General features: G+C 39.4%; 1 protein-coding gene across 1 annotated transcript; it reads right to left on the bottom strand.

Annotated features, from left to right (window-relative positions):
• PDCD1LG2 (programmed cell death 1 ligand 2) lies at positions 5747-41652 on the bottom strand (the record flags this gene model as incomplete). The annotated part of the gene is given in 5 exon segments (NM_001025220.1): positions 5747-5796; positions 12057-12194; positions 18175-18441; positions 32779-33084; positions 41601-41652. Coding segments are annotated over 5 exon segments (813 nt in total), but the record flags the coding sequence as incomplete, so codon positions are not given.

A 60948-nucleotide genomic window follows, 5' to 3' on the forward strand; every position in this document is an offset into this window, starting at 1 on the left:
CAACAATACATTTTGATAATCCAAAAAATGCTTATTGCTTCATCCCAGTAATTTTACTTCTTGGATTTTATCTTATAATAATCAGAGTTGTATATTTATATTTATTTATAAAGTTATTAGTTTTATAATGTTTAAATAGAAAAATAATAAAGAAACCCCATGAGGTAGATACAAATGTACACTAGTAAGGAATTAGATAAATCTTGGAACATGCATACAATAAAACTATTATTTTAGAGTCATTATATTTTTAGTATAGAGGTAATACTAGTGATCTAAAATTAAGTTAAAAATAATAATAAACTATATATACTATAATTTTGTTAAAAATTTAGATACAGAAAAATATTAGGAATTAAAAAGCAGTATGTTAATCATGGTACTCTCTGGGCAATGGATTATAAACTTTTATATTATTTTATTTATTTATTTATTTTTTTGTCTTTTTTGTTGTTGTTGTTGCTATTTCTTGGGCCACTCCCGCGACATATGGAGGTTCCCAGGCTAGGGGTTGAATCGGAACTGTAGCCACCAGCCTACGCCAAAGCCACAGCAACGCGGGATCCGAGCCGCGTCTGCAACCTACACCACAGCTCACGGCAACGCCGGATCGTTAACCCACTGAGCAAGGGCAGGGATCGAGCCCGCAACCTCATGGTTCCTAGTCGGATTCGTTAACCACTGCGCCACGACGGGAACTCCAAACTTTTATATTATACTTTATTTTATACTCAGAAAAAATTATGTAATTTACAAAATATTCTAGAAATCATTATAAGTTATTCTTTTTTGAGCTGGCAAACTCAACAAAAATTAAACAAGATGTTTTATTGTGGGCCAAATTACACTAAGTAGACATAAAATATGTACACAGAGAAATGGCCAGAAAATAATGCTGTGACTATTCACTTAAGAGTAGTATAGACTGTGTGTACAATGAAGAGTGAAAAATAGAGAGCTGAGTTGGGCGATGTGTCTTATAGATTAAGAAAAGGAGCATAGTGTAGGGTATAGGTGTAGGCTCTGGACTGGGTTACCTGGGTCCATTTACTGGCCCATACTGGCCATATGGCCTTGCACAGTATTTCCTCATCTGTAAGACTGTGGATGGTGGGGGAGAGTATATACCTCATAGGGTTACTGGAGGATTAACTGTTAATACCTCTAAAGTGTTTACAATAGTGGTCTGACATTATTACAATAATAATGCTAATTATTATTCTATATTAAAGTAGGTCCTGCAAGTTGTTTGAATTTGGGTAAGCAAGAAGGAATTGGGGGTGGGGGGACATTCCAGGCAGAAGACATAATATGAGCAAAGGCACAGAGGTGAGAATGAGCATGGCATAAGAACAGGAGAGAGGTACGAAGGGCAGAAGGCCTGGAAAGCCATGCAAAGGTTTTAGGATCTAGTTTAGAGACAGGAGACTGGCATGATGGTAAAAGAAGTGTTGGGGGGATTGGGTCTCAAGAGTATGTAGGCTCCACTAACGGAACCTTCCAAAGCTACCTATAAGTTTTTAAGTTTCTCCCTGGGAAACAAGATGTTAGATAAGTCAAATCTAGCTTGTGTTATCTCTTCATTTTACTGATAAGTAACTTCCAAAAACTTTAGTTTCGTTTTATCAAGTAATTTTTGGCTACAAGGTTAGTTTTATTCCCCAGATATATTCACTCAGATATTCATTATTTCAAAATACATAAAGTGGTAGATTCTGATGCCACAGCTGTCCTTTTGTTGCTAAAAGGTTGGGAGGCAGCAAGCTGAGTAAGAAAATCCTGCTGAAATAAACAAAAAACCCTAAAGAGTGAGCCTGCATGCAATTCTGCAGTGGCAGCTGTATGGACAAGCAGATATTAGATAGAGGCCTGGTCATTTGGACAGCTCTAGTAACTAGAAAATAGATGGCCACATATTTCTATTTTTTTTTTTTTTTTTTTTTTTTTTTTTTTGCTTTTTAGCACCGCACCTGTGGCATATGGAGCTTCCCAGGCTAGGAGGTGAATCTGAGCTACAGCTGCGGGCCTATGCACAGCCACAGCAACTCAGGATCCCAGCCGTGTCTGCAACCTACACCACAGCTCACGGCAACACTGACTGGATCCTTAACCTACTGAGTGAAGCCAGGGATCTAACCCAAAACCTCATGGTTCCCAGTCAGATTCGTTTCCACTGTGCCACGATGGGAACTCCACATATTTCTACTTTTAAAGGCTGTAGGAGGTCTTACAAATTGATTTACTCCAGGCAAGAAGGCCCTTCTCATCTCTTGATGCCCATAATGAAGTTTTATATTCAGTTTGGCTAGACTGCTGTGCCATTTGTTTGGTGAAATGTTGCTATGAAGATACTTTGTACATGTGATTGACACTTACCATTAGCTGACTTTAAATAAAGCAAATTACCTTCTCTAATGTGGGTAGGCTTCATTCAATCCATTGAACACCTTATGAGCGACAATTGAGGTATCTCAAAGAAGAAGGAATCCTTCTTCATGGCTATGACTTCGAAATCCTACCTGAATTCCTGGCCTTCCAGGCTCTCCTACAGATCTCATACTTGGCAGTCTCCTGGTGGTTCTATGGTTCTGTTTCTGTGGAGAAGACTGAAATGCCCCTTGCCTCCAACAACACACGGAGTTTCTTTCCTTGGTTGTGCAAACACTGAGCCCCAGATCTATGCTCTTCCTATTCTGCAAATCAGTATCTCCATGTCCCTTTCCCTCCCAGGGGATATTATCCAAAATGTTAAATCAGTTCTCAATAAAGAGTTAACAACTTTTTAGGGAGGAATTTTAAAAGCATCTACTGAAAATCTAACACATTGGTGTTTTCCGGACAAAACCATAAAACATTATGCTAAATAAAAATGATTCATTTTTTTTCCTTAATACTCTATCTCTCGTGATCGTTAGTCATGTTCTACATTTTATGCAGCTCCAAAAATGATTAATAAGGCTTGAATCAATCTGAAAATAACTATGAATCCAATTGCAATATATAGCACACAAAATACTGTCATGAACGTATGTACACGACAAAGATGAATAAAAATACAGGTTAAATGCACAATTCGTTTTTTTTTTTTTTTAAGAGCATCTAACACACACTTGGCAAATATATTAGCCAAGGCTCATCACTTTTCTTACGTCACACCCAAGACAGATATTATTCATCCAACAGTCACCATACTTTTTACATAGAAATCGTCTCCCATACCATCCTCTTCTCTGCTCTGTGCATTCCCTGTACCTGACAGGAGGCTGTTTGCCTGTCTGGATTTGGCCCAACTTCCTCAATTTACAGATGACAAAACTGAAGCAAAGAGAGAGGGTGGGTCTTACCTAAGATTATGCGGCTAGTTCACAGAAAAACGAATCTAAATGTCTCAAATTTTAGTTGTGACCTCTTTTTTGTAAAAATAAACATTTCAGGCACAAAACAAAGTATTGAGAATAATGTAATGAACATCTGTATACCTACCACCCAGTTTAAGAGGTTAAATTTGATGTTTACCACTTGCATGCTATTTTTGTACTGTTATATCACATGACTGTTTCCTATACACACTACTTAGGGGTTGTTTGCAGGTTTTTAAACTCTGTCTTTGGTAATGTGTTATCTGTAACTTTTTTTTTTTCTGTCTTTTTGTCTTTTCTAGGGCTGCACCCATAGCATATGGAGGTTCTCAGGCTAGGGGTCCAATCAGAGCTGTAGCTGCCAGCCTACACCACAGCTCATGGCAATCCCAGATACTTAACCCACTGAGCAAGGCCAGGGATCAAACCCGCAACCTCATGGTTCCTAGTCGGATTTGTTAACCACTGAGCCACGACGAGGACTCCAGTTACTTTATTTTAAATTAGAGACACTATTGAGAGGGTGTAAGATATTTCTGTTTATAAGGAGATGTAGTGGTTTAAAATGGCTGTGATATCCTGTTAGTCCAAAGAAGTCACTTTATAATAGTACAATACTCAGAATATGTGGCAGGCCATAGGATAGTCATTTAGGATGGGAGCAAGTCTTTGAGTGTTCAATTCCTCAAACAGGTATTTCTGCCTTTGTCACCTAGATCCTAACTTCTTTCCTGACTGTTTTCCCTCTAGAGCTTGCAAACTGGTCATTGACAGGCTCAATTAGTCTATGGCCATGTTTTATTTGGTTTGCTTGGTATTTGAAATACTTTAAGGCAGAATTTAGTGATTAGGACATTTTATATAAAAAATCTGGATTTTCATCTTCTCTGGCAACGTTAGACTAGTGCTAAACTGACAGGGAATGTGTTCTCCAGTTTGTCACAATATTTCCCCCTCCCCCCACTCCCTATCAGGTTATACTAGATGCTTTTTACTCATTTCATCACCTGCCTGCCCTGGTGGGCATCTGAGTTTATTACCTCTGTGCTTTGGCCTTCCACCCTTCCTTCCTTTCTTTTCTTTTTTTTTTCTCCACTACTTCTTCCTCATGCTGAACAGTTGAGAGAGTTCCTTAGACAAACATTCTGACCTCATGAAATTCAGAGGCCTCTTCCATGGAAACTCACCTATAGGCCAAACAGATCAATTTATAGTAATACAGGATTCTTGTTTCTCAAGAATTGAGAAAATTTCCATCAGACCATCCAGAGTTGATCTGAAAGTTTTTTCAGTCAAGAAATCTTGTTGCTGATTCCGAAAAGCTTAGGGTGATAGGAATGAAGTATAGTCTGGGACTAAACTGCGTTTCTTCCCTGGTTCTGTGCCCAGGGATGAGTATATAGTAACAGATGTATTTTCAAGAATGGCCTTCAAGGAAGGAATGGGAGAAGGGGAGGGTGCAGGGGCCTCCTTTTATTTATTTATTTTTTTTCAGTCATATTTTGTGCTTATAAGCTGCCATGTCTTATGTACAAGCTGGACACAGACCCGGGTATCTGAAGGTTTTCTAGTGGCAAGTCTTCACAGCTGGTGTCTCTGGAATTTGGGGGATAAATTCAACAGAATTCAAAAATGGACAGTGCTGAATAGTCTGAGTAGCATATACATAGTTATTTAGAAATTTTTATAAATTGCCTACTGTTATTTTAGTGAATTCATGAACTCGTGTCACACCATGTGAAACCTAGGTTACAAAAGGAAAGGCAGCTTTCCCAAGAAAACCAAAAATAACTATTTTGCAACATGACACAAGCTTTTCAGTCTCTAACACATCACTTCCCCAGCGTCATCCAACAAGCCTGAATGATTTCAGCAAGCTCACTTCTCTGGGCCTCTAGAGCACATTCTGTCTTCCACAAATTCCAACACTAAGCCTGTTAACCTCATGAAGAGAGCTCTATATCCCCAGCATTACCCTTAACCCACAGCCCCCCAGAATGTACTTAACTGTTGCAAAAACATCAGCTGTTGATTGCTGTCACATTTGAATATCTTCCCCTTGCTGTTAAATTTAACCATGTTTCTAAGTATGTGAGCCCAGATATCCTGTGTAGTATTTTCTAGGAGTGTTTAGGAATAAAGACAGACTAAAGCTACATATTTGTTCTTTGGCTATAGAGCAGATACCATCTTTGCTCTCCAAGAATGGTATGGAACAACACAAAGTTGCAAGAAAAACTAGCTAAAATGCCACTTAACAGGAATATTCTGCACAGGCCTAAGCTATTCAGTTGCCCTTGATGCATTAATGGAATAGAGGTTATTCCTTAATTTAAGCTGGGAAGAAAAAAGAGGTGAAAAAGAGAAGTAAAATCATGATTACTCACAGCTCTGTTCACTTCCCTCCTTACTGTAATGACAGATCTCTTTGCTGTATCTGAAAAAGAAAAGATACAGAGATGGGTTAAGATTAATGAGAAAAGTGTTCTGTTCATGAGCTAAATAATGGCAGAACAAAAAGTAAATCCAAATAAATCCACATATAGTAGTCCAAATATCCACTGTGGCTTGAGACCTTAGGCTGAATACAATGTAAAACCCTACCCTTAGGAGACAATTGTGATAAAAGAAGGCCCCCCACTTCCCAGTCTGTTGGTTGTCTGTCCATGGCCCTCAGGTGCTCAAAGGCTGAAGGACTGCTAATTTGGGCATTAAGCCCAGGAAATGTCACCAAAATTCTCTCTCCCTGTTCTGCTTTAGCCTTAAATGCCACTTCCTTCCTGCCTTCCCTACACAGAGCAGAAGATCTGATCAATTAATTTGCACTAAGGAGTAAATGACTGATACTAGTTCAAAGCAACTCAGGGGGCAGAAGCATAAATTCACATGATATGATGCTGCTCACCACTGTTTCCCTGGTTTCATCTCTTTTTCAACCCCTGATTTCACATGTTCTATCCCAAATTGACTTTTTCCAGCTTGATCCTCATGTGTTGCAGTTGCTTGGGTTACTAACCTCAGTCCAATCCTAATTCTGCTTTTGCTCTGCACGCCAGATTTTTAGTAACTCCCTCATAAACATGCTGACCTTGGCATGAACTTTAAGAGTTTCTATTCAGCATTGCAGTCTCCTTCAAGAGTGCTTGTATATGAAAGAAGCCCAGTGGCATTGCCCTTGAATGTTAAGAATTTCACTGAAGGCCTCTAATGCCTGAGGTCAGTGCTGCCATTTTCTGTGGTTCTTATGCACACATAAGCCAGTGTATTTGGCCTTTGGTTTAAATCTCTACAAAGATCTGGCTCAGTCTTTTAGGGTAGTGCCACTCAAAGGCAGGTACTGGTAGGTGAACTGTTTGTTAGCAGTCCACAGTAAGTATAGCAATTGAGCGTAAACATTTAGAAACTTTTATAGTAATTCTTTTACTATGTTAGGGCCTTTACTGATCATATTTATTGAAATATCATATTTATTGAATCCAATTGAAATTGGGCTTATCATTTAATGTGTTTTTTCCATTTCGCTTTTTAGTAATTCATTTTAGTGTGCATTACAAAAGCACAAATCCTGGCATATTAGAAATTTAAAAAAAAACCCTGGTTCTTTACCATAGACAGTTTGAAAAATACTGTTCCTAAGATCTGAAAACCTGTTCTGCTCTCTATAGCTGGCAACTCCTAATGGATTTCATTCTAGCCTTTGTCATTGGCCCAGCAAGTCAATGAACAAATCACTCAATTCTTTTGGGTTGAGATTCTCTCCTTCCATTGCTCAAAGATGATGCTATTCAGATTGAGCCAATTTTTATTCATCACTTTTGCAAAAAAAAGACCTCAAGTTTTGGAATCAGACCTGTGTTGAAACCCCAGAAATATTTTCTGAACTTTAGTTTCTTCATCTGTAAAATAGATACTACTTATTTCCTCAACAAGTTTTTGTGAAATTAACTGAAAAGAATTTTGTGAAGTGTCTAGCACAGTGATGCTCAAGAGAACTTTCTGCAAAGATGAAAATATTGTACCTAATAGATATAAAGAAGGAAATACTGCTCTATCCCATTATGGTAGCTACTAGCCCCATATGGCTATTGAACACTGATAATATATGAACACTTAAGGAGTTCCTGTTGTGGCTCAGTGGTTAATGAATTTGACTAAGAACCATGAGGTTGTGGGTTAGATCCCTGGCCTTGCTCAGTGGGTTGAGGATCCAGTATTGCCGTGAGCTGTGGTGTAGGTCGCAGACTCGGCTCGGATGCCATGTTGCTGTGTCTCTGGCGTAGGACGGTGGCTACAGCTCTGATTAGACCCCTAGCCTGGGAACCTCCATGTGCCATGGGTGTGGCCCTAGAAAAGGCCAGAATATATATATATGTATATGTGTGTGTGTATATATATATGTATGTGTGTGTGTGTGTGTGTGTGTGTGTGTGTGTATATATATATATACATACTTAAAATGTGAACAATCTGAACTTTTATTTAATTTAAATTTAAATAACCAGAAATGGCTACATTGTACAAAGCCGGTTAGCATGTGCACCTGCGTGTAGGAGGTTCAACATCTAAAATTTTTTTGAACATCTGTATATGCCAGGTAATGTTTTGGACACTGGATATACATTGATGAATAAAAAAAAAAACCCCAAAACCCCAAAGTCCCTGAATTCATGAAAATTAAAGATTAGAAGATGAAGCAGAACTTGATACTATTTTTGTAGTAGAAGTTGCCAACTTTTTCTCTGGAATCCAGCAAGTCCCCCAGGAACCCTAAACTTTTTTTTTTTTTTTTGTCTTTTTTGCCATTTCTTGGGCCACTCCCATGGCATATGGAGGTTCCCAGGCTAGGGGTCTAATTGGAGCTGTAGCCGCCGGCCTACACTAGAGCCACAGCAACATGGCATCCGAGCCGAGTCTGCGACCTACACCACAGCTCATGGCAACATTGGATCCTCAACCCACTGAGCAAGGCCAGGGATCTAACTCACAACCTCATGGTTCCTAGTTGGATTAGGAACTCTAAACTCCAGGAACCCTAAACTTTTGAATGGTTCCTCTTAAATGGAAGTGGTAAAAATAACATTTTATGGACTGACAACAGCTTTCCTATACACATCAGTGTGCAGAGTTGGTTGCTGAGACATAAGTGGGTAAATCTGTTTAAGGGCCAAAGAGCCCTCTGGGCAGACCTGTTTACTTGGCTCTCTGATAGACAGAAGTTCAGGACAGCAATATCCTCAAGAGGAACTCAAGAGAAGGAACTTAGGACTGATGTCCCAGGCTCAATATGAAGGCCTAGTGCAGAAAAGGCTGGCTGGGCAAGTTGTGGTTAAGGCAAGAAGTCCCTTCTGCCTCACGAGCACATGAGTGTTTTCCTTTAGGATCAATAGCAGAACATGTGAGGGAAGCCAAAAGAGTTGTCATCTTGTACCACTCTGGTCTATGTAAGGATCTGGACTGGTATGGGTGCCGCATAGTGATGAAGATACTCAGGGAACAGAAATGTTGCTTGGCAGTAGAACTAGCAGCCACTCAAAACCAGGGCACTCTGGTGAATTGACTTAGCTCCCCAGTAGACTTCCTGCTTGTTTGGAAGCAGCATGGGACTTGTGGGCTAAGTAAGCCTATGGATAGTTTGTGGGAGGGGGGAAGTATATGTTGTGAGAGAGAGACTCTGGACTTCTCAGATAGGCATGTGGGTGCTTGAGGCATTGGAAAATTAAAAGGAATAAAATTTAATCTATATCTCAAGCTATTAAAACAGGTCCTAAGATATGCAATGTTTGCTGAGTATATTGAAAAGAGAAGTAGGTGCTATGGAAATATCTGACAAGGGGATTTAATGTAATGGGTGTGGTGAGGGAGTAGAGTCAGGAGAGGCTTAAGTGACAGCTTAGCTAAGAGTTAAAGGATGACTCAAACTCAGGTGAAGAAAGCAAAGAACACTATTTTTTTTTCTCCTTAGGGCCACACTAGTGTCCTATGTAGGTTCCCAAGCTAGGGGTTGAATCAGAGTAACAGCTGCCAGCCTATGCCAGAGCCACAGCAATGCGGGATCCAAGCCACATTTGCGACTTACACCACAGCTCATGGCAAGACCACATCCTTAATCCACTGAGCAAGGCCAGGGATTGAACCTGCAACCTCGTGGTACCTAGTCAGATTTGTTTCCACTGCGCCACAACGGAAACTCCAAGAACACATTTTTAAAAGAGTGAATATTATACGTGAAAATTCAGAATTCAAAGAATGAGCTGCCTCTGAGGACGAGAAAATTCTGTACGGCTAGGGCTTGGAGAACAAGGGTAATGGTGCTATAGTATAAAGCTGCAGCTGTGAGTCATACCACCCGGGGCTTGTTAGGACTTCACCCAGTGAGTAATGAGAAGCCCTGGAAGAGGTGTGAGCAGAGAAGACATGATAGGTTGGAGAATGTAAATGCCTGTTCTAGCTAAAAGGGAAGAGAGACCATATCAGGCAGGAGTGGACTCAGGGAGATAAGGCAGGAGAACTCTCCTCTATTCCACACAGTGGCAGTGAAGGGGGATCAATAAGCTGCAAAGTGTTATTCTCACATTACTTCCCATTTTACAGATGGAAAAACCACCTCAAAGAAGTTGGGTGATTTGTGCAAGACCAAAGAGCCAATATGTAACAGCACCACGTCCAGACCTGGGCTTATGATGCTGGTTTAAAGCTTTTTTTTTTTTTTACTGTTGCAGCAATTCTCAACCTTTTTCTGTGATACGTGTGTTTGCGTGCATGGCAGATGCATTTCCACACAGGTATTGCGTACTCCGTTGTAAGAAAGCAGATTCCAAAGCACGAGAATTAGAGAGAGGGATTATTATATAAGCAATGATGATTTCACTCTGGTTCATCAAAAACTGATGAGTCATTTGCACATCTATTTAATTAACTCATATTAGTAATAAGTCTCTCCCATTCAAGTTGTGTGAAAATTGCATCCAGCTTGGAGCTACCGATATCTTCACATACTCTTAAGATTAGGATGAGGGGAGGATTTCTTTCTTCTGCTCTTTTTTTTTTTTTTTTTTTTTTTTTTTTGAGGGCCACACCAGAGGCATATGGAGGTTCCCAGGCTAGGGGTCTAATCGGAGCTACAGCTGCTGGCCTACGCCACAGCCAGCCACAGCAATGTCAGATCTGAGCAGCATCTGCAACCTACACCACAGCTCACGGCAACGCTGGATCCTTAACCCACTGAGCGAGGCCAGGGATCAAACCCGCAACCTCATGGTTCCTGGTCAGATTCGTTTCTGCTGCGCCATGATGGGAACTCCTTTCTGCTCTATCTTTAGGAAATGTGAGCCCATTTCATTTTCCCAAAGCAAATAGGAACAGCAGACTCTGCTGCTCATTTGTAAAGGTACTAACGGGTTCTCAGGCTGCAGGCCTGGAACCTTGGTTATAAAGTTCTTTCTGAGAGATACGTGTGGGGGAGGTAACAAAAGAATACAGAAGATAGGGCTCTGATGAGCTGCATCTGCTGTGACTTTCTGAAATCACAGCTTTGCAGAAGTGATTCTATTTGGTCAAAGTTCTCTTGGGCAAAACCCTGTAATTCCTCCTTTATGGTGAAGAGCCCTTCCCCTCAACTTCTAAAATCTCTCTTTCTTCCTCTCCCTCCTGCCCTCCTCTCCCTCCATCGTCTTTTCCCTCCTTTTCTCTCTCCCTTCTTCCTTCCTCTCCCGCCCCCCCCTCCTTTCTTTTGACAGTAGTTCTTGGATCTTGGATTCCACAGTAGAGGGTTTTGTGTCAGTACCCAAGATAAAGCACACATACGTCAAAGGACAAATAGAGTATGACAATATTTCATGGCAGATGGGAATACAGAAGTTAGGCTTTGAATGTAGGATAACAATCACCTAAAAGCCACCCTCCCAACCCTCAAATAGTGACCACTCCAGATTCCTAGTGAATTATTCCTAGATGTTATTTCCTTTCCTATAGGCTGTGTATAGATCTTGGGAGGAGCTCACTGGGTGCTGACAAAAGGACAGTTAGGAAAGCACCAGATAGGTCTGTAGATATTGGCCTAGGCTCAGAGGCTTCAGGTGTGCTGTGTCCCAGCTGGCAGAATAGAAGAGGAATGGGTTGACAAGAATATGACAGGCTGAGAAGGGACTCCAGGGGAACCGCTAAAAATCCTCAGGGCACCCACTACCAATTAGGTGCCTTCCCCACCCCCAAATGGCCTCACACTTTTTTCCTTTCCTTAACCAGTCAGAAGATTCAGATTCCTGGGGCAAGGAGGGAGGGAGCGGGCCCAGCCCAGCTCAGATCCAGGATGGGGAAAGGAGGAATGAGAACTAAAGGAATCCTCATAAAGGACGCTGGCATACTCTCACAAGTGAATTCTGACCACATAGCCGACTACATCGCCAAAATAAGTGATCTCACGAAGCTAATGACATTTGTGTCAAAGAATGAAGCAAACCATTTCGGTCACAGGAACAAAACATTCCTTTAAAAATATTCAGTGTAAAGATTCCAGTTCACTGAAGACCAGACCCATTTTCTTCTGGGGAAAAACCAACAGAAAAAAACCCCAAAACAATTCATAAGCCACAAGTGGATTTAGCTTGAAGCTGGAACGCTATAGGCCAGTGGGGCCAAGCAGAGCCTCACACTGCAGACACCCAGTGCACTTGGTAACTGTGAATAAGACTCATTTACCTTTTCCAGGATAAAACTTCTGGCAGAGCTGTTTTCTTAGGAGTATCATTGTGGCTATGAACATTAAAGCAATGATGAAGGAGGGGATGAAAACACGGAGCAGTGAAGATGCAGGGGTCTTGTGGGTTTCCATATCACCTGGTGGGAAGAAAAGCACCAGAATCCCATTACATGGTAGCTTAGAGGTAAATCAATAAATTGACCAAATGAATGGCTTATAACCAACATGGCGAATTTGTACTGAGCAATTACTCCATGCCACATACTATTCTATGAATGCTATAATAGCTTCTTTATCTGCACAACTACCCTATGAGGCAGGCTCTACTATGACCCTCATTTTACTGATGAAGAAAGTGAGGCACAGGGACCTAGGTCACTTTGCCAAAGTTATACAGTAAGTGACACAGCCAAGATACAATCTAAGCTGCTGGATTCGATTACATGCTTCTTATTCTGATATACCTACCATGTCATTTCTCTCTCTCTCTACCTACCTACCTTTCTTCCTTCCTTCCTACCTACCTACCTAGCATCACCATCTCTCTTTCCAGTAGTATAGTCCTTCAGCCCTATATGTCTCCACCTTCCTTTGTCAAGCACTCATAGTTTATTTCTTTATTTTATTATTATTATTTTTGCTACATTTGTGGTATATGGAAGTTCCCAGGCTAGGGATCAAATCAGAGTTGCCTCTGCGACCTACATGACAGCTTACGGCAATGCCAGATCCTTAACCCACTGAGCCAGGACAGGGATCAAACCTGCGTTCTCATGGATACTAGCTGGGTTCTTAACTTGCTGGGCCCCACCAGGAACTCCACACTCACAGTGTTTAGAATCTTTACCATCAGACATTCAATTTCCAGGATTAACAAAATCCTTTTGAAAAAACAGAATACTGTAACTCCGTGTGAATTTCTACAACTAACCCTTTTCCTGTCTCAGCTAATTAAGGTCTGAAATGAGAAAAAGATGAATTTAGCAGAGAGGTGGATGAGAAGAGCAATTCTGGAGGTTGGGGAAAGCCTTGTGAAGGGGAGCTCTGGTTAGAATGAGGGCCCCAGACTGACAAAGGGCAGGGCAGGAGGGGGTTCAACTTAGGGAGATGGAAGGGTACCCAGGGTAAATTTTGCCCTTTCCAAAAGACTTAATTTTGCCTCATGGAGTAGCTCCTAGACAATAAACATAAAATCCTGGTCCAGGAAGAACCTGGCAAAACTGCTCATGAGGAAAGGCTTAGTCCTGCCAGCTGTTCTCTCCCTTCCCCATAATAGTGCTGTCTGAGAATCATAGACAGTTTTAGCTGAGAAGGGATTAGATTTAATCTGAGGCCCTTGTTTTAAAGTTGAGAAAGAAAGGCTTCAAGATGCTAAGTTATATATCTAAGGTCATCACTGCTGAGTAAGTGGCAAAGCCAGGATTGCCAACCTAGGTCTGCCTGACCCAAAGCTCAGGATCCACAGGTATTTGTCACTATCCATCCAATTGTGATGAACATTAAGAAAGAAAAGCATTAACAAGTCTGGTTCATCCACACACTGGATAATCCATATTTAAATTTTTTGAGGTACAATTGACATATACAATTATATCAGTTTCAGGTATACAACATAATGATTAGATATTTATGTAAATTGTGAATGATCACCACAATAAGTCTAGTTAACATCCCTTACCATACAGAACCCATATTAATTACAATCTTCTAGGAAGTACTTATGAAGTACTTGCTGCATGTAGCACATTTAAGTCAAGGAGTCCTGGGATCTTCACTTTCCCTACAACAGGAGAGGTCTCGACCTCAGTGCCTTTATGCAAACCTTGGTCCTGTGGAGGTTTCTTCATAGTCCTTCCACACACAGAAGCTCTACTTTTCCTGAAGACTTTCTAACACTGAACAGGACATCAATTTGCTTAGACTGTAAGTATTCGAAATGCAAAGACCTTCTCTAAGTCGTCTCCTAATCCCCTATAAATCCAAGCACCAGATATATGAAAGGTGTCAATAAGGTTTTCTTGGGCTGAATTGACCATCTGTCTATCTAGCCCAACTCACCCAATCTTCCTTGTTATTAGTTACCTTGTGACAGATGACTGCTTATCCCTTATATCCATTCTCCATTTCTTCCCTACTATCAGCTAGGTGTTAGGTAGACAGACACATGGCTTCTCTGAGACTACATTTCTAAGCTTCCCCTGCAGTTAGGTGTGGCCAGCTATGAGAACTAAGTTCAGGCCTAGAGAATGGATCCTTTGAATCTTGACCTTCAAACACTGATGTGTCTCTTTTTGAGGGCTGAAACATGAATGTGGCAGTGACTCAGCTTTGACAATTCAATAGGGATAACATCCTAGAGAAAGACAGAACAACAGGATGGATTACTAAATGACTTTATAGAATATAGCATCTTACCTGCTCTGAACTACCTTCTATCTCTGAATGTGACATGATTGAGAAATACACTTCTGTCTTGAGTCACTGTATTTTGAGGTCTCTTAGCTTATATCCTAATATATATTCTCCTAAATAGTTTCATAATAATTACATGCTACTTAACAATGATATGATGATGCAGTGGGAAAAATATTGGATTTATCCTTATCTGCAGCCCCATGCACTCACAAGGAAGCCATGCCGCTTGTTAAAATGCCTTATTTTTTCCCCCTATTTCCATCCTGTCTGAATGCTGAGGACTTTATAAATTTCATTTACTCCTCACAATAACCCTATCAGGTATCTAATTATTTACCTTTTGCATTCTACAAATGAGAGATTGAGTTTTAGGGTGGCTCAGTCCTGTTCATGCTCTCAAAGCTAGTAGGTAGCAGAGAGAAGATTTGAAATTCAAGTCCATCTGACTTCCAAGTCTATGCTCTTGACCACTGCCAAAGAGTCACCACCAAGTCTTCTAGCAGGACTTCTCTGCCAGTCCTACAAGGATCTTATTACAGTAATTTTCTATATTATAGTCCCATTACATTTCCTAATGAAAATGCAACACTGGCTGAGCAGAAGAAACCTTGCTCCAAAAGGAAATGGTCTTATTGCTCTTTAATTTATTGATTGAAAATTAGCATGTTCAGTCATTTATTCTAAAGCCACTGGAGCACCTCCCACCCCTAGTCTCTCACTATTGTATTTGTTTTGTTCATTGACTTCTGTAAAAGCATTTTGTGGGTCACAGAAGTCAGCCATGAGCAAGCAGCTCAACTTATGAGAATGAGTAGAAAGGGGACAGTCATAAGACAACTTAAAAATGCCTTTGAGAAACAGAAGCAAGAGCTCGTGAAAGGATGTGTGACTGTGGTTATTCTGTTGCTGGTACTTGTACCACAAACTAGGGAATCATTTAACTGCTCTGATCTGGCGGTCCACATGGACTGGCAGCTGGGATGTTGGGACTGGAATCATCAAAGACTAAGTCTCCAGACCATTAATCTCATATTTGTTGAGCACTCATCATGGGCACTCAGATTTTGCTTGAATTTGGACATAGAGAAGACTTATGTGAATAATTAAAATACATGGAAAGTAAAATAGCAATGAAAGTGGAACGACAGAGTCGCAGGCAAACAAACAGTGCAGGTACTTAGTCTTAGGAAGAGAGATAAGGAAAAGATTCCTTGAACCCTGGGGTTACCTGAGCTGCCCTGGAGAGCTAATGAAGAAGGTGAATAATGATACTTTATGTGGAAGAAACTCCTGAGCAGAGACAACATGGTGATGGGAGAGCAGGTTTAGAGAGTACAGGGTGAGGAAGAGATCCATGTCAGGGATATGATGAATATAAAGATGGGAAGCGTGGGTAAAACTAGGTTGAGAATCTCTAACTGCACAAATATTCCTCCACCTCCCTGCCAATGGCATTCGTGAGCAATAACCTAGGAGCTCCCAAGCTCTGCTGCAGACCCCACAGGTGCCTCCCATGATTGCAGACTATTCCTTCAGCTCTGCTGGCTCCCATTGACAGAAGGCCCAGCTTACTTCATTCTTAACCTCTCACTGTCTCAAGGCTTCCAGAGGAGGGGTCAGTCTGCCCCTGCACTTTTCTACTATGAAGAAAAAAACCACTGATGTAATCAGTGATGCAACAGGTAGATTCAAGTTATTTCCAAATTCATCTTATTCAGGCCTCTGTTTCCCAGGGAAGATTCTTATATAAATGTCATTTTGAAAAACTGCATTTCATCCCAAGTATCAGTCAGTAATTAACTAGGCAGAAAATCCCATATAACAAAGAAGAGTTCACTAAATAATTCTTGGAAAAAAATGAATTTCTCAGGGATTAATATTTAAGCCTCTAAAGCTCTTATACAAATTTGTTATAACTCAGTTTTTGTTTTTGTTTTTTTTAATGGCTGCACCCATGGCATATGGAAGTTCCCAGGCCAGGGTTTGAATATGAGCTGCAGCTGCAACTATGTCAAAGCTGCAGCATGGACAATGACAGATCCTTTAACCACTGCATTGTACAGGGATTGAACCTATGCCTCCACAGAGACCCAAGCCTCTGCAGTTGGATTCTTAACCCACTGCACTGCAGTAGGACCTCCAGTTGTAACTCAGTTTTTATTAAGTGACCAGTCTGGTGGTCTTAGCTATGATAAAAAGAGAGGTAGAGAATGGTGAAAGGTCAGCTTGCCTAATTCACTATTCTCACTCAAAGTTGACCCTAAAAATGGTGTGTTTCTAATGTCTTCATTTCTATCAAGGTCTTTAGCATCACTTCTCTCTTTTACGTCTTCACTTTATCATAATAATTTAGTTAGAATGAAACTGGGATAACTTTACTGTTGGAATTGCGTAGAGAAGTATGGATAGGTGAGGAAGTGGGGGAATTTGGGGTTTGGAGATAACAGTGGAGCTGGCTGCATCTGAAAACAGTATCAGGAAAGATTTTTTTGATAAAAAGAAATTCTAGGAAATTAATGATGAGATGGGTACTGAGTCTCTTCAAACTTCCCAGTCTGGTCTGTGGGTTAGGGCTAGCCCATGATAAAATTTAATTTGCAGTAGAGCAGGTATCTCTGATGCCCCATGGCTGAATGTGGCTAATGATGGATGGTTCTCTGCAGATTCTAACTCACTTTCCCCTGACAGTCTGGCCTCAACAATGTGCTGCTTCTATGCCAGGGCTCCCCCAGTGCTGAAGGTTGGTTTCTCTCCTCATCACTACCAGTGACCCGCTTGTGGAATTTTTACTTCTCATCCCCAAGAATTCAGGCTCTTCTGACCTCCACAAGTGTGAGCCAATAAATTTGTTGTTTTAAGCGCATGACGTTTGTAGAACAATAGGAAACTTTTTGCCTCTGGTAATAAAATGACCTGTCTCTTATGAAATGGTTATGATACTGCATGTTAGTGGTTCATACTTAGTAAATGAATGTTCCTGGCAGGTAAAACATTGTCAGACTCCACAAACTGAAATATGCTGGTATATGAGGTTCTAAAGTATGGGATTCAGCATAGCCAGCAAAAGCTCTGAAAGACTTCTTTTTAAGAGGCCAGTTTCCCTGGAAAACCCTATAACCCTTTGGCTAGCACCAAAGCCAGCAAAGTAATATTCATCCTGCTGACTCAGGACATTGTGTCAAAACACAGTGAGTAGCCTTTGTGATGGATATTTTCCCTTTCCTCTTTGGCTCCATTCTCTACACTCCAACACTCAGTTCTGAGCTCTGAGAAGTTGATTTTATGATGTGTCAGTGGACTTCTTATTCTCTGACTTTCAACTGGGTTCAGCCAGTGGGAAGCACCAGCAGGAGACTGGAGGGTGAGAGGAGAGTGAGGTTGGGGGACCCATTCATCAGCTTCTTCCCTTTGGAGTTGATGCAGGAGCAGCATCCCTGGACTGGAGGCCACAGCTCCTGTCAAGTGCCTTCCCTACAGTTCCCTTCTCCAGGTTCCAATAACCTCTCCAAGAGTAGTAATTGTTTCCCCACTTTTGAAGCCTCAGCTGTCCTGCACTCCCTTTAGCAGTTTCTGTAAATGCTGATCACATCTTCATAAACAGTCCCTTTATTACACCTTCCTCAGATGACTCATTATGAATGCGCCATCCATTTCTAGCCTGAACCCTGCTTGGTAGAGCTAGGAAAGGTGGGCAGTTCTTACCTGGGACGATGATGGCTAAAGTAAATTCCTTCATGTTGGCATTCCAGAACACACAGCTGAAATTTCTACCAGGGTGTGGCTTTAGGCGCAGAACACTAGTGACCTGGTAGAGGCCTTCAGATGTCTTGGTATAGCTGGTGTTGGCAGGAACGCTGATGTTCGGCCAGGACACTTCTGCCAGGGGATAACCTTCACCCTGGCATGTGAGCTCTATCTCATCTGTTCCTGGGACCTTGAGGTTGCGAGTCTTTATTTTCTTGTAGGAAGCTAAACAAAAGAAGAAAAAAATAATAAGTCTCTTTTTTCCGATTCCTGTAGATTTCTGTACTCAATGCTGTGAACTGAAGTTTGGCACTTGGCATCAACTTCTACATGGAGTAAAACATGAGCCAGCCACTGCAGCTGCGACCTGCAGCACCAAATGGAAGAATGGGCTTTCAGATAGTTAGATATTTTCAGGAGAAGATTTTATGAGCCCAATTCTTGCAACTCCTTATACCTAGAAAAACACTAAAATCCGTCAATGTCTATGAGTAGTAGTAACCTTCATGAGACCAGCAGAAAATTTCTGTAAAATGTGTGCATGGCTGCATCCACCTCCCCCTTCACCTTTATGACTTATATCTGATATTCCCCCTTTCCTCTTTGGGGCAGTATTTTAGAGCTATCCTGGGCTGTAGTTAGTGGGCAAAGCAAAAGCTGTCATGGTCACATGTGAGAACAGCCACTCCCAAGGGTGGGCCAATGAGCCCTGAAGGAACTCAGGAAAGCATATCAAAGGAGTGATTCCTGTAAGCCCAGACCTTTTTGTCTTTCCATAGAAATGGTTTTCTGTAAATCTTCTGTAAATCTGGTTATCTATAAATCTTTTGTTCCTACTACCTCCCCATTGTTGCAAAAACTCAAATATCCTAGCTTCCACCCTTGCCTTCTCAGAGTGGCTTCTTGGGGCTCCCTGAGATGCTGTTCCCAGGCTTAAGTCCTAATTTCACCCCAAATAAAACTTAACTCTCAACTTTCAGGTTGTTGTTTTTTTTAGTCGACAATGCCATATGAAATAAAATCATCATTATCAATATTAAGTAATAATGGCTTTAATTTTTAAGTATTTCCTCTGTCCTAGATATCACACTATTTTACATACATCAAAGGATTTAATTCTTACTATACAACAAAATAGCATTGTTGAAATTCCCGATTTTTGCTGGAGGTAAATGAGGCTAGAGAGATCAAGGATTTCAGAGGCACAGGTCTATTAACTTGTGGAGCCAATGTACACACACAATGAAGACTGATTCAAAACTCAGTGGTGCTTTATACTGCCACATTCTGTGGCTTCCCATATTATTGCAAATTATCTCACAATAGAGGATTGGAGAAAAGAGAGAATGGGTAGATAAAGTCGCTACATAACCCCCATATCTCATTTTATCTAATACTTTTTCTAACATCTCCAGGAGAATATTTTCTTTCCACTTCCCCCTTTCCTTTGTCCTTTTGAGATTAGGAGGGGAAAAAAAGATCTACAATCTGTCTGTAAATAGTCAAGAATTGGGTATATTTATTAGTTACCTCCTTCTCCCTTTCCCCTCCCCCTCTTCTCTACTACTACTTCTTCCTCTTCTTCCTCCTCTTCCTCTTCTCATTCTTCCCCTCCTCCTCCTCTTTTTTCTCCTCTTTCACACACACACATTTCTGTGCAATATGTATTGAATAAATCGATCAAATATGCCTCCCTGTCTTCTAGAAAACTGATATCTAAAACAGATACAGGGGAGTTCCCGTCGTGGCGCAGTGGTTAACGAATCCGACTAGGAACCATGAGGTTGCGGGTTCGGTCCCTGCCCTTGCTCAGTGGGTTAACGATCCGGCGTTGCCGTGAGCTGTGGTGTAGGTTGCAGACACGGCTCGGATCCCGCGTTGCTGTGGCTCTGGCGTAGGCCGGTGGCTACAGCTCCGATTCAACCCCTAGCCTGGGAACCTCCATATGCCGCGGGAGCGGCCCAAGAAATAGCAACAACAACAACAATAACAACAACAACAACAACAAAAATAAAAAAATAAAAAAAAACAGATACAAGTGACATTGAGAGTCACAGGCAGACACAAGGACAAATTGTCCAAATATCTTCAATAATAGCTAGAAATAAATGACTATAAACCACATATGCAGATACCAGAGAGTGTGTAAAGTAACCTGTTGATTTTTGGTGAGGAGGGTATGACACTAGCTTTCATTAGGTAGGAAATACTTCTTTAAGAATTTCAATACAATCTTTGAAGTAAAGATGTATATATGGGACAGATGTAATGAAAGTTTTTTTCTTAAATTGTTGGCAAGAGTATTTAAACTGTCACAAACTGTGAAAAGTGATTTTATATTGAATAATAATGGTCATGTAGAAAATAACAATTATGTATGATTTATTAAGTGTTTTCCAGGTGCTGACTTTATGCCCTGTGCTTTACATATTGCAGAGGTGGAAGGAATATTCATGATCCCTCCACAATTTTTGCCCCTTGAGACCCTCCCTTGTGTGTCTGTGTGTTATGAGTTGCTAATTTGATTAGTTACAAAGGCACTCACTGGGTCACAGTTCACTGGAGAGCAAGGTGACTTCACCTTGAAACACTGTTTATAAGCTGCGGCCTCCTCTCGAAGATTTGTTGCCATGCCCTTAAGCATGCTGCTGGCCTGCCTGTCTCAAAAAGCTCTCACATTTTCCCTGATCACAGTATTCAGCTTGGGCTTGTGACTGGGTGGGTGGGGCATATGTTCTTATCTATGACACTGGATGGATGAGTGACTTTATATGGTCTGATCTGCAAACCTGGACTCTTAGGTTAAAAGGAGGGAGCTAGAAACAAGAGGCCTAGGTCATGTTCTCCAGTGCAAATTACCAGAGAAGCCCTAAAGTTGGGAGAGGGGAAAGGCGGAAATGATGTGCTCATCCAGTTATTAATTTTAAAAGTGGAGTTCATTTCCCATTTGGCTACTGATTCCTCTGTGTGTATTGCTCACTTAGGAACTTGGGGAGGAGCAAGGGGTGAGTAGCTCTAAAACCTGACTCCACCCACTTAATATACATCATCTCATTAACAGCACACAAGGACCGTATGAGGTAGGCAAAATTCATAAAATAAATTTATTATTTAACTAGTAATAAATAAGGAAACAGCTGGAATCTGAGTTGGTTGCAGGGACTTGAACTCATGCCCTTCATGGGTACAGCATCCTGAATTCTGCATTGGAATCATTATAAGAGAATGAGTCTGCGTAATTGCAAAAGTCTAGGGAAAAAGCAACATACATAGGAAGAGGGATATATTTACTAGGGGGACTTAGGAGTACCCAGAACTAGAAGAAGATGAGAAGAATCAAGTTCTGAAGAGCCTAGTATAGGACTTGAACTGGTTAGACTCACCAGTTTCCTTGGAACCAGTTGTGGTTTACTGCTAGCAATCTAATAATATCTGAAGCATGCATTACGAGTACTCACTCTATCTCATTTATATTATTTTGTCTACACTTACTATCCCTTGGTTTTATGTCCTCATAAATTATTTCATCCTATTATGTTTTAGATTATTTCTGTAAGCTCTGATGTTTTGGAGGGGCATGGAAAAGAATAAATGGATTCATAGGAGTAGTGTGATATGGGGGACGGCTTTGCCTGCTCCTGCAAGGTAGCTCAGGACAAGGAGCTAGTCTTGATTGCTGAGCTGATAGATGATTTCAGAGGTAGAAGTGCCAGGAATCAGGAATTGGGCTGAGGCTCTGATTTGGAATATATAAGTGAGGCAGCAGATGGAAGAGATATTCAACTAAAAGAATTGGCAAGAAACAACATGATCAAAAAGGGATTAATCCCCAAAATATATAAATAGCTCATACAGCTCAATATCAAAAAACAACCTAGTCAAAAAGTGGGCAGGAGACCTAAATAGATATTTTTTCCAAAGCAGACATACAGATGGCCAACAAGCACGTGAAAAGATGCTCAACAGTGCTAACTATTAGAGAAATGCAAATTAAAACTACAGTGAGATATCACCTCACTCTAGTCAGAATGGCCATCATCAAAAAGTCTACCAATATCAGATGCTGGAGAGGGTGTAGAGAAAAAGGAACCCATTTACACTGTTGGTGGAAATGTAAATTGGTGCAGCTACCATAGAAAATAGTATGAGGGTTGCTCAAAAAACTAAAAATAGAGTTGCCATATGATCCAGCAATTTCATTAATTCCTGGGCATATATCCAGAAAAGATGAAAACTCTAATTCAAAAAGATACATAGGAGTTCCCGTCGTGGCGCAGTGGTTAACGAATCCAACTAGGAACCATGAGGTTGCGGGTTCGGTCCCTGCCTTGCTCAGTGGGTTAACGATCCGGCGTTGCCGTGAGCTGTGGTGTAGGTTGCAGACGCGGCTCGGATCCCGCGTTGCTGTGGCTCTGGCGTAGGCCGGTGGCTACAGCTCCGATTCGACCCCTAGCCTGGGAACCTCCATATGCCGCGGGAGCGGCCCAAGAAATAGCAACAATAACAACAACAAGAACAACAACAACAAAAGACAAAAGACAAAAAAAAAAAAAAAAGATACATACACCCCAATGTTCATTTACAATAATCAAGACATGGAAGCAACCTAAATGTCCATTGACAGATGACTGCATGAAGAAGATATGGTATATATGTATGTGTGTGGGGTGTGTGTGTGTGTGTGTGCATATATATATGCACACACACCCCCCCACACACACATACACACACACCACATACATAAACACAATGGAGTATTACTCAGCCATAAAATAGAATAAAATAATGCCATTTGCAGCAATATGGATGGACCTAGTGATTATCATACCAAGTGAACTAAATCAGGGAAAGACAACAATTATATGATATTGTTTATGTGTGATATCTAAAACAATGATCCAAATGAACTTATTTACAAAACAGAAATAGAAAACAAAAGCATAGTTGCCAAAGGGTAAAGGGGGGGTAAGGATAAACTAGGAATTTGGGATTAACATATCTACTTTATATATAAAATAAATAAACAGCAAGGTCATACCGTATAGAAGAGGGAACTATATTCAATATCTTCTAATAACTTATAATAAAAAATCTAGAAAAGAATATATGTATATATAAATGAGTCATTTTGTTGTATGCCTGAAACCAACACGACATTGTAAATCAACTACACTTCAATTAAAAAAAATAAAGTAAAAAAAATTTTTAAAAAGAATCAGCAAGATTTGGAGGAGGGATAGGAGCTCACATACTACATTTATACAATATTAAAGACATCTCTACAGCCTCCTTCGTATTCAGGAAGTGGCTGAAAAGACATCATTATCAGCAACACACAATGGGGAAGCTAGACTGAGGGGGTTATTCTTTAGAAATATGAGGAAATTTTGGAATTTTAGAGGTGGAAGTGATCTTAAAATTCTACTAGTCCAACTTAATGCTCAATGAGAAGTATCTTCTCCAGCAAATTTGCTAGATAACTGTCTCGATAAATGTTCAGCATGCATTTGGAGATAATGTGTATTCTCCAGTTGTTGAGTATAAGTTTTATATATGTCAATTAGATCAAGAGGGCTGTGTTGTTCTACTCTTCTATTTCTTTCTTTCTTAGGTCCACACCCATGGCATATGAAAGTTCCCAGGATAGGGGTAGAATCAGAGCTATAGCTGCTGGCCTATGCCACAGACACAGCAATGCAGGATCCAAGCTGCACCTAAGACCTACACCACAGCTCTTGGTAATGCCTCATCCTTAACTTACTGAGCGAGGCCAGGGACTGAACCTGAATCCTCATGAATACTAGTTGGAATCATAACCCACTGAGCCACAATGGAAACTCCCTCTACTCTTCTATATCTTTTGTGCGTGCTTTACCAGTTATAATAGAGAGAAGTTGAAACCTCCAAATATGATTAAGGATTTGTTTATTTCTCCTCTAGGTCTGTCAGTTTTTGTTTTAGATATTTTGAAGCTATGTGGTTAGGTACATACATATTTAGGATTGTTATACCCTCCTATTGGATTGATTTTTTTCTATCATTATGGCATGTCCCTTTATATCTTTAATATTAGTTTTTCCTGATTTTTTTTTTTTTGGTCTTTTTAGGGCCCACCCTCAGCATATGGAGGTTCCCAGGCTGGGCTCCTAGGAGTCTAAATGGAGCTACAGCTGTTGGCCTACACCACAGCCACAGCAACACCAGATCCGAGCCACATATCTGACCTACACCACAGCTCACGGCAATACCAGATCCTCAACCCACTAAGTGAGGCTAGGGATCAAATGCGCAACCTCATGTTCCTAGTCAGATTCTTTTCTGCTGTGCCATGTCAGGAATTACTTTTTTTCCTGATATTAATAAACTTCTATATAATTAACTTTGGTTAAATACATCTATGAATGGAAGTGCCTACTTCCAGGAGTGGTCATGGCCAGGCTTAGACAATAAGAAAGTTAAACTTTCATTGGGAATATCATTCTTACGCTATGCCAAGTCAATTTTGCTTCATGGTAGTTTGAACCCATTGGTACCTATTTGTCTGGTTTAGCAAATAACACATAGTAAGCATAGTAGTTAAGAACATGGGCTTCAGAGTCTGAAAGGTTTGACTAGGCTTAAACCAAGTGCTTGTTACATGACCTGTCAAGCCTCATGTTTCTCATCTGTAAAACGGGTATGACAAAATGTCATTAACAGGAGTGTTAGGATGATTAAATGAATTAGGCACCTAGGACCTAGTAAATACTCAGTTTAATACTGGCTATTATTATTATCTCTTCCATACAACAAGGCAACCCTTTAGGTATTTTTGTTTTTTGTCTTTTTAGGGCCACACCCATGGCATACGAAGGTTCCCAGGCTAGTGGTTGAATTGGAGCTGTAGCCGCTGGCCTAGACCACAGCCACAGCAATGCCAGATCTGAGCTGTGTCTGCAATCTACACCATAGCTCACGGCAACGCCAGATCCTTAACCCACTGAGCGAGGCCAGGGATGGAACTTGTGTTCTCATGTATCCTAGTCAGATTCATTTCTGCTGAGCCATGACGGGAACTCCCCCCTTTAGGTATTTGAAGATAACTGGCAAGATCCCATAGAGTCTTTTTAACTTTAGGTGAAACAGGCCTACTTCCTTCAAACATATCTCACAGGACACAGTTTTCAGTCCCAGTTCCAGATAGAGGTATTTGGATTCACTTTAATTTGCCAATGTAACATGACTTATTTTCTAGATATTATCTAAGCAGCACAGAGTATAGTGTAACTAATTATTTCTTATGTGCTGAGCACACTTTAGCCCCAACTTAAGGGTTTTTGTTTTGTTCTGCATTTTATTGAACTCATTTTATTTTGTCATTTTTATATTGTTTTAAATTTTTATTGAAATACAGTTAATTTACAATGTTGTGTTAGTTTCAAGTATAAAGTGATTCAGTTTTATATAGAAACATATATATATTCTCTTTTAGTTATTTTTCATTATAGATTATTTTGAGATATTGAGTATTATTCCCTGTGCTATTCAGTAGGTCCTTGTTGGTTATTTATTTTATATACATTAGTGTATATATTTTAATCCCAAATACCTAATTTATCACTCCTCCCCTACCCCTTTGATAACCATAATAAATGCTGGAGAGGGTGTAGAGAAAAAGGAACCTCCTACACTGTTGGTGGGAATGTAAATCGGCACAATGCCTATGGAGAAGAGTATGAAAATTAAGCACAGAACTACCATATTATCCAGCAATCCCAGTCTTGGGCATATATCTGGAGGAAACCATAATTCAAAAAGATACATGGTGTCCTGTCGTATATTTAAGTCTTTCAGCCATTTGGAGTTTATTTTTGTGCATGGTGTGAGGGTGTGTTCTAGTTTCATTGCTTTGCATGCAGCTGTCCAGGTTTCCCAGCAATGCTTGCTGAATAGACTTTCTTTTTCCCATTTGATGTTCTTGCCTCCCTTGTCAAAGATTAATTGACCATAGGTGTCAGGGTTTATTTCCGGATTCTCTATTCTGTTCCATTGGTCTGTCTGTCTGTTTTGAGAAGAAAACATAGGCAAAACACTCTCTGACATCAACATCATGACTATTTTCTCAGGTCAGTCTCCCAAAGCAATAGAAATTAGAGCAAAAATAAACCCAGGGGACCTCATCAAACTGAAAAGCTTTTGCACAGCAAAGGAAAACAAAAAGACAACTTACGGAATGGGAGAAAATAGTTTCAAATGATAACAAGGGCTTAATCTCTAGAATATATAAGCAACTTATACAACTCAACAGCAAAAAAACCAATCAATCAATGGAAAAATGGGCAAAAGACCTGAATAGACATTTCTCCAAAGAAGATATACAGATGGCCAACAAACACATGAAAAAATGCTCAACATCGCTGGTTATAAGAGAAATGCAAATCAAAACTACCATGAGATACCACCTCACACCAGTCAGAATGGCCATCATTCATAAATCCACAAATAACAAGTGCTGGAGGGGCTGTGGAGAAAAGGGAACCCTCCTGCACTGCTGGTGGGAATGTAAACTGGTACAGCCACTATGGAGAACAGTTGGGAGATACCTTAGAAATCTATACATAGAACTACCATATGACCCTGCAATCCCACTCTTGGGCATCTATCCGGACAAAGCTCTACTTAAAAGAGACACATGCACCCACATGTTCATTGCAGCACTATTCACAATAGCCAGGACATGGAAACAACTCAAATGTCCATCGACAGATGACTGGATTCGGAAGAGGTGGTATATATACACAATGGAATACTACTCAGCCATAAAAAAGATGAAATAATGCCATTTGCAGCAACATGGATGGAACTAGAGAATCTCATCCTGAGTGAAATGAGCCAGAAAGACAAAGACAAATACCATATGATATCACTTATAACTGGAATCTAATATCCAGCACAAATGAACATCTCCTCAGAAAAGAAAATCATGGACTTGGAGAAGAGACTTGTGGTTGCCTGATGGGAGGGGGAGGGAGTGGGAGGGATCGGGAGCTTGGGCTTATCAGACACAACTTGGAATAGATGTACAAGGAGATCCTGCTGAATAGCATTGAGAACTTTGTCTAGATACTCATGTTGCAACAGAAGAAAGGGTGGGGGAAAAACTGTAATTGCAATGTATACATGTAAGGATAACCTGACCCCCTTGCTGTACAGTGGGAGAAGAAAAAAAAAATTGTGAATAGATGTTGAATTTTATCAAAAAAAAAACAAACAAAAAGATACATGACCTGAATGTTCATAGCAGCACTATTTATAATATCTAAGATATGGAAGTCACCTAAATGTCCATAAATAAAGGAGATATAGTGTATGTACATACATTTGCAGCAATATGAATGCACCTAGAGTTTGTCATACTAAATGAAGTAAGCCAGAGAAAGACAAGTATCACAGGATATTGCTGACATGCTGAATCTTAAAAAAATTATATAAATGAACTTACAAAACAGAAATATACTCCCCATATAGGGTTTTAAAGCATACTAAGGTCATAAGATCAATTTTGTTGGATGACTTACTGCCCAGCTCGGTTGACTATAACAGACCCCTTTGCACTTGGAGATGGTCTCTAGGGTGACCCAAGACCATCCATCACCCTTTGTTGGCTCTGAGACAACAATTACTAGTTGTTCAGCTGTTATAAATGCAGTCAACTATATTTTTATCCATCTCACATTTTAGCACTTTACACACAAGGAGTGTGATCTGTGATGCCTGGGCCTATTTGTCCTCAGATTCATCCCTCAGTTTTTCTTCTCTGCTCTGTAACTGCAGGAAGGCTGCTCCTACAGGCTGTGTATCCCAGGCTCTTGACAGGCAACAGCAGGCATTGTGGAAAGAATGGAAGGTGAGTGGGAAGGAGGAGTAAGGATATTTCTCCTCCACATTCTCACTATAATGGCCTCTCTAGCAGTGGCCACATCTCTTCTCTGGCCCGAGCTACCACTAAACAGGACAACTGAGGTCTGTCAAGTTATCCTGGACCTTGGGCTCCATCAACACTGTCTTCCCCTTTTCCCTCCAGCTCAGCAGTGGTAGCAACTCCTTGTTTTGCTAATTGCTGGTTTGCTCTACCTGTTTGGCTTCTCAGTCTGTTCTCTCAAAAGATTTATTATTTTCCGATTTAAATTTCCACTGGTTTACATGGTTTCTGTTACCTTGGTTGTCTCTGACTATATGATTCTTATATTACTGGCAACTATAGTATTTCTCAAAGATAAGCTTTATTATCTTTGCTATATATTACTATATTATTTTTTACTACTGTACATAGCATTATCTGCTTTATCATCATCATGATCATAACTAAGGTAAAAACTATAGTTATACATGCTTTAGAGAATCCTGTCAAGTTTCTGGTAATCACTGCAATAAATCTTTTAGGATTGCTCTCATTTGGTGTGCTAAATGGGCCTGGAGAGGAATATCAAGTTGAACAGTTTGTCATTTCCTGGAATTTTCCTCCTTCAAAATTCCAGATATTGTTTTCTTAACTTCAGCTTTGCTTATTCCCTTCTGTTTCCCTAAGAGAGAAAAGACACTGAGAGAACAGATTTAGCTTCATCACTAAGTTCTTCTAGCAAAAGCTTTTTCTGGGCCTAGAGGCTAAATGTACAGACATCTTTTCACTACTGCATTGCTTCTCTTGAGCTGTTTCCTCTCTAAGTCCTAGGCTGTTTGTTTTCTCCTTCTTAGGGGAAGGCCATTTCTCTAGTGAGAAAAAAACGGAAACCATGCTATCTCCTTCCTCCACTTGTTGAAGTCATTTATCTTGGGCCTTTTTGTAAAAGTACTTCTGTAAGCCTGAGTCCATTCCAGGTGTGGGCTCTCTCCCATGCCCCCCCTCATGTCTGCCCAGGCTGGTCTGGTCCTTCTGTTCTTAGCACTTCTATGTGTCTGTCTGGGATCCTTGCACAGGCCAGTTCTCAACATGTGGGCCCAGCCTGTGGGCCTCTCAGAGATGCTGTGCTCTCTTCTTCAGCTATGTTCCTTGGCCTTTCTCAGACAGATTCCTAATAGTCTTAGAGTTGCAACCTGGCTTTTCAAAAACTGCAGCTTTTTGTTACTGTATCTTTAGACTCTCTAGCCATGTTACCTAGTATTTTTTTCCCTATCCTTATGAAATCAGTTCTCTTTTCACTGTATTTAACGTGAATTTTTGCCCAGACATCAAAGAAAATGCTATAAACCTATTTTCAAGGTGTATGCCATATATCAGGCATTTTTAAGGACAAAGAACATCCTTCCTCTAGTCTTGTTCTATTTAAGCAAACCATAACCCAGATCTCCCCAGCTTCCTTCAGAGACCCTTGATCAGGGTAGAATATGCTTAGGTTCTGGTCTTCAACTTTTTTTTTTTGCTTGCATTCCTCCTAAAAGAGCTATGATACAATGTGCTCCTTCTCACATATTTATTATGTTCATTCTTAGAATATTTAATAAGTTTCTGTATTGGAAATTTATATGATGGTTAGCATTTTATAAACATTTATATTTTTAGTAAGGCAATTATTTCACTCTTTTACTAATGCATCCAATGTCAACTAGATATAAAAGAAGATATTTTTCATACACACACTATCCACTAAAAAATACATAAAAAATCTCCTCTAATGATCAAAGCTTTAAAATATTTATTTTTATTCCTCAAATCTTAGTTCCCATTCCACTTCTTCTATGGAATTTTAACCTTATGCAACATGTTCGAAAGCTCTTTTAGTGATTATATTTTGTTTCTTTGCAACAACAAAATGGGTATAGCTATTGAAATTAATTTTTTTTCTTCATGAACATGAGGCTTTAAGTGTTCAAAATTTACTTTTGCATTGAAATCTAATGTCCATTATTATCAGGACATGTATCATAAAAACATAATATTATTGATAATTATTAAATAAAAAATTAAGATTTACTGGAAATGTATCTCTTAATGGGATGGATAGGACTATATTTTTCAATTTGTTCACGAATATAAGAATGAATTTGACTTATGGATGGAATGAGACAAGGTTCAGCATCAATTCTATTTTTCATTTTTTGTAGCTATAAGGGCTAAGGAATCTTGCTCATATGAATAAGTAGTTCAGAAGGGAAGCAATTGTGTTATAGTAATGTAATTTTATTCTTTTTTTTTTTTTTTTGTCTTTTTGCCATTTCTTGGGCTGCTCCCGCAGCATATGGAGGTTCCCAGGCTAGGAGTCTAATCGGAGCTGTAGCTGCCAGCCTACGCCAGAGCCACAGCAACATGGGATCTGAGCCGCATCTGCAGCCTACACCACAGCTCACAATAACGCCGGATCGTTAACCCACTGTGCAAGGGCAGGGATCGAACCTGCAACCTCATGGTTCCTAATTGGATTCGTTAACCACTGCGCCATGACGGGAACTCCAATGTAATTTTATTCTTTGAAATTCTCATGATCTCTACGACAAAAAATTATTTCATTTTTTAAAATTATTATCTGTTAACTCTATTAGGGCCTCCTTCAGTTGTGTTGAAAACAGAGATTTGATACCACCTGATTTTCAAAAGGACTTGTTAGTCATTACGATTTGATGAGATATCAATCGTTCCAATCCTTCTTGTTTAGCACCATGGAGATTTTTATACCCAGGGGCAGTGCACTGTACTCATGATGGTGAGAGATAGGCTTTTTATGAAGTGGGTAAAGCAATAATAAAAGAGGAAGTGTTTTAGGGGATCCCCAAGAGACTTGCCTGGAAGAAACATTCTCAGGCACACTCAATTTAGGGAAATTGTATTTGAGGAAGATGAAGATCTAGAAACTCATTTCCTAAAAGTGCATATGCTTACGCATCCCATAGAAAATCTTTATAATCCCATACACTCCAATTGGAAGATGATTTAGGGTTTAAGGAAAAAATGAGTGAATAAATAATTAAACAAAAAGTTTGAGGAATAAATTGCTTCCATACCTAAGCCATCCCTGGTCTAGGTGAGGAAGCAGGTAGAGTGCCTTCTCAGGGATGAGGGGCAGCCCTCAGCCAGAAAGAGAATGAGTGGGACTGGCTCCAAATTGCCCAAAGACCCTGGGTGCATTACAGCATACACATAGAGATCAACAAACATAGGGCAGTGATTTAGGGGTGCAGATAATCAAGTACACTAGGGGATCATGAAAATATAGAGCTCTCTCTTTCTGCTGTTAACTAAACTCAGACAATGTCCGGGAGCTCCTCCCAGTTAATGCCTGGATGTAGGAAATGCAGTAAAGACAGAAGGCAGTCATACCCAGGCTAAGAGCTTTCCTGAGGAGTTACTATTATTTCAGGTATGAGAGGGTACTGTTATTGCAGCAACTAAGGGTTTTGAACCAAATTTCTGGATAGTCACCACATGCTAGGTACCATGCTCAGTTCTTGATGTTCATTATCTCTTTTAATTTTTACAATAATCCTATGTGGTAGATGCTACTATTGTTATCCTTTTACAAATAAGAAAAAATGTGAGATTATGAAAAGTGAAATAACCTGCCCCAAGTCACAGGTGAAAACAACATTCACCTTCATGTCTAATTATTCTAGTTTGTCCTTCTTTATACCAGATCATAAAGTCACACCACTGCTGTCAAAGTCGATGACAGAACAGATCCTCTGAGGTCTAGTGGGTGAAATGGACAGAGACAAACTGGCATAAAACAGCCAATGAAGGCTGAAAAACACAAACCAATGAACATAACCAATCTACTCGTCTATAGTTATTATATGTCTTCCCCAAAATGACCAGAACAGACAAGAACTTGAAGATTCTCTTCAGATTTACCTTATTAACCAATAATCATGTTGTGGTGGAGAGCCCTCAACCTAGAGGAATGGGGACATTTATTGATTTAACTGGTACCCTCAGGGCACCCATTTCATTTCTCTGGACTTCAGCTATTTCATGTGCAATCCATGTGGCTTGGACTAGAGTAGTGTTTTCAAAACTTTTTAGACTATGGCCCAAAGTGAGAAAAATTTTTTTACACCACAAGTCAAGACACACATGCACACACACACAACTACCTCTGAAATAATTTGGGTTTCACCAAATAATACTCAGCCCTTCCATGTGATGCCCTGATATGTTCTATTCTATTCATTCAGTTCGTTCATTTTATTGGTTAAAAAAAAAAAAAACCCACCTGGTTGCTACTCACTAAATTGATTTTTTAATGTGTTAATGGGTGGCAAACCCTGGTTTGAAAAACTCTGGACTCCTAAAGAGTAGTTTAATAACCAAGTGAGTGTTCCTGTGAATTAGGCAAAGTTTATCTCTGGTAGACCTGTAGACCAGTTTTATTCCTTCTACTCCTATTCACCCTCATCTCTGCTGTTTTATACTCAGATGTCAGAAAATATTTCTGAGCAGGGACTTTTGTTTCCTCTGAGATAGCTTTGTCTCTTTAGAGCCATCCTCTCAGTTTGTCTTGGGCTAGCTTTAGAGGGCTTGTTATTCATAGCTAATGCAGGTCCTGTGTTGGAGAAATGCCTCCATCAGTTCTGGTCCCTGAAACGACTCACCTTTGACTTTCAGAGTCAGGTACTTGTAGTCCCAGGCGGTCCCATAGATGATGAAGCAGCGATACTGCCCTGCATCCCTCACGTGGACCTGGGGGATGTGGAACAAGGCCTTCCCCAGGGGCAGCTGCTCCTCCAGCAAAGTGACTTTTTCACTGAGCAAGATTGTATTATTTTCCACCTTTTGCAAATTGGCTTTTAAGTCTCTGAGTTCCACGTGACCTCCCGTGTCAAAATCACACTCCAAAGTCACATTGCTGCCGTGGTCTACCATGTAGGTTTCCTTTGGGACTGTCACTGTGAATAAAGCTGAACAGAAAACAAGACATTTTCAGGGAGTTCCTGTTGTGGCTCAGCAGATTAAGAACTTAACTAGTATCCATAAAGATGTGGGTTCAATCCCTGGCCTTGATCAGTGGGTTAAGGATCTGGTGTTGCCATAAACTGTGGTGTAGGTTGCAGACATGGCTCGGATCTGGTGTTGCTCTGGCTGTAGCGTAGGCTGCCAGCTGCAGCTCCAGTTTGACCCCTAGCCAGGAACTTCCATATGCAGCGGGTGTGGCCCTAAAAAAAAAAAAAGAAAAATAAGACATTCTCCCACTGTCTGCCTTCACATTTCACTTTTGTTCAGAGTGGGAGCTGAGGATAACCATCCCACCCATTTGCCAGGAGATACCTGTCATTATCTGGGTATTTGCAAGGTTCCTCTCTCTCCTTTGCCCTATTTGTTCTGGGCAAGAGTGGGATTGTGGGTCCGCTGTTCTGAGGTGGTTCTCTCCTCTCAACACTCCTCACCTGTGCAGCTGACTGCCCTACTGACACCTGTCATTCAGGCTCATTTTCTTCATATGGATCAAATTATACCATTCCCTGCTAAATTCTACCTCCTCTCACCAATAATAGTTATAATAACTATCACCTGTTGAGTTCTTAGTAGGCATTAGGTTTTGCTTACACATAATCTGTTTTAGTCTCCCCAAGAAGCCAGTGAGGTAAACCTGTCTTCTTTTTAGAAAATGAACCTGGCACACAGAAAAGTTAAGCAACTTGCCTATGATTGCACAGCCAGGATGAGAACCAGGTATTGCCAAGTCCAATTATTCTTAACCACCATTTTACACAAGCCCCCTGTAGAAGCATCTTTTCTATCAACAAGGGGAAAGAATGGAATTAATACTTAGTGTATACCTACTATGTGCCAGCCACTGTGCTAGGCTCTTTGTAATTATATCGCTTATACTCAGAATATGACCATAAAATATGTATAATCATTAATGTTTTATAGTTGAAGAAACTGGGTCAAAGAGGTTTTGCCCCAGGACATGCAGTCATTAAAGTTAAATTTTAGAGCCAGTTAGATATTTGACCAAAATCTGTAGTTTTTTAAATAGTATTTCTCAAAATGTGAGGCACATACCTCTAGAAGTATGCAGAAATGATTTTGGACACAGCAGAATCAAGGCCTAAAGGGAGTTGGATTATTTGAGGAGGAATTTATTTCCTCTTCAATTCTATTTCAACTCGTCAAATTACATAGAGTTTGCAACTAGACTGTCATACCTCTGACAATGATGATTTTTCCTTTTAACAAAAGAGGAAGCTCTCAGAGTAGATGTTAGTACCTGGGTAGAATGTAACAGCACCACTTTACTTTCACTGCATTTATTTTTGCTCATATCCTATGTTTACAAATACCAGTGATACTGATTCTCTGTTTTCCACAGGGGTATACTGTTTTGTTAAAAGAAATAAAAGCTCGGTTGATTTAAATAATTCTATATATAAAGAAACAATAGCACAGTGAATAGTCAGACATGGCAAAACTAATGAAAGCAGTTTATGCATGAATAAACTGTGAGAAATTGTACAAAATTTTGCTCCTTCCATCATTAATGAATGGATAGTCATTCAGACTGAGCAAGATCTTGAAGGAGCAAAATGTGACAGATGAGATCAAATTATGTTAGAGCTTGCTTCATTAATCCATTCACTTAATCAGTCAAAACATCCATTTCATAAATATTCGGGGATGACTTCTAAGGATATGCTATTCGAGGAGTTGTTTCCATATAAAATGTGCTTGGGAAAGAGCTTGGGATTTAGTGACAGATAAACCTGGATTCAAATGCGGATTGTGTTAGGACTATGAGCCCTTGGGTCTTGATCATGACATTTAACCTCTGTGAGTGTCAGGCTCTTTCTCTGCACAGGTACAAGGTTAACATCTACCTCTCAGGATGGTGGTGAAACTAGAAAAAATGCTACTGTGAAGTGCCTTATTTTGGCAAGCAGTAGGTGGTCCGCAAGCACTGGTTCCTTTCTTTTGTACTGTTTTAATTCTTGAGAAAGTGGCATTCTGACCACCCTAGACAACAGATTTCACAGTATAAGTAGTTTGGGGGTTTTCATTTGCTTAAATGATTCACATCGCAATTCTCTTCTGACAATAGTTTTTCTTCTTATCATCCTGTAGGACTTTTCAAGACTTTGAAAGAAGTGACCAGGTTGACTTTGTTTTCAAACCTCCAGTGCCTAGCACATACTAAATTCCATTTAAGTGTTTAAGATATAAATCACAGAAAGGGGGAGAGGGAGAGAACAAAATGGATGAGCCTACCCATTTTCACTTCCAGTTTCCTCTCATCAAACTGTAACATGCCCCAAAGTGCATAAATTGGCATTCCTAAACACCATATGGCACATTTGATACTGTAATGCAAACATTTTAGGTTTATCAAAAATGACTGATGAGTTTCTATCTTGCCTCCAAACCCTGATTTAACCACAACTAAAACATTAATGTACCTTTCTAACAGAGATCTATGGTAAAGAAAGGCGTTCACATCTGACCAGTCTTCTTTTGTGCAGGATGGGTGTGGGGGCAGGGCTATAATGTGAGTGCTTCTGTGTAAAGCAATGCTAACCATACCCGCATTTGCTTGGCTAGGTTGAGAAGACTCTGGGATGATACATGTGAAAAAACGTGTCCTGCTTCTGAATTTCCCACATGATTCCCTTTTGTGGAATCCACTGAACACTTGTAATAACTCTTATACCAAGTTTCTATAATAGAATGCTCTTAAAGGTATATTCCTTTATAACAGGAATCATCTCCAAATACTTGAGTTATTAAGTTACCTTATAACTAAGACAGAGCTGCCATATACCAAATCCAATCTTCCCTGGAGGGTAATATTTATTCATTCATTAAATACATATTAACCATCTTCTATGTGCCAGGTTCAGGAATTTGCACTGCTTCTACTCTCTGCATACTACTTCCTTCAATTATTCTATTACACATGACAAAACAAGAAACAAGGAAGAGAAGTAGGGCTTGCAGGAAAGATTAGATGCTGGGTCTGAGATTTAATAAGAATCAGAGGACTTTGGGTGTAGTCTCTACTGAATTTATTTAGCAAATTTATTTACCACACTTATGCTTTCTTCTCATGAGAGAAGGACCGCCTGTAACTTCCTCTGGAACTCCCCATAGCACATAGAACTCCCCTCTTCCTCTCTGGGCCTTTGACAAAAATCCGTTTTCTGCTTGCTTTTTCCCTCTACCTTGTACAGAGTGTGTGTGCACAGGGGTTGGGGCATAAAATATGCTACCTCTCAGGTGACATTTTTTAGCTAACGTCCACAAGAGGAAAGAGTAATTGGCAAACATGAATCATGTATCTGAGTAGCTCAAAATAACTAGAAGATTGTTAGTTGGCTTAATTTTACCCAATTAAAGCTTCTAAGATATACAAAGCTTTGAGCTTGATTACTGGATACAAAATGATGAGTTTAGGAAATGCAATACACTTTTGAAATCCTGAAATATTCTTATCGTAAATTACAGAGGAAATCAAAACACTCCTGCAAATAATTCTGTGAAGAGGTGCTTTTTTTAAGCTTGGCTGCACATTAGAATCACTAAGCAGAGGACTTCAGCCTTAGCTGTCAGTGGAATCACCTGGGAAGCTTTTAAAACATACTAATGCCCAGGCCCACTCTGGATCCTTTAAAATTAAATTCGAATTATTTTGTGAGCCAGCACCAATTTTTAAAAAAAATTTCCCTGGGAGCGTCTAATGTGAAGCCTTGAGAAGCCTTAGTTGGATGACTCAAACCCCTGCACTTGAAACATCCTCTCTCATCCTGCCATTCAAAGTGTTGCCCTTACTTTTCTGTGGGAGCTTATTAGGAATGCAGAATCTCAGGTGCTGCCCCAGATCTAGAGAGGTACAATCTCCATTTTAACAAGGTTGAGAAGCAGAGTTATAACACTGGTTTGCATTTGGACTGTTACTGGGAAGTGAGTAATAGTTATACATTTATTAAATACAATGAAACAGACCCTGGTCTAAATTATCATCTAATTTGATGTTCCCCAAGCTCTACAAAGTAAGAGTCACTACCTTCTTTTTATAGATGGGGAAACTGAGGCTTAAAGAAATGATTCAGCTTGCCCAAAGTAAAAATGTGGGAGCATGTGGAGTTGGAATTCAAATTCATATCTCTGTGTCTTGAAAGCTTGTACTCCTAACAACTCTACAGAAATGACTGCATATCCACTGGCATATATATACTATATCCATAAATGAGATAGATATACTTTTAGGCTTTAGACTAGGAAAAGCTTTTTTTTTTTTTTTTTTTTTTTCTTTTCTATGCACATAAAAAAAAAAAAAAAAAAAAAAAAAAAAAAAAAAAAAAAAAAAAAAAAAAAAAAAAAAAAAAAAAAAAAAAAAGATATACTTTTAGGCTTTAGACTAAGGAAAAGACATTTGTTTTCTCTTTCATATGTCACAGGGTTGTTAAATTAAGCTTTAGTCTAGCATTGAACTCCTGATATTATCGGACAAAGGAGAAAATTAGAAAATTCCCACAATGTGAAATTAAGCAGATGAAACATTCACTTGGTCATCTTGACTAATTTAAAAGGCAAAGGACTTGGCCAGAGCGTGAAAAACTCATACACTCAAGTTCTTGAGACGGATTAAAATAGCTGGCTTGAGTAAGGCTGCAGCCTTTTTGAAAGTTCTTGGGGGGCACTTAGCATTTTATTTGCAATCAAGGCATTAATGGAGTCAACACCTGTCACATCTCCAGGAAACACAAAACAAATCATTTGCATTACCTCCCAAGATAGCTTCCTCTTTAAACTAATTTTATACTTTTTTTCCATTTAACAGAAGCTTAAGTGTTTACAGACTTCCTAACTAAGGTATTTGAAAGTTGCGGATGGGTCGAGGGTGGAGCAGGAGGGGAGCTGTTTTACGCAGCCATGATCTACAGAAAACTCTAGTTTCTGGTTTAGAATAGATGTTGCTCTAGACACCTGACACATGCACTCCTCTTTGTAGGAACACTGCAGGAGACATCTCATCAGTTAGAAATCCTTCCCCAACCTGTTTCTACTGCTTTGCACACCTTAGGGGTCAGCAGAAGTAGTTTTGGAGGTTGGCTATAGGCTGAGTGGAGTGACCCAAGGTGTGATCCCCTCATAAGTGTCACCCTGGTCATGTGCCTCCTAGGTTTAATGCATCTCTGGAGGATGAAGAAAGAAAGAAACGTCAATGAAAGACCTAAGATTTGGGTTACCTTTTCCTTCAAGGCATGACAGAGTACAAAAATAAATATTTTCCCTCAAATGTCTCTGGGTTACAAAATGTCCTCAGGTTTTGAAATGAAAATATAAGAAAAAAGTGAATTATAATGCTGCAGTAATAAAAGAGTGATATAAGTGAAAAGAAATAAAAATAGATCAATAGAACAGAGTGTCCAGGGAGTTCCCATTATGGCGCAGTGGTTAACGAATCTGACAAGGAGCCATGGGGTTGTGGGTTCGATCCCTGGCTCGCTCAGTGGGTTAAGGATCCGGCGTTGCCGTGAGCTGTGGTGTAGGTCGCAGACATGGCTCGGATCCCGCGTCGCTGTGGCTCTGGCATAGGCCAGCAGCTGCAGCTCTGATTAGACGCCTAGCCTGGGAACCTCCATATGCTGCAGGGGCAGCCCTAGAATAGGAAAAAAAAAAAAGGACAAAAAAAAAAAAAAAAAGAAAGAACAGAGTGTCCAGAAAAAGACCAACACGAATATGGCCAATTGTTTTTTGACAAAGGTGCATGGAGAATAGTCTTCAACAAATGAATGAATGGGGCTGGAGCAATGGGATGTCCATATACCATAAAAAAAAAAAAAAAGCCCCAACCTATACATCACACTATATAAAAATGTAAAATGTACAACTATGAAATGTTCAGAAGAAAATCTTTTTTCTTTTTTTTTGGGGGGGGTGGTGCACCTGGGGCACATGGAAATTCCCAGGCCAGTAACTGAACCTGCACCATAGCAGCACAACCCAAACCACTGCAGTGACAATTCTGGATCCTTAATCCACTGGGCTGCAAGAGAACTCCAGAAGAAGATCTCCTAGGTCTTGGATTAGGCAAAGAGTTCTATGAAACCCATCAAAGAAAAAAAATTGATAAATTGGATATCTTCAAAATTAAAATCTTTGCTCTGTAAAAGATATGTTAAGAGAATGAAAAGATGAGCCACATATTAAGAGAAAATATTTGCATATCACACATATGATAATTTTATTTTGTGTGTGTGTGTGTGTGTGTGTTTTGCTTTTTAGGGCTGCACTTGAGCCATATGGAGATTCCCAGGCTAGGGGTCAAATCAGAGCTGCAGCTGCTGGCCTGTGCCATAGCCACAGCAACGTGGATACTGAGCTGTGTCTATGACCTACACCACGGCATGGCAATGTCGGATCCTTAACCCACTGAGCGAGGCCAGGGATTGAACCTGCATCCTAGTTGGGTTCGTTAACCACAAAGGGAACTCCACATCTGGTAATTTGTATCCAGAATGTATAAAGAACTCTTAAATCTTAACAATAAGAAAATAACCCAGTTAAAAATGGTCAAATGATATGCACTCCACCAAGGAAGATTTATGGCCAATAGGCACATGAAAAATATGTTTATCATCACTAGATATTAAAGAAAGGCAAATTAAACCACAATAAGGTACTTCTACACACCTATTAGTATGACTTAAAAAAGAAAATGACAATGTCAACACCAAGTATTACCACTCTCTTACTTTGCTGGCAAGAATGTAAAAATGGTATAGACACTACAAACTGTTTGATGGTTTCTTATAAAGTTAAATATATACTTACCATGTGACTCAGCAATCCCACTCCTAGGTATCCACCCAAGTGTAAAGAAAACCTATGCTTCCACAAAAACCTATATATAACTGTTTATAGCAACATTATTTGTAATTGCCAAAAATAGGAAACAGCTCAAAAGTCCCTCAACTAGGAAATGAATAAACAAAAATGTGGTATGTACATACATACAGTGAAATACTAGTCAAAACCAAATAGGACAGACCCATTGATTCATACAACAACATGGATAAATTGCAAATGCACTATACTAAGAGAAAGACAGCAGAGAAAAAGAGTATCTAGAAAATGACCCCATTTATATGACATTCAGGAAAAGCTAAAACTATAGGTTAGAGAATAAATCAGTGAGTACATGGGCTTAAAGATTGGTGGAGGATTTTTCTTTGTTTTTTGATAGTCCTGTTCTGGATTTTTACTGTGGTGGGAGCTCTATGACTATGGATTTGTCAAAACTCATTGATGTTTTTGTGAAAAAGAGCAAAATTTTACTTTATGTTATTATGAAAAAATAAATATTTAAAAAGAAATGAAAATGTTTTCCAATAGTTTTTCCACTTCAAACTTTAAATTATTTTATAGATTCCACAGTAGAGCATCCACATAGCATTCAAGTAAAAAAGAGTTAATTTCACATGTTTCTAAAATCTCAGCCAGGCAGGGTCCTTTAGAAAGGAAACATCAAGTGTTCCTTTAGCTGCCATTGCAAGGGCAGAGCTGAAATAAGTAGAATACTGGGGTGCTTTCTAAGGATGGCCTCAAGTCACTGTCTCTAGGACCACACCAGGCTGGGAAGCCCAAGGGATGGGGAGGAACATGACTGGGAAAAGAGTAGTTAGGACCACCTGGAAGGGAGAGAAAAGTTCTTTAAAAAGTTATCAGTGCCAAAGAAGGCATTCTTTCTCAATAAAGGTAGAACACTGTATGACTTCCCATGGAGTTGGGGCTGTTATCATAGAGGACATAGTCTTCTACAAGTAATCTGTCTTCCTCTCTTACCTTCTGGTGTTCGTATGAATTGTCTGAATTATCTGCCCCAGGAAAGCAAAACTCTGAAACTGCTTTCCTCCTTGCCACCCACACACTCCAGCAGAATATCTTTCTTCAAAATTCAAAGGCATAGCCCTAAGGTATGTTATTCATTTAGACTCAAGGAAGACTCCTCTGATTTTCCAACTCAAGTAATCCACATTAATGTGTGAATGACTAATAGCTGCTATTGCTGCTTTTTAAAAGGGGATGTATCCCCCTGACATTTGTCTCCTCAATGTCCCTGCCAGAAGACAAAACGACAGCTGTTTGGCATCTCATCTTTCAGGATACTCAATCCATGCCCTCTTGGGTCAGTTCAGAGGTGCATGGTCTGAATGTTCTGTCTTCCTGTCACACATTTATTGGAGAGTGGAGATAGATGGACCGATATTCTCAATCCCTGTTCCTGTACGATAGCAATCTAAGTATGCACAAGCCACCCTCAACACCACTCTTTCGGCTGTGTTTGTAATAGCCAGTAATCACACTTCCTCTCGAAGAAAGACTTCAGCCTGAAGACCACATTCTCATCCTTGGCCTCACCTAGGGGTCCTCACCTGTTCCTCTTTCTCAGTCCCCACTGTTTGTCCTTTCTTACCTGCTGTGTGATGAAGCTTCATTCCCAGGCTCAAAATTAGCAGGAGGAACATGTTCTCTACCGGATCTGAAACAGACAATTGAAAGTCTCAGAGCCTTCTGCACTTTTTCTGGGTCTCATGATTTGGTCATTTGCTCACTCCTTAAAACAGGGAAATGACTCGTAAACAAATCTTTTGGGGAGGCAGTGGACCATGGTGGAGTAGAACTGGGAAGAGAAGTTAAATGTTAATTGCCTAGAGGAGAGGGGACATTGGGTAAGAAGAAGCAAGGCACCCCATCGATTCAAATTGGAAGGTCCTTCATTTTCAAACAACTTTTTCTAAATATGCACCATTCCTCACAAGTTACCCATATAGGTGATCATCTGAACCTTTTTGTCTCTTACACAGTTTCAGTAACAGGCCCTTGAAAACCAATCTTATTTGTCAAATGAATAAAGCACATCATCTTTTTCAGTTGGACTGTAACTCTGGGAGTCAGACACTTGATAGTGCCCAAAAGAACAGAGCTGGAGTCTCCATTAATACTTGATAGTTGACTGAACAGGTAAAGCAGTCAAGCTCTTTAGAGTGCTGTGATCAGGTGTGCCCATCACTTGAACTACCTGCTACTAGAGACGTAGACAGGAAGAGAGAGAACTGGGTCCACTGAGTGGGTGCCAATCCTTGGTCCTGTTTTACTTCCTGTGCTTCCACCTTTGCTTACAAACTTTCCTGCCCAAGGACTTCTAATGGTTGAAGACAAAAGGGACAGGTTACATCCCTGTTTGCTTTTTTGTTGTTCTCAAAAAGCTTTCAAAATTTGATTAGCCATAGACCCATTTCTTTGAGGGGAATCAGTTGGAGCCATACATCTAAATCAGGTAAAAGCAGAGCTGCTCCAAGTATAATGGAAAACCAGTGGAAGATATGGATCAGAATGATATAATCTCATTCACACTTTTAAAAGAGGGCTTAGTTTTGGTGTAGACAGTAGGCAATTGTTGTAGGCGGGCAAGATTGGAAGCAGAACTGTCAGTACGGAGCATTTTCGCAGAGATGATGGTTTGGATTAGAATGGTGGGGTAGTGGAGGTGAGAAGTGGTCTGATGAATGTTTTTTATAGTTATACATGTATTTCTTGGTCTTTTAAAATTATTAAAATTGTAACAGCTTTATTGGAACGTAAGTGGCGTGCAATAGAGGATTGTGCGTATGTGTATAAGACAGAGAAAATTCAGTGGTTTTTAGTATATTCACAAAATTGTGCTATCTACACCACTATCTAACTTTGGATCATTTTTATCACTTCCAAAGGGAACCCCATGCACATTAGCAGAAAATCCTCAATTTCTCTTCTCTCTCCCCCAAGTCCCTGGCAATCACTAATCTCCTATCTCTATAAATTTCTTATTTTATATATTTCATATAAAAGGAATTATACAATATGAGGTCTTTTGTGTCCAGCTTCTTTCACTGAGCATATTATTTTCAAGATTCAGCTATATTGTAACACAACACCAGTACTTCATTCCTTTCTATGACTGAATAATATTTGGTCGTATGAATCCAACACATTTTTAAATCCATTCATCAGTCGATTGGACATTTGAGTAACTTGTTGGCCATTATGAACAATGCTATTATGACGTTCACATATACATTTTTGTGGAGACATGTTTCCAAGTCTCTCAGATACATATGTAGGAGTAGAATTCCCTGGTTAAATGGTAACTCCATCTTTAACTTTTTGAGAAACTGACAAGCTTTTATCAAAGATATGATTTGCAATAACTTTCTCATTCTGTGATTTTCTTTTCAGTTTCTTGATAATGTTTTTTGAAGCATAAATGTTTTGATTTAGTTTTAAAGCACAAATTAATTTACTTTTGATGAAGACCAGTTAATCTATTTTCTCTCTTTCTCCTTTTTTTTTTTTTTAGGGCTGCAGCCTCAGCACATGGAGGTATGGAGGTTCCCAGGCTAGGGGTCAAATTGGAGCTACAGCTGCCAGCCTACACCTCAGCCATAGCCATGTAGGATCCGAGCCGCATCTGTGACCTACACCACAGGTCGCAGCAAGGCCAGATCCTTAACCCACTGAGCAAGGCCAGGGATTGAACCAGCAACCTCATGGTTACTAGGCAGATTCGTTTCTGCTGTGCCATGATGGGAACTCCTATTTTCTCTTTCAATTGTGTGTGCTTTAGGTGTCATCAATACGAAACCAATGCCTAATCCAAGGTCATAAAGGTTTACATAATGTTTTCTTCTGAAAAAAATTTTTTTTTGTCTTTTTGCCATTTCTATCTTCTGAAAATGTTAAAGCCTTAGTTTGTACGTTTAAATCTTTGATCCAGTTTGAGTTCATTTTCGTATACAGTATGAGGTAAATCTCCAGATTCATTCTTTTGCATGTAGACACCCAGTTGTCCTTGCACAATTTGATAAGATTTTTTCCATTTAATTGTTTTAGCACCCTCACCACAAATTAATTAACTTTAAATGTGTGGGCTTAGTTCTAGAATCTCAATTTTATTCCACTGAACTCTATGTCTGTCCTATGTCAGTACCACAGTGTTGATTGCAGTAGCTTTGTAGTAAGTTTTAAAACAGGGAAATGTGAATCTTGCAGCTTTTTCTTTTTCAAGATTTTTTTTTTTTTTTTTTTGTGGCTACTCTTGCTTCTTTTATTTCCATGTCAATTTTAGGATCAACTTGTCCTTTTCCACACACACACAAAAAAGCAGCTGGAATTCAATAGGGATTGGACTGAATCTGTAGATCCATTGGGGAATGCAAACATCTGAATAATATTTAAGTTTTCTAATCCATGAGTGCAGCATGTCTTTCCATTTGTTTAGGTCTTCTCTATTTTCAAAGAGGATTTGATGGAAATTGCTGATAGGCTGGAGATGCAGTTTGACAAAAATAAAGAAATCCAGAAAAATTTCTAAGTTTGGAGCTTGTGTTACTGGGGCAACAGAGACACTATTTATTAAAGTCAAAAAGACTAAAAGTGAAGCAGATTAGAGAGCAGAAATCAAGAGTTCTATTTGAAATATGTTCAATTTGATATGCCTATTAGACATCCAAGTGAAGATGTTTTTTTAGTAGGCAGTAGGATAACTAGTGGTCCAGAGTTGAGGGCAGAGATATAAATTTGGGAGTCATCACATATAAGTGTTATTTAAAGCCATGGTGCTGCATGATATCATGCAAAGAGAGAGACAGTATCAAAGGACTGAAATGTGGGGCATTCCAATATTTATGGATCTATGAGAGGAAGGGTACTAGCAAAGAAGATTGAGAAGAAGGATATAAAGGCAAATGAACCATCTCTTTTATTTTCTGTATTCTGATGCTTTGACATCTGAGGTCATGCCGACCCTAGAGGGACTGCCCCCTCAGGTTTAGCTCATTCCTAGAGACAGTAAACAACTCATCCCTGAGTGTGACTTTCCTATGCAAACCAATAAATCTGGAGCCCTACATCCAATCACTTCCTTATTGTGCTCTCACACTCTGGGCCACTATCTATTTGCTCTAATCTGCCTAGGGCCAGATACCAGACAATAAGGGACAGCCCCAACGTCCCCAGAGTCTGCTGAAATTATTCAAACTAGCCCCATTCCTTCCTGTGGAAGCCGCAGGAAAGGTTCGTGCCCACTTTCCCCCTTCTCCCTCTGCCTCCTGTGTGATCCTGGTATTTGCCTGTGTGGCCCCCTGTTGGTGTGGCATGCTTTTCTCTTGGGATCTATGAGTACAACAAACTATGGTTTCAATGGCAGTCACCTCCTGATCTGTTGGCCTCACCATACCTAAATAATAATAAAATCATAGATATAATAAAAATAAAATAGTATAAAAACCTAGGGTTTTTAAAACATAGTACTAGAAGGACTGATAAGTTGAGCCAAATATCCTGAGAACTGGATTTAGCAATATGAAGGTCATGGATGATCCTGATAAGTACAGTATCAGTGGATTTGGTACAGATGAAAGCCCATGTAGATTTGAGAGAAAATAGGAGGTAAGAAAATGGAGACAATAGAATATAGGCAACTCTTTAGATAAGAGTGCTATATAAGAGAGAAGAGAGAGGATGCAGGAGCCGGAAGGGAATGTGAGGTCCACAGTGGGCTGTATTCTTATTTTTAGTTTAGGAAGGGAGATATTACAGCATGTAACAATTAGGAACAAAATCAAGTGCTTTCCACCAGAAATGCTCAAGACACACCTCAGCTAGACTTGGAAATGCTCTTCCTCATTGATAATGCAAATATATTTTCAAGCTACATTTTAGCCTGTATTTTTATTTCTACAGTATGAAGGGATAGCATGTCAAGTGTAGTTCTGGCAACAGAAAGGAATCCTGGTTTACCCACCACTGGTTTAACTTCTCCTTCTTCCTTGACCATCCAGGGGGACATTCCTTGTACAGTGCCAACTCAGAGACATCACTGTCATAAAGGTAATTTCCAAGCAACATTATTCTTTCTTCTGGGGATAATGTGCCCCATGCAATAAATGGTTAAGAGCTCAGGTTCTAAGATACATTTGAGTTTAAATCCTAGGTCTACAAATTTAGCCTCTATGGCCTTGGACAGTTTAGAATTACTTTTTGTGTCCTATTTTCCCAAATTACCAATAATAATAACTTCTACTTCAAGCCAGAATCTTGAGGGTCATCTTAAACCTATTCATCTTGTATCTTGCATCCATCCCCCAGTCCAACTAATTCTACTTCTTGGATACTTTTTTTTTTTTTTTTTTTTTTTTTTTGCTTTATAGGGCTGCACCTGTGGTATATGGAAGTTCCCAGGCTAGGGTTTGAAAAGGAACTACAGCTGCTGGCCTACACCACAGCCACAGCAACTCGGGATCCAAGCTGCTTCTGTGACTTATACCACAGCTCAAGGTAACACTGGATCCTTAACCCACTGAGCGGGGCCAGGGATTGAACCCACAACCTCATGGTTCCTAGTTGGATGCGTTTCTGCTGTGCCACAGCTGGAACTCCGACTTCTTGGATACTTCTTGAATGATGCCTCTTCTTTCTACCACCCCACTACCATCATCACCTTTACTCAGCTTCTCATCATTTCTCCTTATACCATAGCGGTGCCTCCTCATTGTCATTTTTACCTTCTAGTTTTGCTTCCTTCCACTTCTCTTGTCCAGGTAGAAGACACAAACTTTGGTATCATCCTTGACTCCTGTCTTTTCTCACCTTCATTTGATTCATCAACAGACTCAAAAAGCCCTTCTTTCAAATATACCCAGAATCTGACCACTTCTCACTGCTTCCATCTCATCTTGAGCCATCACATCTTTATTTCTTGTGATTCTTTTTTTTCCCACTTTTTAAAATTTCATGACATATAGCTTATTTACAATGTTGTGATAATTTCTGCTGTATAAAAAAGTGATTCAGTTGTTCATGTAGCCACATCCTTTCTTTTTCAGATTCTTTTCTAATATAAATTATCACAGAATGTTGGGTAAGTTCCCCGTGTTATACAGCAGTTCCCCATTGGCCAGTCATTCCATATGCCACAGTCTCATGGTGATTCTAATCTTGCCTTCCTACAGTTGATTCTCAACACAGGAGATAAAGAAATTCTTTAAAAATATAAGTCAAATAATGTCCACTAAAAATCTCCTGATAGCTCAACATTTCACTGGGAGTAAAACACTAAGTCCCTCCAATAATCCAAGTAAGACAGGTCTCTCTCTTGAGCCCTGCCATGCTTTAGGCTGACCCCACTGTGGCCATGTCCCTCCTTGCAGTGTGAGGTGTTTGCAGGGCCTATAACCTCCTCCTACTATCCATCACAAACTGGGTCCTTGGGATGCTGTACAAAGGGCCCTACACCTGCTTCCAGGCCTATAAAGTACTTTCCCACATCCATCCCTTTGTAAGGGCAGATCTTGCTGCCAACGTGCTCATCTCCACACCTGGATGCCTCCTTTGCCCTTTCTGGTGAGACTACCTTATGTAAAATTGCAACAGCAACACTCTTCCAGCATTCCCAATTCTCTTTGTCTGTCTCTCTTTTCCAAAGGTTTCCTTACCATCTAATTTACCATATAATGTACTTGTTTATTATATTCTTACTTGCTATCTTCCATTAGAATATAATACTAAAAGAACAGGGATCTTTGTATGTTTGCTTACTACTATGCCTTCAGCCCTAAAACAGTGTCTGGCAAGAAGTAGGCACTTGGTTAATATTTGTTAAATAAACCATCACTTTACCTAGCAGACAGAACAATCTCTTGAATACTGAAAAATCAAATCTCACTATGTCATTCCTGCTTAAAAGACTTCAAAAGTTCCCAACATTTATTTACAAGGTGAAGCTCTCCTTAGTGTGGCCTACAAAACTTCCTTGATCTGACAATTCCTGCCTCAGCCACAGAGAAATACCTGTGCTTTCCATGACTAGGCCCTCACAGGTTCTTTGAGAATTCTAACCTCTAGCCTCTAATTTCATTGTATTTTTTCTCTATCTCAATTTCTTCATGAGCTTAAAAAATGGCATTTCATCGTAAATAACTCCCTTAACTGGCTTTACATTCTCAAGCATTCAACACAAGTGGTTGTCTTTCCTAACTGCCTTAAGCTTCCTTCTGCCTCAATTATATTTGCTGCTCACCTCTAGTGTAAACATTCAACTCATTACTGGCATGTTGATTTATTACTCTTCTGTTTTCCAGGCTAGAACGAGATCTCTTTGTACAGTCATCCCTTGGTATCTGTAGGGTATTTATCCAGGAAACTTTGAGGATACCAAAATACTCAGATGCTCCAGTCCCTTATGTAAAATGGCATAGTACAGTTGGCCTTATACAAAGGCTTCAGAACCCTGTGGATATAGAGGGTAGACTGTACTTGATTAGATCCTTACAATTGTGTGCTGAATGAACAAGTGAATGGTGATTGCATACATGAAAATTTAGCATCATACTCAGGAATCTGAGACTACTGGCTCTCAGTTGGTTCCATTCTCTATTGGAGAAATAGAAACTTTAATTTGGTTGTTCATTTTGGCCTCAGATAAGGACTTTCCATTGAGTGGAGCTGCTCACAACAGAATGGCCACTACTGAGGTGGGAGGCAACATTCCTAGAATTGAGGTAGAAGCAGAGTCCAAAGGTAATCCCTTTTCAACAGTAAGATTATTTATAGCATTGTCTCCCAGAATGTTTCCACAGGTATCTCAAGCCTTCCCAATCTCTCTCAAAACGCTAGGCAATCAGGATAAGACCCCTGCTCTCTGGGTTCCTGAGAAGAACCATATTTTCTGAAAAAAGCAGGTTCTTGGCATATTTAATATTAGGGAAGTATGAACTCTTTCACATCAGACAGGCAAGACCTGAAAGAATTTGTTTAGAGAGCTTATGGAGTGCTTTGCCAAAATTAATGAACTCAATGCACCATTTACAGAGCGTCCCTGTGTAAGATATTCCTTTGGCCAAATGAGCACTGTGATGCTCTTTTCACCATACAAAGAGCATGTTCAAACAACCACATCCCCCTTTCATCATTTTCACCTAAACTGTTATTCCTTGTGTATGTTTTTTGCCAGCCTTTCCATTAAGCAGAGGGTGTCATTGTAGCTATCTTTATATCAGGCAAGCTGGCTTCTCATGACTACTTTGGAATGTGAGTGAAAAAGTGGTTTTTAATCAAATGATCAGTTTAGCTGAATTTCTTAATTTCTGGATAATTCTTAATGAATTTTTATATAATTCTTGATAATTATGCCTGTGAAAATATTGTAAAAGTTGAAGTAAAATTATGATCTAAAACAGAGAAGAATGGCATAGGATAAGCTTTGAGAATACTTTCTGGTTCGTTGCTCCAGGAGGAGTCAAGAAGGGCCTCTTCAGTCAGGAGATGATCAGGCTTGAGGGTAAGAAGAAGTGAAAGTTACTCTTTTTAGATTTCTGAAAAATTCTGCACAAATTACTGCCTCCTTTCTGCTCTCACCCATACCACTAGAAAAGCTTCTTCTCTTGGTGAGTCAAGGGAGCTCTGAGCCATGCAGTAGGAGATAGGAGTACTAGTCTTTGCTGTCTCTATTGTCTGAGGAACTCACTTTTCATTCTCCGTCAAAGAAATGACGAACTAAGTAATTTCCAAGGTGCCCTTCATGTACCATCTATGCAAGTAGTAGCCCTAAATAACCTCAAATGTTTTCTTTCATCATGTTAGGTAACATTCAAGAGCGTAACATATCCAGATTTTTGATGAACCACAAATATTTTTATTTTTTAAGATATAAAAGCATGATTCCATTTCTAACTACCATAAGTATTATCTGCATATCAGTAACAGTTGCTCACCAGTGATTAAGATAAAGTTAAGATATGCAAGACTGATCTTAATTCTCTTACTCTTCCCCTCTAAAAGTTATTTAAGAAAGTGATAATGATACCCTGGAGATAATTAATAAACTTCAACTTATAAATGTGCATATATATGAATGGGTACATAGACAAAAAACTAAACTTTTGAGAATTTAGGCATTTTATTATTAGGGACACAATATAGTGTGGGGAATTGCATAACCTTTGTTGCCTATGTTGTGGCAGAGCCAACAGCCAGTAATGTAAAGTTTGGTTGGTCAGCCATGTTCTCATCATGGACTTGGAAAAATCTTCAAGAGTTTATGGATATTAGCATGTGAAAGGTTCCAACTTCAATGGACATTCTCCTCTTCCTCCACCTTTTCCTCCTCCCTCCTCCTTCTCTTCTTCTTCTCCCTCTCCTCCTCCTTCCCTTTTTTCTTCTTCTGCTTCCACTTCTTATGCTTTTGCTTCTGCTGCTGCTTCTTTTTCCTCTGTTTCTCTTCTCTGTCCAAGAAGATTAAATTTCCTGAGGGCAGGAATTTCTTTCTGTTTTTGTTCCTTCCTATATTGCTGGCATCCTAAAAAGCTGATGCCACACATGATGGCGCCTCATCAATATTTTTTGAATGACTAAATCATGCTCCTGTGGTCTAAGAGCCACAAATGCCCCTTTTAACATGGTGATACTGGGACAAGTGGAAACTGGAAATCATGGAATTCTCTAACATGGGAGGCTCTTAACCACACCTCAGTAAGAATAAAGAAATACTTGTAGGGAGTTCCCGTCGTGGCGCAGTGGTTAATGAATCCGACTAGGAACCATGAGGTTGTGGGTTCAGTCCCTGCCCTTGCTCAGTGGGTTGAGGATCCAGCGTTGCCGTGAGCTGTGGTGTAGGTTGCAGACGCGGCTTGGATCCCTCGTTGCTGTGGCTCTGGCGTAGGCCAGTGGCTACAGCTCCAATTGGATCCCTAGTCTGGGAATCTCCATATGCCCCGGGAGCAACCCAAAGAAATACCAAAAAGACAAAAACAAACAAACAAAAAAAACAAAACAAACAAACAAAAAAAGAAATACTTGTAGACAAGGTATAAGAAAAATACACTGTAAATGGTGAAGAATTCCTCACACTCATTGTCATTATTAGGAGGGTGATTGATGATCTTTGGTCTAAAATTCACATGAATTAGTAATATGACCACTCCTTTCACTAACCTATGAAGATCTCACCTGGTAAAGTGTACTCAGTCTTTAAGACTCACTCAGGACCACTTTCTTCATAAATCCTCCCCTGTGCCTCCTAAGTAATGTTTGCAGAACTGTTGTTATCTCTCAGAGCACTTCTTGTATTTAATATCTATGTCTAACTTTCTGTTTAGTAGATGTTTAGATCTTATTCTGCTTATTTCTAGATAAAAGATACTAATATCAATTTATTCAATTGTATTAGGAAGTCTTTTTCCAGAAAAATCAAGAAAATTTCTATAAATTCTGAGAAGTTTGTAAGCAGAAAATGAAAGCAAGAAAACTTTTCCAAGAGAAATTTGCAAGAGGATCAAACATCGTTATAGGCACTAGAAAGCTCACTTTCTGATTGTTCAGGCCCAGTTTCTTGCCATTTCACCTATCTGCTGAAATCTATTTGTTAACTGATAGATGAAATAAATTCATGGTGCTGCAATAATGCACAGAGGTTTTAATTCTTTTTCTTTTATTCAAAACATTTACCCTACATTTTCTATGTGCCAAGCTCTGGTATGCAGAGGTAAATAAAACAGAATGGATGCTTTCAAGAATTCTCTGGTCTCTAGAATAACAAAGGAACAGACACCTTATGTAAATATCTCGAGAATCATAGCAAATAATTTCTTTGTATAATAACAACCAGTAAAAAGGTTTACCTTGTTTAACACTTTATTCTTTGCTGAACATTGCCAGCCTTAACTCATTTGGCTCCTCCCTCTCCCCAGGTGTCTAGTACAGCCTATGGGTGTTTATGAAGACCTAGATATAAAAACTGAATTGAAATACCTAAATTAATCACTGTCTGTGAAGCCACCTATCTAAAATAGGAATTGCAACTAAAAATATTTTAAAATCAATTGTATCTGAATGCCTTTGGCAAGCAAGCAGAGTTTGCTCCAGGCATTACCACTCCCTACTGTATTATACCCAGCTGCATTCACACATTTTATTACCTATTAGTATCTACAGGCATTTGAGATTTTAGGGACTCTAAACAGTGGCTTTTTTTTCAGAGTTGGATCACTAATCTTTCAGCATTCAATCTCTAAACTCTCTGAAGCATGGAATACTACATATGTAGTATGTAGTCTTAAGGTACTAGTCTAGTGAATTTAATTAAGTTCAAATTTACCTTAAATTCAAATTGAATCTCAACTTTTTAGTCTGTAAACACTGAGATCTCATTTTTTTTGCAAATCTTTGTGTTAGACTGTAGAGAATTGATAGAAACATTCATCCAAGAAAATTTTAAACCTTAAAGATTTTAAAACATAGAAGTTTAAAATTCATACACATGAAGAATAGTAAGAGGTGCAGTAAAGTACTTTGCAAAAACCCTGAAGGTGACTGAAGGACAGGAGACTTCCTAGATGGGTAGGATTTGGAATGAGCCTTTGAAGTGCTGGTAGAAATTGGAGATTAGAACTATAGCTGAGGGCACTGTAGATGAACCAGGAACAAAGTTTTAGAGGTACAAACACATAGGGCATGTTGAGGGAGACAGTGAATAGCATAACCTGGTTGGAAATACAGTTTGAGACAAGAATGTCCAGGGCTTAATGCCAGGTAGCACTGCCAATAGGAGGCAATGAAAGTCTCTCAAAAACTGAGTGACATGGGGGCAGGATCAAGATGTCACAGGAGTAAGACTTGGTGTTCACCTTCTCCTACAAACATAAAAAAAAAAAAAAAAAAATCTACAGGTGGAATGAGTCACACAGAACATCTACTGAGTGCTGGCAGAAGACCTTAAACCTCCAGAAAGGGCATGAAACCCTCCACATAACTGGGTAGAACAAAAGGAAAAAAAGAGAGAGAAAGAGAAAGAAATCAGGATGTGCCCAGCATTTCTGAGAGGGAGCTGTGAAAGAGGAAAGGAACTCACACCCTGGGAAGCCACCTAACTGACAGGGAGATGAGCAAGACAGAGGGACCTTAAAGCCTCAGAGAGAAGCATAGCAGCTGGACTGAGGAAGGCAAAGCAGAAAGAGAGCCACAGAGAACATCAGTACCACCTCCTGGGACACCATAGCTTGAAATTCTAGGAAGGGGGCTGGGCACCGAGACTCAGACTCTAGAGGTCAGTTTCAGGGAGAGGACTAGAGTTGGTGGTGAAGAGGCAGCCTGAAGGAGCTAGCAAATGATGATACAAGGGCTGGGGAGTGGAGCACGATATTGAGAGAAACTGGGAGGAGATCTGGGCCCACAGGAGACACAAGAAACCATTTGGAGGAGGGCAAGAGGAGGAGGGGCAGATTGCCATAGAAATGTCTTTCTCTGCACATGCATGGACTCTTAGAGGCTGGGGCTATGGGCGGCAAGGAGACTCGTGTGTGGGATATATGTGACAGGCCCCTCTTGCACAGGCTATGGGTAGTGGCACTTCCTGCGTGGGCAAAGTGCAATGGGGCACATCTTGCATGGTCTACAGGCAGTGGGGGAAAACTCAGTCATCTCAGAGTCCAGAGGTGTGCCTGGCCTGCCACCAGTAGGGGTCCATGAACAGGCACCACCTGCAGCCCCAGTCACCTCAGAGGTTGGCAGAGAGGAGGGAACTGCAAATAAGCATGACCTGTTGTTGCTCTCACTTTGCTAGGAACGCACATCCCCTGCCACTGTCACTGGCAAATGCTCCATGCACTGCTGACATGCCTGAGGATCACTGCAATTCCCAGGGTCCTGCAGCTGGAAGCAATCTGTGTTACCTTCCTCTAGGTCCTTTCAACTGTCAAGGGCCCAGCAAAAAGTCCCTGGCTACTAGCCCTGCCAATTGCCTCCATCTTCCTGGAAGCATACACAGTACCCTATCAAGGGGATAACAGCCTGCACACACTGAGGAAAGAGGCAGCAAGCATCCAAATCAAAAGCAGTCCTCATATCAAAAATAAACAGTAAGCCCTCACAAAATACCTAGGTGATGCTCTTGCATATAAATAGCCCTCTAAGACTACAGTAGTTGTTTTCCCTAAATATACACATTAAGAAAAATATAAGCAAAATGAAGAAGCTCAGGAACCATTCCCAGTTAAAAGAACAGAAGAATTCCCCTGAAGGAGCAAACAATGAAACAGTCATCTGCAGTCTAACACCAAGTTCAAAAAGGAGATAGTGAAAATACTGAAGGAATTTAGAGTTAATATGAAAGAATTAAGAGTGGATATGAACAATAATACAGATTACTTTAGAAAGGAACCAGAAAATATAAGGAGGAGACAAGAAAAATTAGAAAATTCATTTACAGAGATGCTAGCTGAGTTAAAGGCACTGAAGAGCAGAATGAAGAATGCAGAGGAATGAATTAGTGACTTGGAAGATAGAATAATGGAAATCACCCAATCAGGACAGCTGACAGAAAACCAAATGAAAAAACATGAAAGCAATATAAAAGATCTACGGGATAATACAAAGCTGGCCAATCTGCACATAATAGGGATTCCAGAATGAGAAGAAAAAGAAAAGGGGACTGAAAATATATTTGAAAAAATTATGGCTGAAAACTTTCCAAATCTAAAGGAAACAGCTATCAAGATACAGGAAGCACAGGGGCCCCAACAAGTTGAACCCAAACAGTTCCACACCAAGACATATTATAATAAAAATGGAAGAAGTTAGGAGCTCCCACTGTGGCTCAGCAGAAGTGAATCTGACTAGTAACAATGAGGTTGTGGGTTTGATCCCTGGCCTCACTCAGTAGGTTAAGGATCTGACATTGCTGTAAGCTGTAGTGTAGGTCAAAGATGTGGTTTGGGTCTTGCATTGCTGTGGCTGTGGTGTAGGCCAGCAGCTGTAGCTCCAATTCAAGCCCTAGCCTGGGAACCTCCATATGCTCTAGGTGTAGCACTAAAAAGCAATAAAATAAAATAAATAATTGATAATAATAATAACAATAAATGGCAAAAGTTAAAGATGAAGAGGATTCTAAAGGCAGCAAGAGAAAAATAAAGCACTAACTATAAGGGAACCCCATAAGGTTATCAGCTGATTTCTTTACAGAAACACTACAGGCCAGAAGAGAGTGGCAAGATAGAGTCAAAGTTCTAAAAGGGAAAATTTTGCAGCCTAGAATGCTGTACCCAGCAAGAATATCATTTAAAATAAAAGGAGAAATAAAGAATTTCTCCAAAAACAAAAACGAAAAGAGTACAGCAATAATAAACCCATTCTAAAAGAAATACTGACAGGGCTCCTCTAAATAAAAAAGAAAGAAGAAGAAAAGGGATGGAGGAAACCACAATTGGAAAGTAATCACTTCAGTAAGCCAATATACAGATCTAAAAGGAAAAAAAAAAAACCTTCTGTAAAAGTGACAATAAACACAAGGAACAGCAAAAGGATAAACATGAAGATATTAAAAAAGGATGTCAAAATCATAAAATGTGGGGAAGGAAAGTAAGAAAATCTAGACTCTTTTTTTTATAATTTGTTTGAGCCTATGTGACTATTAGGAACCACAAGCAGATAGTGGAAGGGATTAACATACTTGAAAAACTGGGTAGCCACAAATCAAAACCAAATAATATGTTCACCAAAACTAAAAAGAAAATAACACAAGCATAAAATAAAAGGAAACCGTCTAACTGAAAAGAGACAGGAGCAAAGGAGTAACATAGAATCAACTGGAAAACAAGGTTGTTTAAAATGGTGATAAATACATATCTATCGATAATTACCTTAAATATCAATGGACTAAATGCTCCAATCAAAAGACATAGAATGGCAAGATAGGATTAAAAAAAAGCAAAAGCCTATAATATGCTGTCTACAAGAGACTCACCTTAGGGCAAAGTACACATATAAATTGAAAGCAAGAGGAAGGGAAAAGGTATTTCTTGCGAATGGGAAATACAGGAAAGCAGGAGTTGCAATACTCATATCAGACAAAATAGACATTAAAATGAAGGCCATAAAGAAAGGCAAAAAAGGAAACTATTTAATGATAAAAGGGTCCATTCAAGAGGATATTATACAAATCAACATATATGCCTCTAATATAAGAGTACCCAAATATATACAATAAATACTAACAGACATAATAGGAGAAAATGATGGGAATACAATCATAGTAGGAGACTTTAACACCCCACTCACATCAATGGACAGATCCTCTAGACAGGAAATCAATAAGGCAACAGAGATCCTAAATGACACAGTAGAAAAGTTAGACTTAATTGATATTTTCAAGACCTTACAAAAAAAATCAAAATATACATTATTTTCAAGGGCATATGGGACATTCTCAAGGATTGAGAACATATTGGGGCACAAAACTAACCTCAGCAAATTTAAGATCATAGAAATTATTTCAAGTATCTCCTCTGACCACAATGGTATGAAACTAGAAATTAACCACAGGAAAAGAAATGAGAAAAAACTGACTACATGGAGACTAAACAACATGCTACTAATAAACCAATGGGTCAATAAGGAAACCAAAAGGAAAATTAAAAAATACCTCAAGCCAAATGATAATAGAAACACAACCATTCAAAATCTATGGGATGCAGCAAAAGCAGTTCTTAGAGGGAAGTTCATAGCAATACAGGCCTTTTTCAAAAAAGAAGAAAAATCTCAAATCAACAACATAACCCACCACCTAAATGAATTAGAAAAAGAATAACAAACAAAGCCTAAAGTCAGCAGAAGGAAAGAAATCATAAAGATCAAAGAGGAAATCAATAAAATAGAGATTCAAAAAACAATAGAGATTCAGAAAAAAATAAATTAAAAAAAGAGAGCTGGTTCTTTGCAAGAGTAAATAAAATTAACAAACTTCTTGCCAGACTCACCAAGAAGAGGAGAGAAAGAACTCAAATAAACAAAATAAGAATGAAAAAAGGAGAAATCTCAATGGATACTGCAGACATACAAAAGAAACATAAGAGACTACTACAAACAATTATATGCCAACAAATTTTACAACCTAGAAGAAATGGACAACTTTCTAGGGACATTCAGCCCACCAAAACTGAATCAAGAAGAAAAAGATCAATTGAACAGACTGATCACTACAAAAGAAATTGAATATTTAATTAAATTAAAAAAAATTGCTCCCTACAAGCAAAAGTCGAGGAGCACATGGTTTAACAGGCGAATTCTAACAAACATACAAAAAACTTATACCCATCCTTTTAAAACTTCCAAAAGGTCAAAGAAGAAGGAATAATTCCAAAGACATTCTATGAGGCCACCATTACCCTAATATCAAAACCAGACAAAGATACTATCAAAAAAGAAAATTATAGGCCAATATCTTTGATGAATACAGACACAAAAATTCTCGACAAAATTTTAGCCAACGGAACCAGCAACATATAAAAAAGTTCATACACTATGACCAAGTGGGAGTCATCATAAATTTACAAGGATGGTTCAATATACGCAAGTCAATCAACATCATAAACCACATTAACAAAAGAAAAGTCAAAAACCACATGATCATCTCAATAGATGTAGAAAAAGCATTTGACAAAATCCAACATCCATTCACGATAAAAACTCTTACCAAAGTGAGTATAGAGGGAACATACCTTTTTTTTTTTTTTTTTTTTAAGGGCATATGGAGGTTCCCAGGCTAGGGGTCTAATTGGAGCTACAGCTACCAGCCTACACCACAGCCACAGCAACTCGGGATCTGAGCCATGTCTGTGACCTACACCACAGCTCAAGGCAATGTCGGATCCTTAACCAACTGAGTGAGGCCAGGGATTGAACCCACAACCTCATCATTCATAGTCAGATTCGTTTCTGCTGCACCACAACGGGAACTCCAGAGGGAACATACCTTAACATAATCAAAGTCATTCATGACAAACCCAGAGCCAGTATAATACTCAACAGAGAAATGCTGAAAGCCTTACCACTAAAAATGTGGAAAAAGACATCGATGATCACTTTCACCACTTTTATGCAACACAGTACTGGAAGTCCTAGCCACAGCCATCAAACATAAGAAATAAAAGGTATCCAAATTGTAAGAGAATAGGTAAAAATTTCACTCTATGCCAATGGCATGATAGTATATATAGAAAACCATAAGGACTCCACACAAAAACTATTCAAACTGATCAATGAATTCATCAAAGTAGCAGGATATGAGATTAACATTCAGAAGTTGGTTGCATTTATGTATACTAACAATGAAGAATTAGAAAGGGACTATAAAAACAAATACCTTTTAAAATCACATCCCCCAACATTAAATACCTAGGAATAAACCTGACCAAGGAGGTGAAAGACTTATATGCTGAGAATTATAAAACATTAATCAAGGAAATTAAAGAGGATTCAAAGAAATGGAAAGATATTCCATGCTCCTGGATTGGAAGAATTAATATTGATAAAATGGTCATAATACACAAAGCAATTTACAGATTCAATGCAATCCCTTATGAATTATCTATGAAATTTTTCACAGAACTTGAACAAACAATCCAAAAATTTATATGGAACCATGAAGGACCCAGAATTGCCAAAGCAATCCTGAGGAACAAAAACCGAGCAGGTGGTATAACTCTCCCAGACTTCAGACAATATCACAAAGCTACAGTAATCAAAACAGTGTGGTACTGGTACAAAAACAGACATATAGACCAACTGAACAGAATAGAGAACCCAAAAATAAACCCAGACACCTATGGCCAATTAATTTTTGACAAAGGAGGCAAGAATGTAAAATGGGAAACAGACAATCATTTCAGTAAGTGGTGCTTGGAAAACTGGACAGCCTCAGGTAAATCAATAAAACTAGAACACACCCTCATACCATGCACGAAAATAAACTCAAAATGATTTAAAGACTTAAATGTAAGACAAGACACCATTGAATTCCTAGAGGAGAACATAGGGAAAACATACTCTGACATCAACTTTAAAAATGTTTTCTCAGGTCAATCTCCCAAGACAATAAAAATAAAAACAAAAATAAACGAATGGGACCTAATCAAACTGACAAGCTTTTGCACAGCAAAGGAAACCATCAAAAACAAAAAGAAAACATACAGAATGGGAGAAAATAGTTTTTTAAAGTGTGTAACTGACAAGGGTTTAATCTCCAAGATATACAAACAACTCATAAAACTCAACAAAAAAATAACAAAACAAAAAACAAAAAACAAAAATACGAATAACAAAACAACAAAAAAAAAATACCAAAACAAACAAAAACCAAAAAACCAAATAACCCAATTGAAAACTGCACAGAAGACCTGAATAGACACTTCTCCAAAGAAGACATAAGAATGGCCAGCAGGCACAGGAAAAAATGCTCAACATCACTATTATTAGAGAAATCCAAATCAAAACGACAATGGGGTAGTACTTCTCACTGGTCAGAACGGCCTTCATTAGTAAGTCTACAAATAACAAACGCTGGAGAGGGTGTGGAGAAAAGGGAACCCTCCTGCACTGTTGGTGGGAATGTAAACTGGTACAGCCACTATGGAGAACAGTATGGAGGTATCTTAGAAATCTATACATAGAACTACCATATGACCCAGGAATCCCACTCTTGGGCATATGTCCAGACAAAACTTTCCTTGAAAAAGATACATGCACCCATATGTTCACTGTGGCACTATTTGCAATAGCCAAGGCATGGAAACAACTTATATGTCCATAGACAGATGAATAGATTAAGACAAGTGTTATATGTACACAATGGAATACTACTCAGCCATAAAAAGAACAAAATAATGCCATTTGCAGCAACATGGATGGAACTAAAGACTGTCATACTAAGTTAAGTAAGTCAGAAAGAGAAAGACAAATACCATATGATATCACTTATATCTGGAATCTAATGTAAGAAAATGGCACAAAAGAACCTATTTACAGAAAAGAAAAAAACTCATGAACATGGAGAACAGATTTGTGGTTGTTGATGGGGAGGGAGTGTGATGGACTGGGAGTTTGGGGTCAGTAGATGCAAACTATTGCATTTGGAGTGGATAAACAAAAAGATGCTCTCTCCCCGGCTTAAGTCCTAATTTTGTCCCAAATAAAACTTAACTCTCAAATTTCAGGTTGTGCATTTTTTTTAAGTCGATGCTCTCAAGACAATACCGATGTCACTTGAGGGAAAAAAGGAAATATAAGATCAAGAATTGACTTTTAGAGAGAAAACAATGAGTTGAATTTGAGTCACAAAGTAATACAAGGCAGTCAAGAAATATGCAGGTCTAGAGTTTGGACATTATTAAGGACTAGAGATAAAAATAAATTATTATTTTTTTTCTTTTTTGGCCACCCCATGGCCTATGGAGTTCCCAGGCCAGGGGTCAGATCAGAGCAGCAGTTATGACCTATGCTGCAGCTGTGGCAATGCTGAGGACACACTGTGCCAGGCTGAAGATGAACCTGCATCCTGGCACTGCAGAGACACCACTGATCCCTTTGCACCCACAGTGGGAACTCCAAAGATAATTTATTTCTAACATGGAAATGCTAGTTGACATTGGGGAATGAATTAACTCTCTGAGGGGCAGAGCATAAAAAGATTAGAAAGAACAGGTCTGAACTCTGAAGAATACCCCCAAATTTGGAGATTAGGAGACCAGAGAAGAAAGGAGAGAAGAAATGGTCTTAAAAGTGAGAAGCTTCTTTATCACAGTATCTCAGAGCCAAGGGAAGAAAATCCTGAGAAGTGGAGTGGTTAATAATATAGAGGTCAGGAAAGTAAGAACTGGGAATCAGCCCATAGGGGTGTCAGAGAGGGTAGGGGGGCATTGAGGTGACTGGGGCTGGATAAATTTTCAGATTCTTTAATA

This window comes from Sus scrofa, chromosome 1 (genome assembly GCF_000003025.6).
Source record: "Sus scrofa isolate TJ Tabasco breed Duroc chromosome 1, Sscrofa11.1, whole genome shotgun sequence".
NCBI classification, from domain to species: Eukaryota; Metazoa; Chordata; class Mammalia; order Artiodactyla; family Suidae; genus Sus; species Sus scrofa.